This window comes from Bidens hawaiensis, unplaced genomic scaffold (genome assembly GCF_021521415.1).
Source record: "Bidens hawaiensis isolate Kalapana, Puna unplaced genomic scaffold, B.hawaiensis_p1.1 tig00028238_1, whole genome shotgun sequence".
Classification (NCBI taxonomy): Eukaryota; Viridiplantae; Streptophyta; class Magnoliopsida; order Asterales; family Asteraceae; genus Bidens; species Bidens hawaiensis.
Genome location: NW_027494593.1, coordinates 99,399 through 160,346, shown reverse-complemented (window position 1 = coordinate 160,346; position 60,948 = coordinate 99,399). Strand labels below are relative to the sequence as shown.

At 34.8% G+C, this 60,948-nt stretch overlaps 5 protein-coding genes and 1 pseudogene across 6 annotated transcripts; 4 read left to right on the top strand and 2 right to left on the bottom strand.

Annotated features, from left to right (window-relative positions):
* Positions 1-680: 680 nt before the first annotated feature.
* Positions 681-3,921, top strand: LOC143576538 (transcription elongation factor TFIIS-like). The gene is made up of 2 exons (XM_077060605.1): positions 681-851; positions 2,871-3,921. Exons 1-2 carry the CDS (start codon positions 684-686, stop codon positions 3,801-3,803), a joined length of 1,101 nt encoding a protein of 366 aa, XP_076916720.1. The 5' UTR covers positions 681-683; the 3' UTR covers positions 3,804-3,921.
* A 5,651-nt stretch (positions 3,922-9,572) lies between these two features.
* LOC143576537 (uncharacterized) lies at positions 9,573-19,254 on the bottom strand (annotated as a pseudogene). The gene is made up of 19 exons (XR_013142967.1): positions 18,407-19,254; positions 18,136-18,335; positions 17,957-18,018; positions 17,386-17,854; positions 17,108-17,308; positions 16,772-17,024; positions 16,454-16,694; positions 16,053-16,210; positions 14,840-15,291; positions 13,474-13,629; positions 13,072-13,288; positions 12,787-12,990; positions 12,566-12,685; positions 11,772-12,014; positions 11,497-11,707; positions 11,216-11,421; positions 10,975-11,126; positions 10,621-10,885; positions 9,573-9,886 (listed from the first exon to the last, which is right to left on the bottom strand). The product of XR_013142967.1 is annotated as an uncharacterized LOC143576537 (transcript).
* Positions 19,255-25,733: 6,479 nt separating this feature from the next.
* On the top strand, positions 25,734-27,291 carry LOC143576560 (uncharacterized). Its single transcript, XM_077060624.1, has 4 exons — positions 25,734-25,936; positions 26,016-26,091; positions 26,197-26,323; positions 27,027-27,291. Exons 1-4 carry the CDS (start codon positions 25,817-25,819, stop codon positions 27,229-27,231), a joined length of 528 nt encoding a protein of 175 aa, XP_076916739.1. The 5' UTR covers positions 25,734-25,816; the 3' UTR covers positions 27,232-27,291.
* A 3,472-nt stretch (positions 27,292-30,763) lies between these two features.
* On the top strand, positions 30,764-35,018 carry LOC143576559 (putative aarF domain-containing protein kinase At5g05200, chloroplastic). Its single transcript, XM_077060623.1, has 11 exons — positions 30,764-30,843; positions 32,236-32,365; positions 32,492-32,634; positions 32,825-32,941; positions 33,038-33,226; positions 33,305-33,460; positions 33,531-33,796; positions 34,062-34,159; positions 34,300-34,478; positions 34,578-34,694; positions 34,786-35,018. The coding sequence occupies exons 1-11, from the start codon at positions 30,772-30,774 to the stop codon at positions 34,960-34,962; spliced, it is 1,644 nt and encodes a 547-aa protein (XP_076916738.1). The 5' UTR covers positions 30,764-30,771; the 3' UTR covers positions 34,963-35,018.
* A 184-nt stretch (positions 35,019-35,202) lies between these two features.
* LOC143576558 (uncharacterized) lies at positions 35,203-37,803 on the bottom strand. Its single transcript, XM_077060622.1, has 2 exons — positions 37,649-37,803; positions 35,203-37,562 (listed from the first exon to the last, which is right to left on the bottom strand). The coding sequence occupies exons 1-2, from the start codon at positions 37,755-37,757 to the stop codon at positions 35,320-35,322; spliced, it is 2,352 nt and encodes a 783-aa protein (XP_076916737.1). The 5' UTR covers positions 37,758-37,803; the 3' UTR covers positions 35,203-35,319.
* A 4,509-nt stretch (positions 37,804-42,312) lies between these two features.
* On the top strand, positions 42,313-44,204 carry LOC143576557 (glycosyltransferase BC10-like). The gene is made up of 9 exons (XM_077060621.1): positions 42,313-42,435; positions 42,553-42,653; positions 42,778-42,849; positions 43,213-43,294; positions 43,371-43,451; positions 43,550-43,591; positions 43,672-43,731; positions 43,805-43,951; positions 44,030-44,204. Exons 1-9 carry the CDS (start codon positions 42,313-42,315, stop codon positions 44,198-44,200), a joined length of 879 nt encoding a protein of 292 aa, XP_076916736.1. The 3' UTR covers positions 44,201-44,204.
* The last annotated feature ends 16,744 nt before the right edge of the window (positions 44,205-60,948 follow it).

The window sequence follows — 60,948 nt, the reverse complement described above, 5'->3', positions numbered from 1 at the left end:
CCTAAACGAGCCTGCCATTTATATAATTTTTTAAAATATATATTAAGAATTATTAATTAATATATATAATGTTATGAAAATATAAATAAAAATAACTAAATAATATATACTATTTTATACATAAAGTTATAATAGAAAAAATATATAAAAATAATAATAATTATATAAAAAGAGTTGATATATAGTAAACGAGCCGAGCCTGATCCGAGCTCGAGCTTGAAAATCTACTCACGAGCCGAGCTCGAGCTTTGAAAATAGAGCTCGAAACGAGCCGATCCCGAGCTCGAGCTCTGTGTAAGCTAAACGAGCCGAGCTCGAGCCTAGTGTAGCTCGGACTCAGCTCGGCTAGTTTGCACCCCTATTTGTGACCTCTAATAAAATCAAACTATGCTGACGTAGTCAATTTGTCATGGCCCATTTGGGCTTAATGCTTCTAACTGGGCTTATTTGGGCCCACGGGCTATTTCCATGTCACTCTTCTTTCGTAAAAAGGTAAATAATATTTCCACGTCAAAAGTCAAAATCCCGATAACACCACTTTATCTTTCAAGACTTCAACTGTTGATCATCCACCACACGATCAGTTTCTAACAGTAAACAAATCAACGGCCACAGTTTATTAACCCAATCAACAAAACTCTAACCGCACGGTTCCATTGCTGTCTCTATTCTATTTTCATTCCATGGAGTCAGAGCTCAAGGATCTATTCGAGGCGGCAAAGAAAGCCGCCGACGCCGCGCCGGTCGACAGCCGCGCCGGAGATTACTCGCCGGAGGAAGATCGGTGCATCGATGCGTTAAAAGCGCTGAAGAAGTTTCCGGTTAACTATCAGCTTCTCGTTAACACTCAGGTATAATAATGCTATTTTGTTTACTGAATCGTATAATAATACTGTGTTTTGGATTCCGTACGGTTTATTATGTACTTATGTGTTATGGATCCGGATATGTGTGTTGAATTGTGGTTACGTGTTGCGAAACCTAGGGTTTGTGATTATTACAAGTGACATTATCTATTATTAAGGCTTAAGAGTGTTAAATTGATTAGGATTTAGTAAGAAATATGTTAGTCTGTGTTATTAGAGGCTTGTGTTTGCTTAAGTTTCGGCTTGTGTTTCCACTCAGGTTATAATAATATTTTGTTTTGTTTACTGAATCGTATAATAATATCGTGTTTTGGATTCCGTATGGTTAATTGTGAACTTATGTATTATGGATGTTGTGTGGATAAGGTTATATGTGATTTTGGGGATGGATTTTGGTTACGTGTTGCGAAAGCTAGGGTTTGTAATTTAACAAGTGACATTATCTAATTGTTGAAGTTATATGTATTAAGACATGGAGTGTTGAATTGATTAGGTTTAAGAAAACTGGTAATCTGTGTTATCAGATTGTGGAACTTGTGTTTCAGAATGACTTGTTTCAGTGTTGTATTATTAATGTAATTAGGGCTGTAAACGAACCGAAATGAACCGAACAAGGTCTTGTTCATGTTTGCTTGTTAAAGTTGCCATATATTTAGGCATAGAATGTTGAATTGATTAGGTTTCAGTAAGAAATGAGTTAATCTGTATTAACAGATGCTTGCCTTTGTTTTGTAATTTTGGGGATGATTTGTGGTTACATGTTATTAGACCTTGGGTTTGTGATTCTAGCAAGTGACGTTATTAAATTGTTGAAGTTATTAAATTTTAAGGCATAGAGAAGGTTTGGACTTGTAATCATGTGGAAGAGAAGTGAAAATTTAGGCGAAAGAAAGAGATAAAATGTATAGAATTGAGAATAGATTTTATTTGATCAGGTTTTGATTTTATCTTTGAGGGAAGAAGATAGGAGGCTATTGTTAATACTTAATATCAGGACGTATCAGTAACTAACTTGGATTTTGCTTCTTTCTTTGCTTATGAAGAATTGAAGATAATTATTTATACACTGTGTATGACTTATTGTATGCGGTATTGACTTCCGACTTTCGAGTACTGATTGGTACATAGCTTTGGTTGCATTCTAAAGTGTTTTTAGAATTTTGTCTCACATTTAAAGCAGTCTTCAACATATACAAGTGTAGTTAAGTATGTGTTTGCTACCATTATCACATATAGGCACATACATGTATGTTCTATAATCTATCCATTAAGTCTTGCGGAATCAAATTGCAATCAGGGTCCATGGCTTCCTGCTTTCTGTTGAATAAGATTGGTCATATTCTGATTTATGCTCTAGATATTCCTTTTTCCTTTTATTTGGTCACTTGCGGTACACTTCAATAAGAAACTGGACTTCTACACCGTGGTAACAAAATGGCAGACAAGATAAATATTATTAATACTTAAGTTCTTTGTACAAGGTGTTCTTCTCTTGTCTTTCTAGTATTTGGCACCTGGCTTGTACAAAATGTTTCTGATGGAACGTTTAGGATTACAGTTTAGATGCATGCCTGGATGTGGCCTTGTCTCCAAGTAAGTACATATTATGAACATCAACTTTGTTGATGTGCTTGAGTGCATCATTATTCAAATGATGTTGTGTTTATTCTCATAAGGCTAATAGTGTGAAGCTTAGTTATCTTGTTGCTTAATTCAGTTTATCTCTTTCTTATGCTATCCTAGTTGATTCTTTTCTTCGTTTAAAGTTCAGACTTCAAGATATGTTTTGCTAATCTGTGTTATCAGATAGTGTAAGCTTATGGAAGTGAAATTTTGATACAATTATGTTTAAGAATGACTTGTTTCAGTGTTCTATAATGTATTGCTACAATCACTCACAAATGACTTGAAAGGTTAATATTTTGGTTGTTTGTTCATCATCTGATTTAGATACTCGAGTACCTTCTTCTAATCTGAAAAGCTACACAAACGCCATCATTTCAGGTGGGGAAGCGGCTTCGTCAACTAACAAAACACCCTAGGAAGAAGATCCAGTCTTTAGCTACCGAGCTAGTTGAAATCTGGAAAAACGTAATAGTCGAAGAAACATTAAAGAATAAGAAAAACGGGAGCTCGGATCCCAAAGAATCTTCAAAATCCCAAGTGCAGAGAGTAAATTCAATCAAGGTTGAGAAAAATGTTCACAGCACCGCATCATCATCTTCAGACAAAAAAGTTAATGTGGTCAAAGTTGAAAAGCGTGAAGACATTAAACTTTCTAATGCTGTCAAAATCGAAAAGCGAGAAGACATTAAGGTTGCTAATGTTGTCAAAGTCGAAAAGCGAGAAGACGTGAAAGTTAACAAACCCGCGATTAACAATGTGGGCCCACCAAAACTGACATCCCTTGTTTATTGTAAAGATCCTGTAAGAGACAAGATTCGTGAGCTTCTTTCAGAGGCGTTATGCAAGGTTTCCGAGGAGGTTGATGATGAATTAAGAGATGAAGCTGAGGCATCTGACCCGTACAGAGTTGCTGTATCGGTGGAGTCTGCAATGTTCGAAAAGTGGGGGCGATCCAACGGCGCACAGAAGTTTAAGTACAGATCGATAATATTTAACGTTAAGGATCCAAAAAACCCGGATTTCAGAAGAAAAGTGTTGCTGGGGCATGTGAAGCCGGAACGGATTCTGGAATTGACGCCTGAAGAGATGGCGAGTACTGAAAGACAAATGGAGAATGTGAAGATCAAGGAGAAAGCTCTGTTTGACTGCGAACGAGGCGGGCCGCCAAAAGCTACAACCGATCAGTTTAAGTGCGGTCGGTGTGGGAAACGGAAGTGCACTTATTACCAGTTGCAGACGAGGAGTGCGGATGAACCTATGACGACGTTTGTAACGTGTGTGAACTGTGACAATCATTGGAAGTTCTGTTGAGTAATAAGTTGAATGAATCTCTGATTAGATGTGTTCTGAGGCGGCCTATTTCAGGTGATGTAAACTTTCGAACTGCTATAGTTATATTATGATTTTTTTATGTCAAATGTAGTGAGATATAGGTTTGCTGCTGTGATAACTGATAACTGTTTTATTTGAGACATTTAGTTATTTATATTCTCGTGCCTGTTTTATTTGTGATAACTTTGTACACATTCTCATGTTTGTTATGTTTATATGCATGCTGGCTAACTATACTTTTGCGGTCTAAATGCTTCTCTCCATTTTATCCTGCGTATCACATCAGTTTTTTCATGTTTTCCCGGTTATCCCGTCCTTCCCCCCCCCCCCCCCCCCCCAAACACAAAACCCACCCACAAACATTACGGTGTCATCCCATTTTTTTCCCAAGCATCACTGGGAGTCATTTCTCTTTTTTTCATTTTTCCTAATTTCTGTCCAAAAGAGGTCCATCTCGTACAAACACACTCGGCATAAATCGGGTTGCTATCCATAGAATCCCCAAGATTTAACCCGTTTTTCCCATTTTCTCTTGCATGCCACATCAGCTTTTCCACGTTTTTCTAGTTTTTTCTCATTTTTCCTCAAAACATCAAGGTGTCATCCTACATTTTTCCATTCTTCCCAAAGGGGGTCCACCTCACACAATCGCACCTAGGATAGACACGCTTGCAATCCCCGGAATCCATGAGATTTAACCCGGGATAAACCCCGACCCCATTTTCTCCCGCTCACGACCTCATGAGATTTAACCCATGATAAACCCCGGGGGAGTAGAGGTGCACAAATCGGGTATTTAAAAAACCCGGAACCGGGTAGGAACCGGTTCCGGGTATGGTCAACAAAAGTCAAACCCGGTTCGGTTCCGGAACCGGTTCCGGGTATAGTCGGGTATTTGACCGGGTTTTGACCAGTTCCGGGTCGGGTTTTGACCGGTTCCTCCTGGTTTTTTTCGGGTTTTTGACCGGTTCCTCCGGGTTTTTTCCACAGGTTCCGGGTCGGTTCCGGTTCCGGAACCGGCTCCGAGGAGAAATCCTATACCCGGTCAGGAACCGGTTCCGGGTATGGGTTAGAACCGGTTCCGGGTCGGTTCCACCGGTTCGGTTCCGGAACCGGTTATTTTGTGCACGACTACGGGGGAGGGTGTTTTTGTCCGACCCCATTTTCTCCCGCTCACGACTTAACTCTGTGTGCTTTTATCCCGCTCTCGACTTAACTTTGTGTGCTTCTATAAAAGAATATTTTAGCTACTAAATAAAATTTAAATTCGTTACTATGCAATTTGATCTTCTTTTCTATCTATCTATTTGTTTTTGAACTTAGCATTCTTAAGATTGCCATAGTTTCATTAAATCATTAACTTTTTTTATAATTATTACTTATTACGCCTTCAATATATGCACTAATGAGATTCAGCTGTAATTTAGCTATGTAAGATTTTCATGTAAGCTTTGGTTGTTTCAGCATATGCGTATTTTCCTGCTGTCACTATTAATATTTGATTTTACATCCCTTTTCCTTTTTTGTTCTTTTATCTTTAATAAAGCTCAAAAAGTGAAAAACCCTTCCATCTCTAGAAGTTTGACTGTCCAATTATTTATCAATTTTGTTGATTGCCTCGTAGCCTACATCATAATTCACATACTAATATACTATTTCTATAACTTGGTTTCTATTAATATAAATAACTAGGTTTTATCTCTTGTATTACGAGTGTTGTTTAGCATATTTTGTTTTTTAATATTTATTTTTTGGATTTTAATTTTCTTTATTGTATGAAAGTTAATAATATACTTAGGGTTTGATGATAAAAGTGTTTCACAAATAAATGAAATATGTTATAACCCGTTTAAAAGCTATCTGGATTTGGTGACCCATGACCCGCATATTTTTTTATTATAAAATTGTTTCTTAATTATAAATAATATCTTTTTGTTAAAAAATCAGATATTAATTTGTAGTATATTCAACCCGTTTAAGAGCTATCTAGGTTTGGTGAGACCCATACCCGTAAATTCGGGTCAAATACATGAGAAGCCGCAATTTACAAATAAAATAATCTGATTTCTTGAAAGAATAGTAGGTTTAAAATGCATGACAAGCATTTAAAATAAATGAATTTAATAATATATCTTTCGGATCAAGCCCATAATTGGCAGGCCCGGCAGCTGTCAAGTCTCGATATTTTTCGGCCCATGATTCTTACATGGCATACTAAACTCATTAGCTCATGCCTCGTGCTTGATTGCTTTGCCTATCTTTTGGGCTATACCTTTTTTTAAAGTTAAAATCTTAAAATTAAAATTCTCCAAAAGCACGTAGTGATGAATGATGATGCAATCTAACAATAATTCATCAAATATAATTTTGATATGTTTAAATAATATACTAGTCAGTTGCTCGCGCGATGCAGCGGTGTACGCAACCAATGTTAGTACGCTCGTAACCTCGGTACGTGCGTAGCCCGACGATGGTATGCGTTTAACGTAGCATCAGACGTGTAACCGGTTTCGGTAAACGCATCACACTGCCTATAAGCAAGCAACCCCATATGTATATACGATATCATCCGCGTAACGGATGCCTGAGCGTGCGTTACCGTGACAAAAATCAAGATGCAAAGATGAAATGTAGAGTAATTTCAAACAAACCGTTTTTTTAACACAACCCATTTTGACGTGAAACTTTTTTCGACAACATTTTAACCCTAAAGCCCGTTTTGACCTAAACCCTTCCTGACCCGAACCAAATTAACCATCAGCTGAACCCGCCCAATCACTGCCGGTACAAATTGGTATTCACATAATATGTTAGTTTTAAAACCAATAACTATAGCAATATTATACTCAAATTAAAGAAAATAAAATGTTCGTTTTTATGGTGTAATTGTTTTTAAAAAATATTAATGCGTGAAAAAGTTATGGCCGTTTAAAAGTCGTGAAGGGTAGTTTGTTTAGATTAAGGGGTAAATATGTAACTATTATTCAAACTAACAAAAGGTAACCAAAGTTAAAGCGTAAAAACTGTAACTATTTAAATAAAACTAAAAGAACCATGAGATTTAGAGTTACAATAACTATTTTGCCTTTCTTTAAGTTGTATCATATGCTTTATAAGTTGTAAAACTCTTAAAAATTTAATCTTAATTTTGCTCATTATATTCTCTTTATATATTATAGGTATAGATAAACTAATCAGTCATCAATGATTAATTTGTATTATCTTTATATTTAAAGGGATCAAATGTGTTATTTTCTAATAAAATATTACATATAAAGACTATTCATATGTCTTTATCTAAAAACAATAAAAGATATCTAAAGTATTTTAACATCTTACACTTTTTTTAACTAATCACATATACATAACCAGAAAAACCCTTTTCATAATTTCAAATAAATAAATAAACAAATGACACAAATCATAAACCCCGCCACCACCTCCATAATTCCAAAATTATATGTATGATTTATATTTCCTTCATGCATTTGTAATTATCATTTATATCAGGCAATATATTTAGATCAAATCCATAAATTTTAACTACTTAAGTAATACCTCAATAATACCAAACTCAGTTCTCCCTAAAATAAACACTAATCACCCTAATTAGATTTATGGATCAACACAACAAGCGATCGCTTGCGAACAAATTTCATCTTCGGTTTCAGTCACCGCATCCTCATTGAGATAAAAATCAAACACCACATTACCCTTCTTGCCCGACAAACCAACCTCTTCGAATCGCACTCAATGTCCGCCCCCTTCAACTTCTTTCCCTCATCATTCTTAAAACCTTGTCGGCCTCTTTTGTTTTTGGCTTTACCGGTCGTATTCCATTGCGGTAGCGCCAATGCCAAATCAGCCACCGAACCACCAAACCCTTCCACGTTAATACTCACATCATCATCCGAAACTATCCGAATTAGGAAACAATGCTTTTCGGACAATAACCGCACTGCAGTTTTCAAGCGTTTCGGGTAACACCTTACGCCAATCCGAATACGTGTGACCACACATGTGACGGTAAAGGGTGTGTCCGGATTTAACATACTTGCGACACAAGAAACACATGAAGTTGTCGTGGTTGTCGGTACACGAGTCGGTACGTAGATTTACCGTCCTTCATAATGATTTATGAAACCCTAGCAGGATTCAATTAATATATAATATATAGCTAGCAATATGTATTCTATGGGGTTGTTGATAGTCGATGTATATAATGATGGTCATCGGCAACGTTATATATTTTAAAAGATAATTAAAGGCGGTTAATTTGGAATACAAAGATTATATTTTTGTTTTTACAAATAAGACCTTCTACTCATATAAGTTAAAACAGCTAAATGCAATTGTTAACTTGCTCATATATTTACCAGCATAGAATCTACACATGTGACATGTGCAATCATATTATTATATGTTACATCATAAGTTTTTGGAACACAAATATATCACCAACTCCTTCATGTTTAGGTACAATGATGAGGCTGCTCTTGAAACACTTCTTTTTATAATCCATTGCATCTCTTCCATCATCTTTCCCCATTATTGCCTCCATCTCCATTAACTCCACCTTTTCCTTCACCTCTTCAATATTATTTAGATAGAAAAGTATTAACCGTTACGATACTTAAATGGTACTAGGGGGTTGCTGAAATTGTAAAAACATAAAGTTAAACATGTTGCTCTAGCTTTTTTAAATGGCCATATATCTTATTAGAAAAGTTAAAATACAAACGGAGACAAAAATTAGAAGCATGAGAAGGATTTGTGATCATACAAAAACCCCTCAAAAAAATTCCAAAAAATTATAAATCAAAATATAAATAAAAAATACAAAAATGTTTCCCTTAAATATAAATAAAAAACGAAAAACAAAAACGTTTCCCTTGTCATTCTCGTTCCAAAAAAAAAAAGATAATGCAGAGACAAAAGACACAATAACAAAAATGAAAAAAAAATACACAATTATAACTAAAAACGATACAATAAATAACAAAATATAACACAATGTCGAACAAAATATAACACAATGTTTGAGAAATATAACACAATATCAAGAAAAAAAAGACACAATGTTAAGGAAAAAAGACAATCAACGGCGAAAATAAACACAAAACGCAATGATAAACAAAAAGACACAATGATCTTTTTCACTTAACATTGTGTGTATGTGTGTGTGTGTGTGTGTGTTTTTAGAACGAGGAAGACGATGGAAACATTTTTGTGTTTTTACTTTGTTTTTTTATTAAATTTTGAGTTATGATTTTTTATTTAATTTTTTTACCTTTTTTTTAATGGTTTTTTTATATGGCTATAAATCCTTCTTATTTTTCTCATTTTTGTCTCCTCTTGTAGAGTATAACTTGACTTATTAATGTACATACTAGACTTTGAAAGCTTCAAATTAAAAGCTTTCGATGGCCTAATATGAATTTCTCGTTCAATGGCCTATTATGAATTTCTCGTATCGCGTTAAGCGTAACGCTCTCTTTAGCACAACCTATGTGACCGACATTAACGATATTAAGATGTAAGACGTACCTAAGACATTACAATCTTCCTTCCAACGAAACACACAACTAGTTTTGATCTGGTGACAACGTCTGACTTTGAACCATAATAAAACCATGGTCGTCACAACGAAGATGTTCAAAATGTCCTTTTGTAAACATCATGTAACCTAAAACTATTCGCAACAACTTATCACTCGGTTCTTTCATGAACAAAACAATGGTGGATGATACATGTTATGCGAAACAATTTGCTAGCGTCCTATTTAATTACACTTAAACCGTTTGGTGTCACCTTGTTTGCTCCGTCAGCCTCCTCTGGGCGGCAATACCAGCGGCTGCAGCTGGCGGCAGGTGCATTAAATCTGAATTTGATTCTTCCTTCTTGTGTTGTTCGGCTGTGGATGGAGTAACTTTGAAGAGAGACTCCACGTCTTTGAGTGTAAACACGGGTTGATCTTGATTCTTTTTGTTGCCACTTATAAACGAACCACCAACCCGGCTTTTGTTAAGTTTATATAAGCTTTCTTCAACTGTGTCTTTCACCTGTTGTATGACAATATGCGTCAGAAAATGCTCCATATTTGCAAACGCAACGAAGTTATTGTTAGAACAAAAAGGACAAACCTAAATCGTTAAATTTTGTCAATAATTCATACTTTTTAAAATTTTTACTACTTAAATACTAATGCAACATATACTACATATAAAAACATTAAAAATAATATGTTCATACGTTTTTCCTTTTTAATTTTTGGGGCGGCGGCGCAGCTTGTTGCTTGCTTACCTGCCTCTCTATTGTAATCGGATCCTTATATTGTTGTTAATAAATATACTTGATTTAATTAAAAAAAAATAAAAATTAAAATAAAAATAAAAAATTAAAACATTTGCCTACCTACACATGCGTAGGCTATGTTAGGTATACAGCCGACACATGACTTGCACTTGTGTAGGTTCTATAGATAGACGGAATTTGTTCTTTTTTTTTCATTAGAGATATAAAAACATTGCATTTCAGCCATATTCTTATATTTTAAAATTCATTTAAGATTGAAAAAAAAATATATGATTTATTTTGTTCTATTCTCGTGAAAAAGGGTTTTGCCTAGAACCCTCCCCTACACAAGGGCGCGCTAATACAGAACCAATTGAAAGTAAAGAATTGCGAGAATTTTATAAGCACTTGTATGTAACGCGTGGATAATCACATGTAGGGAGAGAGCGAGAAATACAGAGAAAGATAATATAAGGCATCTGATAGTTAAAAGGAAGCATACTATGAAACGGTGAACTAGTGTTTTGTTGGTCTGACCAATGCGATGAACCCTGCCAATTGCTTGTGCTTCAGCTGCAGGGTTAAGTAACGGTTCTACAAGAATAACATGTTGTGCTTCCAAAAGATTAAGCCCGTTAGCCCCATGTTGAACCAAAAGCAGCAACACCTGAACCGAATTTGTTTTTGTTTGCTTATTTCTCTTATCCACGTGATCGTTTACATCAGCTTTCTCTCCTTTAAATCGACTGATAGCAACATGTGATTTCCTGAAATTCACCGTTTCCACATATTTTAATTTTAAATTATAATCCTGAAATATTGTGGAGATTTGAATGATTTTTAAAAGTAAACATACCTCCCTCCTTTCATCCTAATGAAACTAATATCATTAGCCGTGAAAGCATGTTCCAGCACATCAAGAACATCATTCCAGCTAGAGAAAACAAGAATTTTGGCTTTGGGATTTGTTGACCCGATACACAGTATTCTCCTTGTGACTGCTACAACCTACAAAATTACCAAATTTTCATCAAACAAATAAAATCTTAAATAAAGGTCCATCATTTATTTGAAGAATCTAATAGGTGCATGCATACCTTTGTGCTATATGAACCTTTAACGGTCACGAAAGCTTCTGAGCTTTCAAAACTAAAAACAGAAGCATCGGATGATTTATCAAGCGTATCAACTACATAAGCAACGTTCCCGTATTCTGTGTGTTGTCTGCATGTTGGACACATCACCCATTTATCATGAGCCATCCCATTGCGATAAATCCACCTCTCCGTCATCCCAAGAAAACCTTTCATTTACAGAAAAGAATCAAATATAATCATCAAATAATGCAAGACTGATGACAAAGTAACAAGAAACTTACAATTACAACAGGTGCTATGACCACATCGAAAGACCATCTTCTGATTGCTTAACCTTTCTTGACAAACCGGACACGTGTCGTCCTCTAATTGGACTGATTTTTCATTTTCTGCCTTTTTAATAGAATTAGCATCAGAGTTTGTCGTAACTTGAGCCTGAGGTGATTTGCATTCACCTTCTGAATGAGAATTTTGTTTTGACTGTACCAAACCCTAGAAAACAGAACAAGAATATCAAAATTGGTATTAAGTATATATGATAATATGATATTAATACCTTTAAATACCGGAGTTGCCCTTTTATACGTGATAATGAAGATAAAGCAACAAACTTTTCACTAGAATTTTCGACACTTGCGGTTTCTAACTCTTCAAGACTTAAAGCATCGATTGAGTTATCATCTTCGTTTTCTCTCAACCGCAACCGTGAGGTTGCCATATTTAATTCATCGTGAGCATTAAGAACCTGAGCTTGAGCAATTGCTAAGGATCTTGCTTGAGCATACTCCTTACGCATTCCCTTAAAAATACAACTATTTAAATAAATATTATGCTTGAAAATCCCAATTTATGCTACACAACTTTAAAACAAGAGTAAACCGCGGTTTTCGTCCCTGTGGTTTGTCTAAATCTGCGGTTTTAGTCTAATAGTTTCAAATTTGTGATTTACGTCCATGTGGTTTCATTTCACTTGCAATTAAACCCAGCCCCACTAACCCGGTTAAGTCTGGTCGTTAAACCCTTCAGCGTGCCCCTCACGTGAGGGACAGTTTTGTCCTTTTTCTCCCCAAATACACCCCAATCGCTCACGTGAGGGGCTTGCGAATTAGGGCTGGGGTTTTTATTTGGGAAGAAAAAGGACAAAACTGCCCCTCACGTGAGGGCACGCTGATGGGTTTAACGACAAGACTTAACAGGGTTAGTGTAGTCGGGTTTAATTGCAAGTGAAATGAAACCATAGGGACGAAAATCGCAAATTTGAAACTACTGGACTAAAACCACAAGGACGAAAACCACAGTTTACTCTTAAAACAAAGTATTAAACTAAAGGAGAGATAATGAGTCACATACCTCAAGAAGAAATAGATGTTTTTTGGCTGCTGACATGGCTTCTTTATCTAACTGAACCTTTGAATAACTCTTTATAATCCCGAGAATAACTTCCAGATCCGAAGGAGATTTAGAAACAACCTGTTGATACATTAATCATTGGTGTATTAACATATGAACAACGAATGCAATCCAATTTCAGAAAATAATATATAACATGATAATCAAGCAATACTCACCACAACTTTATCCCCAATACCCCGTTTTCTCCCATTGTCTTCATAGTTCTGATTCGAAGATTGTGAGGCTTTATTAGGCTGTGACAAAGTCCAATAAAACCGATTTAAAGCAGACTTCTTTTTCTGTAAATCTACAGCCTCCTCAGCAGATGTAATCACCCCTCCATCCTTTCCTTTGTTGAGTCGAAACAACCGTGCCTCATAAGCCTGTAAATAAGCAATGAAATTATGTTACAAACACAATATAATTCCTGTTTCAAAAAATATGATTTTGATTATTATAGAAACCTGAAATAACTCGTCTATTTCACAGTGTACACATATGAGGCCGTCTCCATTAAGTTGGCAGTTTGGACAGTATCTCACTCGTTCTACATCATCTTGTCTTGGATTTTCCATTGTCTGGTCAAGCTCCAGAAGTCTATCCAGCAATGTCCTTCTAGAATCTTCCAATGAATCCAAACCAGTTTGGATATAATACTTGAGAGCAGTTATGCTCCTAAAGCTGAATTAAGAAATGAAAAAAAGGGATAAATCATAAATATGTACGGACTTTTAGTCTAGCTTGACTACTTGAGTGTCATTGATTAAAAGAAAAATGCATGCAAATGATTAAGAATAGCAAAGCTGCAGAAAACAGAATATAAAGGCACAAATGTATAAGAAAAAATAGCAGAAACTGCTACATACCAGTCTGCAAGCTTTGATGTTCTAGAAGTGTTAAGAGTCCCCGAGACAGCGTCTCCTATCTTTCTGATAAAATCAGTTGAATCCTTGCTTTGCTCAACAATATGCAGGCAGTCAGCCCACCAAGCAGCATGTTTGTTTCTTTTATTATGTTTGTTTCTTTTATTATGTTCGCAGACGATATTGTGTTACTTGCTGAGAAAAAACAAGATTTAAACATGAGGCTTGAGGAGTGGCGAACAACCTTAGAGACAAAAGGTTTAAAGATTAGCCGATCTAAGACGGAGTACCTCCACTGTGATTTTGGTGGGATAAACGACAATGAAGACGCACAGATCACAATTGAAGGGTAGGTGGTCCCGCAGGTAACGAAGTTCAAGTATTTAGGATCATTTGTACAGAGCGATGGGGAATTAGACAGTGATGTGACCCACCGAGTTCAGGTAGGATGGTGTAGATGGAAAGCAGCCACAGGTATATTGTGCGACAACAGTTTCCCGACTAAACTAAAGGGAAAATTCTATAGGGTGGCAGTTAGACCTGCAATGCTATATGGAACAGATTGTTGGGCCATCAAGAAGGCACAAGTGCGGAAGATGGAGGTAGCAGAAATGAGAATGCTACGTTGGATGTGTGGGCACACAAGACTAGACCGAATAAGAAACGTTGTGTTTCGCGAGAGATTAGGGGTGGCGAACATAGCAGACAAGATAAGAGAGTGGAGATTGAGATGGTTTGGACATGTAAAGAGAAGACAGACGACGAATCCTGTTAGATCCGTAGAAAACATTACTATAGAGGGGAGGAGGGGTAGAGGACGACCGAAATTGACTTGGAATGAGAGGATTAGGCATGATTTGATAGACCTAAACCTCTCCGAGGACATGGTTGAGGATAGGAATTCGTGAAGAAGTAGAATTAAAGTTAAGGATTTTTAGAGAGAATTGAATACCTTAGGGCTTAGACTTAACTTATTTAGGTCACATACCATAATGGTATTTCCCTTACATATATTATTATTATTATTATTATTATTATTATAATTATTATTAGCTTTTATATAGCTGTTAAACTGTGATCTTATTATTAATATTATTATAATTAGTAGTAGTTTTTATATAACTGTTAAACTTTGATTTCCTTTATTTTGCTTCATACACATGTACTTAGAGCCGAGGGTCTCTCTGGAAGCGACCTCTTTATTCCTTTGGATAGAGGTACGGTGTGCCTACATCCCACCCTCCCCAGACCCTACTTATAGCTTTGCTGTCGGTGGGATTTTACTGGGCATGATTGATTGATTGATTGATTGATTGATGTAAACTCTAAATGAATACTTTTAATGCAGGTAATAATGGTTTACTGAGACTACCATACCAGCTCATGTGATTTCCTGAATTCTTGCTGAGCAACATACAATCTTGAATTGAACACTGACAAGAATTTCTGTTTTAAATTGTTGCATGTCATCTGCAAAGATTGAAAACTGATAGATTTGGAACCATTTGAAATATTATGTTGATCATTTGTTTTGCCATCACACGTCTTGCAGCTTTCAGGACCAGAACAGTTAGTATGCTGTGGACTTTCACTGGTCAAAGGGAGTATCTCAGAAAGATTATAATGTATGTGAATGTTTAATAAATGGTCAACTCTGAAATCTTCTGAATGCTCTTGTGCTAATTCCATAGCTTCTTTATATAGTGATATAGCTTGAGAAAAATCTTGTTTTATTATAGCTATCCCTGCAAGTCCATTCAATGCAACAACTACCTTCCTTAGGGCTTCCTCGCCTTCTACCTTCGTCTTAACTACAAGAACCTATGAAAACAAGAAAAATGAAGATAGTTAACAAAGTACTTGATTCCTATGCTTCGCCAAAAGAATTAAAAAGAAACCAACTAGATGTGACAATTTTGGCATGCTTAGGAATGATTATTTCTAACGGGTCAAATGGAAAAAACATTGGAAAAAAAAAGCTAAAAGGGAACTGCGTGTTAAGTCAACCAAACAGTAATGTTATGCAAAAGACCTCCTAAATCACTTTATTCAAATAACTAGACTGCGTAATTTTTTTCAATCAAGCCGGACACGAACTGTTAATAACAATTTTGAGTTGGTTACTTAAACGGTCCCTGTGGTATGTCCATATTGCAAATTTGGTCCTTAAGTTTGAAAATTTGCATGTATGGGCCCAACTATTCGAAAGTGTAACACGGATGGACCTTGAAATGGATGTGCACTAGTTTTTTCAGTTAAGCACATGCGAAATGACAAAACTACCCTTATTGGGGAAGCACTTAACTGGAAAAACTAATGCCCATCCGCGTTACAGTTTTGAAATAGTTGGGACCATACTTGTAATTTTTCAAACTTAAGGTATATGGGCATACCACAAGGACCATCCAAGTATTTAACTCCCATAATTTTTTTTAGAATGGATGATAAAACGTCTCATATTAACCCAACCTGGCCCATTTCAAAATTCAACCCATACGAAAATGAACCCTTTTAACCCAAACAAGTTTTGACCCATCAAACAACCAGCCCGACCACCCATTTTGCACAAAAAAAAAACCAACCATTAGTATTTCATCCATTGTCATGGGAGTCTGCTGCAGAGATCTTAAGCCTGAACTTCCTACTTGTGGATGACAGCAAGCTTGCCTTAACTTCAAGAGGGAGTTTAGAAGCTTTGCAGCCTCCACATGGGTAAGAACAGAGTCAGATGAACCATTGCCTGTAAATGAAGTACAGAAGATTGTTAGCCAATCTTCACCAAAGTATTAATAGCGCAAAGTATCCAACTTTGTACAATTTATATTTCAGGCAACTGACTTTTTTTCCCCCAAGAAACAACTGATATGTTAATCATTTCTCTAAGGAAACAAAAGATGGTTACCTGAAACTAAAATTGGACCAAAGTTAGTTACCTTTTTTATGCAATTTGCCAGTATAAAATCGCATGGAATTTGTCAATAACCTGCAGTTTGTTCTTCAGAAACATTACTTTTGAAATTGTGAATAACTTCCCTAGCATAAGTCAAACAAGTCTCATGTTGCCTCTGATAAAAGTGTTCTTCAATTGCTGTAAGAGAAAGCCAAGATAGACATTCTTCTTGTGGAGGCAGTAGCAACTCATCAGCAACATGTGCTTTTGAGGATCGCCACATTATTTGCTTGAATAAATTATGCGTAAATTCAATAGCCCCTGCATCTCCCCCCTGCTAATAAAAATTTCAGTAAATAACCAAACAGGTTAAACATATTAATAATTATAATGTAACTTAGTAGTTATTACCTCATAAGGATCCTTAATAACATCAACCCACAACTTACGAGCATCATATGGACTTGCTTTGAGAAACCTTAAAAGTCCATACAAGACATCTACCTCTCTTTGTATTGGGGTGCCTGTAATACACCAACGATACGTAGCATGTAACCGCATGGCCATTTCTGTTGCAGTTGTTTTACCCTCCACCATTTGGGTCTCATCCAAGCAAAGCCTCCACCAAAATATTCTAGTCAAAAGAGTTGGAACCACCAGGTACCTAATCAAAATAATATCTTTGTTTTTATTAAGGTATCAAATGAACAAGCAAGTAACACAAGAGTTATTAGCAATTTAGAATACCTTTTTTGGTATCTCATAAGACGGCGGTCCCCTTCGTGTCTATCATTATCATGAGATAAGTCATCTTGAAGCACATCATATGTTGTTAAGACAATGTCAGCAGTAATCAGTTCGCCAATTTTTGGAATGGGTTTACTAGTAAACGTAGTGGTTTTAACACCTTCATAAACAATGACTTTCAATGAGCCCGGTCTTGTATGACTGCAAAGGAAAGGAACACAATAAAACTAAGTTACAATGTTACCCAAAAAAAAGCAAAATACAAAACGAGAGTGTACCGAGTAATTTCAGCATGCCACTGAGGCAATATAGGTGCAGGGCATACTACAAGGGTTGCACCACTAGCAACAGGGGAATCGGCTGCTTGACTCAGTTCTGAGCAAAGTGGGCAAATATGAGTTTCATCACAGATGACTACCTTAGAGCCTATGTAACTTTTCCTTTTTCGTTTATCGCCGCTGTCCAGGTCTGAATCCTCATCTTCATCTGAATTTGTTTTGCTACTTTGATAACCTACACAGTCAGCATGCTGCCACGCGTCACAGACATCACATTGTACCCACAAGCCTCTATACTTGGAGCTTTCACTTACAGCCCCACACACACACTCAACGCGGTCTCTTTTCATTCTTTTGATCTTAGGTTTCTGATCAACATTCTCCTCTATATCATCACCTTTAGAGTCCGGTTTTCTATGAGAAAATATACACGCAAGAAGTTCAACAGTTTTCCCCAAACCCATCTCATCTGTTGTTGTCATAAATACAAAGCATCAACAAAACATGAAAGATTAATAAATAAAAGAAACCTTAAACATATTAAAAGCAAGTAACATAAAGTAGAACTGACCTGCGAGAATACCGCCAGCAACATAAGATGAAGAATTCTCAGGATTCATTGAAACAGTGCCTCTGCGAAAAGAATATAAAAAAGATGAAAACAATTGTGGATAAACTTTTAGTGATATACATTAAAAATAAAGAATATAACTCGATGGGTGAGAAAATTTGATTTGTTAATAAAAGTACCTGAATGAATTGTAATATATTTTAGACAGGAATCAACTAAATCCACTGGCGTGCATAGAGGTGAAACAACCTGTTGACTTTCTGCCAGGTGTCCCAATGCTCCTTTCTCTCGTTGAACCATCCAGAAAGTTGCACGCCTTTGATATGGTCTAAGTTCAGGAAGCAAATCAGGCATGTCATCAGTTAGCAGAGGGTTGTCCCTGCAATTATAATAACAGATCAGAAATAAATATATAAACCATAGTTATCTAGTATCTAAACTATCACTCACTTTGATGGTTTTATTGCTTCATAAAAGCCAGAAACATCAAACCTAGCTCGTTTCCTACTAGCAACAGATTCTTCATCCGGTTCTAGTCCAACTACCATGTCAGCAGGCATCTTATATCCGTATCTAGCCTCAGAGGTCGTTACTTCAGGGCGTAACCAAGCCATAACACTCATCAAACTTTTTTTCCACGATGATATTCTTCCATCCTCAATAAGTGACTCACAAGCCTCAAAAGTGCATTTCTGTAACCCTACTCTTAACTTAATAGACGACAAACTCCCAGAAAAAGTCAACCCTGTAAGAGGCCTTAAAGTCAAATACTGCATATTGACCAAGTGAACAAGCCCTGAAACACCTTCACTAGGCCCATCAAAGTTACCAGTCACTACCACACGTCTATCTACATCCAATGATTCTCGCTTAATGAATTCAAGATAAATATCAGTAGCAGGTATGGTGGGCCAATGACCTACTTTCTGTTTCAATCGGCTTCGGGTGATTGAATTATTTACATTCCTTAACTTAAACCTAAAGTTATACTTCTCATCATACCAGTTATTAGCATGACACTCTTCACATACATTTAAATTTATTAAAATCACTTCTGCAATGTCATAACACTCTTCTGATCCCCAATTATTCCTTTCAACTTCAATGTAAAATGGTATTTCATCATGAGTTTCTAATGCTTCAGATGTGCTTGGGTCACATGATTCCTCTTTAGAAATGCTCACATTGTCTCCTGCCCTACGAGGCCGAACCTGCTTTTTTCTACCCATTACAGATCACACACTACTTGCAAAATGGCTTCTGGTTGAGAAAAATCTGAACTTTTTAAGGAAGAAGCCCTAACTTGTTATAGAAATTTTCTCGAGAAGTCCAGTTATTAACTTCAAATCTGAGTTAAACAAACTACAATAATAAGTAAAAAGTCTGATATCCCAAATTATTAGGGGAAAATAGTTAAGCAAGCCAACCCACGTGTAAACATTTAAAATCAAATCTTTCATATATTGATTCACTCAACTCAGCCACACATTTGCACTCATAGTGTGACTAAATTATGTCTCGGACTCCAATTTCTCGATTGATTTCATCATAACTTAATAATTTTTTTTGAAAACCTAGGTCCTATGATTGATTGCTCCATCCAAAATTAAATATCTAAAGCTTATGAAACTTCCTTAAATACAAAATAAAGTAATAAGTAACAAATTTGATATCCCAAATTCACAATTAGGGGAAAACAATTAAGCAAGCCAGGTGAAGTGCAGACATTAAAAATCAGATCTTCATAAATTAATACAGTCCACTGAATCACACATTTGCACTAATGATTAGTGTCAGTAAATGATGTATCATACTCCAATCTCTCTATTGATTCATCATAACTTCTTATTACCTTTTTTCAAAACCTTTTATTAATGAGAAATTTGTATTATAAACGAAAAAAACGTAGCTAGAACCTCAAGACAACCATACAGTGAGACAAGAAAAAAGGTGAAATTAACACCAATTATTCCAACTTATTGAATGATTTTTACTTTTTAGCCTTAAAACATTTTCAAAAACCTAGCTCCTATAATTGCTCCATCCAAAATCAAATATCTAAAACTTTTATTTTTTTCAATAAACAAAATACAATAATTTTTAAACGCATAACTAATAGTATAAAACTAGAAGCATGTTTGGGATTGAGTTTGAAAACAACTTATTGGCTTATTGGTGTTTTCAAATAGCCAATAAGTTAAAATGTGTTTGGCAGTCACGAAATTCCTTTTTATTTTAGCTTTTTGAAAGGGTTAAAAAGCAGTTTTCTAAAATCCCCAAATTCTGGCTTTTTAAAATGACTTTTTGAAAAAGCCAATAAGCAATTTTCAAACTCAATCCCAAACATGCTCTAGGTACTTATTTTTAAATGCATAATCGAAATTCGAAAGTAACTTTTAAATGGCAAATTCGTATTATATACAAAAAAACAAGGCAAACCGTAGCTAACTATACAGTAAAATTTACACATATTATTCCAACTTATTGCATGATTTTTAGCCCTAATTTTTTTTTAAAACCTAGCTTCTATAACTGCTCCATCCAAAAACAAATATCTAAAACTTAATTTACTTTATTCAATAAACAAATTAACAGCAAAAATTAAATGCATAATAATTCAATAAACAAAGTACAGTAATATTTAATTCCATTTCAAAGTTATCAATATATCATACACTAATTAAGCAACTTCAACGGTGAAACTTAAACTCTAACAATATAAGCTGTGAATAAGATATTAACAGTAAGCATAATATAAAATGCTGAATGAGGTTACTTGCTGTGATTTAATTACCGAAGACTTGACGGAAAATTGAATGATAAATTAACGATTCGTAGGCTGCTTTGTATACTTAATTGTACGGTGGAATAATAATAATAATAATATTCGTACGATACGACGGCGTATTGCCGGAGAGCCACTGTGCACGGCGGTGATTGACTGTTGTTAGGATTATAACTTATAAGCCCGTCGTCGTTTTGGTTTGGAAATTATTATTTCATAAAATAAAATATGGGCCTTATTTACAAATCATTCTATAATAATTTATATGTTACATGGTAGTATTAACACAACCTCGCGTTGTGGCGTAGGTGTAAAATTGTGTATTTACTTATCCACTCCACTCGAAAGTATGAAGTTATCATCACTATCTTCATTTGTCATCCCCTATCCAGTAACTAACGTCAACCATTAAGAAAATTGAACAAAAAGTAGACGTAAAAACGTTAATCTTGCATCATGTTAACAATAGAAATTAGACCGAAATATAAAATATAGAAAAAAAAATAACTAAGTCAACTTAACATCTATATGTTGCGATGGGGCTGTTAAATGGGGAAAATAGACAAAAACGTTCAACCACACACATGCGTTGCAACGTGTTAACTCGTTAAATTCAGACGTAAACATTAAACAATATGTACAACCCATAAAGAATGAGGTACAACTTTAGAAGCCTAGGAACTCCCAAAATTGTAATATAATCATTCTATAACAATCCATATGTTATAATATTAGTGTATTACGACTAAATTATAACAATATTATCAATGTATTCTTTAAACTTGAAGATGACAAAAAACAAGAAAATATGAGAGAGAGAGAGATATAATCAGTAATGTCACACCCGACTTAGGGCTTAGGAGTGTGACCAATAGTTGGTACCTGTTTTGTAAATGTATCAGAGTTATGGGTTAATTTTAGCGGAAGACTTAAAGGTTTAATATAATATTAATTTACATTGAAATTTTACTTGGGAATTAAATACCCAAGTTGAAGGTTTACAAAATATTGTTATTAAATATTACAAGGATTTGCATATCGAAAAACTGAGCCATCAAGTAAGCAAACTTCTATCTCCGGGATGACTCTAATCCTTGTATCTAGTAATCATCAAAGTTAGTTACCTGCAAGTGGGATTAAAATACGTCAGCTATATGTTGGTGAATCGTTATGACTCTAAACACATTTAAATAACAATCATAATACAAAAATAGTTTTCTTGACAAGCTCAGCATATATATTACTATACCTAGTATTTGTAACACTGCCCTACACACACACAAGCCTCCGAGCCGCCACGTAGCCCATATCGGAGAAGCTATATATGACCATTAGCCCGCGACCACGTAGTCTTTGACTGTATAGGCTTAACGGTTGTGTTTGGATCCAGACACGTGTGTATTTGGTATGAGTTGTTTTTATTCTCTACTTTGTATTACAACGTTTTAGAGATCACGTAATCTCATGCAAATATTTGACTGACTCAATAAGACAAACAACCTGTCTATCTTATAGAGTGTAAATATGTTTGACTGTTTATAAAGGTTTAACGTATTCACCTGTATGGTCGGTGTGATTGTCAGATAAACCTCCTTGATTGTAAATGATTGTCAACCTATAACAAATAGGTTTGAATGATCACCTTGTTGGTGTGTTTTGTTTAGACTGCAGACCTTAAGTCTGGTTTTTAACATTGATTAGGTTTGTGAATTTTTAAAATTATGATTGTATTTGTGTGACGTTTGATATAGCATGCTTTGGCCTAATAGAGTCTATCACGTTGGTAAATTTCTCCAGTAAGTAAACGGGTCCCGCGGCTGATTGGGATTTGTACGAATTACTTACATTAGGCAAGAAGAGTATACTAATGATATCCCCCTTCCAGTTACTACATGCCCGTCAAAATATAGTTTTGTATAACATTACTTCTTATTGAAGTAACGTTTATTGAAAACTGTTTGTAAATGCTTTTGAAAATCATTTCAAGGTTAAATGCCATAGCCTTGACTGAGTCTAAGCTATCTATAATATGTTTGAAATAGCTTAACTTAGATCCGACCTTAGTGAATGCTGGGGTACTAGTACTAAGGCAGAGTGATTGTTAAATTGGCAGAACTTCGCTTCTAGCTCGCTTAACTGCTCTACAGCTCGTTAACTCCTCAATACTTGCACGAACTTCAAGAAAACGGACCTCGAAACTTCCCGGCAAAGCTGGCACGCTTCCCAATACTAAGTGTGTGTTTGTAAGTGTGAAAATGGGATGAAATGGACTGAACCCGTAGCTGCCCTTTTATATGCGAGTTTTAGGGACCGTCGCGTAGCGCGACGCCACAATTTGTAAGATGATGCCACGTGTGGACACGTGGTTGGCCACGTGGCACTGGTTACTTAACCTGGTCATCGCGTAGCGCGATGCCCCTTTCTTTCTGCTTCATCGCGTAATACAGCGCCCCCTTTTTCTAATTTCTTGGGAAGCTGCATCACGTAGCGCGATGATAAACTCTATCTCCTCAACGCGTAGCGCGATGGGTCTGAGAAATCAAAATTTTCATTTTTACCCCTTTAAGTTTCAGAATTATCACTTTTGGCCCAAAATTAAACAGGGTATTCTCGAGATGTTACAAGTAACTTTTGATTGTGTGTATTTTATTGTTACAAATGATAGATACACACACACACTTTACAATCACTATTTAGGGGACATAGGTAATTAATTGGGTTGAAAATCTTTCATCAATTCACATGTAAATGTTTCCATCCTTTCAAATGAATAAAACGTTTATAACACTATAGAGTTTATTTTCATAATAATAATATGATATATTGAACACGAGGTTTTATCCTTTGTATTACGAATTTACGGAGATTGTTTTATATTTTTTGTTTTTTATATATTTTTTTGGATTTTAATATTTATTTATTGTAAGGAAATAATATGCTTAGGGTTTGGTCATATTAGGAGGGTTGTGTCGTATATACATTTTTTTAATAACAAGTTCAAAATAAGATGAAAACTTTTTTTTTTATAATAAACGAGCCGAGTTGCTTGATGAAAAGCTTGAAACGAGCTAAAGGGGAGCCCGACCTCAATAGAGCTCATTCAATTTCTGAACCCGAGCTTGAACCTTATATGAAACTTGTTTAGGCTCGTCGAGCCTTAACAGGCCATGTGTGTTTTATGTTTTACCAAATTTTGACTTTTATGTATTAGTTTAATTTAATAATGCATAGTCAAGCTCGAGACGGGTTTTGGCTTGTTTAAAGTACTACACGAGCTCGAGCCGAGCTTAGCCTCGCTTAAAGTTTTTCTTAAATTATATAAAATAATTATGAAACGTATATAAACTAATTAATTAACAAATAATAAACGAGTCAATCCCAAACCAAGCCCGAACTCTTATAAACCAAAACAAATTAAACTCGAGCCTAGTCGAGCTCGACTAATTTACACTTTACACCACTACATTTAAGTCTAGGGTTTCATTTTATTCATTCCCAAAATAACCAACTCCAACAGTCTCAGTAGCCACACTCGACCTCAGTCTCCACCGTCGGCCATCGCCTCACGCCGCCGCTCCGTCGCCGGAATCAGTGCCTCAAGTGCTCAACGATTTCAGCAATTCAGGTTCAGTGTTTAATTGATATTAAATAAATTAAACATCATCAAATGACAATTTATAATAAATATATTGGTGCATATAGTTTAATTGCAATCATAAATTGTGACTACATATTGTTGAATATAGCATGATTATGTGATGATTGATGAACCTTATCCGACCTGAACCTAACCGTCGAACCGTCTCGGAATTTTATATGCCTGGCCCTATGAAATTAGAACATTCCGGAAAATTTTCTGGATCCGCCACTGCGTATGATAACGAGTTACAATGCCAAGGAGTCAATGTGCTTAGTGTATATTTAAGAGTATAAAAGGTCTTTCAAAGTTCTAGTTATAAGAAGATAAACAACTAAGTTAGAACTTTAGTTTTATACTCAAGTCTATAGCAATAATATATTTAAGCGTTTAACTACAAGGTTTGACCGACTCAAGAGCATTCACCAGGGGCGTAGACAAGTAAAGGGGAACGAGTTCGGTTAAAAATACTAACTTGTTAAGCTCATAACATTAGTTTTTTGCATTGTAATTTGATTTTTGCTATTTTTATTATGTGACATGACTGGAACCGGTTAATCGGACCAGACAGAAAAACCGACAGTTAGTGATCGACAATCGGTCGTCCGTCCCTCGGAAATGCTGAACCTGTAGGAATAAAATCCTGGCTACGCCACTAGCATTCACATCTCATTCTTTATAATGTTCCATATCTTTAAAATATATGGAAAACATGAAAAGGGAAAAAAAACTCAGTCCATCCCATTCTTTATACTTTAGCTTATCGAGCTTCCCATACAAGGCTTGAGCACGAAAAGGCTCGGCTTGTTTCGAGTTTTTTGTTGATCCGATCCCTAGTAGCTCGTGAACAGCTCAACTTGTTTGCACCCTTAGGTCTGGTAAAGGACCGGATTGCTTCGCGATCTGATGTACGCAGTGTTACCCTACACTATGTGCAGGAGGTTGTTTTCTAATTCTCCACGGCTTGAACCCATGACCCTCAAGGTCGCTAAGCAGCAATCGTACCAGTTATTTGAAGGCCCGCACTCCAAATTTACATCTAATTTAAATCAATTATTAATCCGGAAGTTTTCTTATTGCGGTTCTCATTTTCAACTGTCTGAATTTGTTCGTAAAAAAACTTTATGCTTTTATGTGGGTTCTGCTTCAAATGTTGATGTTGTTTGGAAAATGTAATATTAAAAAAAAACTAACTTTATACTATGTTCAAGCCAAATATAATATTAACTTTGCATTAGCCATAGTAGCATGATATCGATAAAAACGATAAAAAAAAATAAATTCTAGCACCACACAACCTGCAAACAGCCAGAAGATTAATCTGGTGTAATAGCATTTTTACAGCATTGATGACAAGTTAACTAACTTGTGCTGCATCATCAATGAATTTGCAGCCATAATACCGAGTTTCATACTGTACAAGTAGGATTGAAGTGAAATGGCTATGAAAGGTGGAAGGAAGAATTTGAAGAGGGCGGTTAATGATGAAACGTTAACTCTTCAACCAGGCCAAAGCATTATGCAAGTTGTTTCTCTGCGAGGCTCTAATCTAATCGAGGTATAGCAATGCTTGTTAATCACATATTCATCATTTTTGCTTGTTTAATTGATTTCCATGTGGTATCTTATACATACAGGTGATCGATGCTAAAGGAGAGAGCGCATTGGCCATTTTCCCAGCTAAGTTTCAGAAAAGCATGTGGATAAAAAGAGGTACGGGTTGTACTTTGCATAATGTTACCATGTGTCTATGCGTGTATTCTTGTATAAAACATTGGTAATATGCAAGTGGATATAAGTTAGTGTACGATGTTGCAGGTAGTTTTGTGGTGGTTGATGATAGCGGTAGAGAGGAGGCTGTTGAGTCTGGAAGAAAAGTGACGTGTGTTGTTCTTCAAGTTCTTTTTCATGAACAAGTCAGAGTGCTACAAAAGTCTCCAGAATGGTTAGTTACTATATTAACCTGCGGTTTTCATATATTTAGACCACAAAGATAAAAGGCAGGTTTTCGATCATTAATTCATCATAAAATATCACCTAGAACTTGAATGCCACCCAAAGAAAATATAGTACTCTATGGGCCAATAGTTGATAACTTATAAACCGATACACCTTCTCAATTTGCACGAAAAAGTCCCTGAACTTGTTTGAATTACATGTTCTTGTGATTTTTTTTAAAGTATGCTGCTTATTAAGACAAACATTTTGTATACGTAGGCTACGTAGATAACCTTTTGTTGACGTGGATGCCATGTAGACTCTTTTGATGATGCGGAGCACTACTTTATCAATTTTAACCGCTTTAATCACAAGTGAATATCCTATACGTCAACATTTTTTACTACTTACGACGTCACTTCATTAAATCCTGTCCTTTTCTCAGTAAAAACTTGTGTTTTTATTTTTAAAGTTTCACGAGTATGCACGCTTTAAATAAGTTTAGGGACTTTAATATAGTAAAATTGGATTAAGTGACATTTCTCATTTTTATAAGTATGATGGATTTTTGTGACATGAGGCCATACTCTATTTGCAAGCTGTTTTATGTTTTGTCAACTTGTCATCTTAATTACTCCTGCTTTTTACCTTCGGTAAAACTTTTTTTGATTTAATTGGAATTTGTGTTCTAATCCTGCTCATATATGCAGGCCGGAAATATTTAAGTCAGCTATGACGGAGGGATCTAGTGGAAACTCTCAAATAGAGCCTTCAACTGCAGAGGAAAGCGTTGAGTCGGATTCTAGTGAAGATGATGGGTTGCCTCCGTTAGAGGCCAACACAAACAGAAGAGTACGCCCTGAGTTGCAGTCAGCTACAGACTCCGATTCTGATTCTGATCTTGAAGATTCTTAAACATGTAGTTCTACAAAGTATCATGATTCTTATTGTATTTGCATTCTCATTTCTGTTAAGTAGAAATATAATGATTCTGAAGAAAAACTTGCTGTTTTCTGCTTCTTGCAGTTTTAAGGTTATTTGAGGGTAAAAGTCGAATTTTTTATTTTTTATACAATATTGAAGGTTGTTTACAAAAAATATAGGAAACGACTACAGTTCAAGTTTTCGAAAAAATATGTCGTTACAAATGACAAAAAAGTTTACTCGAACCTTTTTCCGAAAGGCGCAAAAGGTTTGAGAAACTGGTCGTTTGAAATCATATTTGATTATAGACAGAATTACAAATTTTGTCCTTTAAAAAAAGCCAAATTACGGTTTGTGTCCTTTGTTAAGTTTCCTTGCAGGCGGTGTCCTTTAAACATTTTTTTCCTACACGTTATGTCCTTTACGCTAACTGGGTTAGAAAAACTCAGTTAATTATGACATGTGCCAGACATGTGATGGGCATAATTGTAATTTTAGTGTATCTTTAAATTAAAAAAAAAAGAAAATATATATAATACCTTCCCCTCCTTTCTCTCTTCTTTTTCTCTAAGCCACCACCATCACCATAAACTCCGGCCACCATAAATTCCGGCCACCGCAAACGATCCCTATCACCCGAACCCGACCCATCCTTTTCCAAAACCCGTATCCCTATCACCCGACCCATCCTTTTCCAAAACCCTCCACTGACCACCATCGCCTGTTACCGTCTCCACCCGACCCCTACCATCGCCTATTACAGTCACCTAACCCGATTTTCCGGCGAGCCACTTAACCTAACAAATCTGAGATCCGGGTTAACCTAACAGATCTGGTTATATTAGCCCACTTAACCTAACAAATCTGAGATCCGATTTTCCGTCTCCACCGCCGAAAACATCCCACCGTCGTACACCGGCGAGACTCCGGCAACCGACAAAGGCACCATCGTCCCACAAAACGGTTCCAATCCATCAAGCGATTGAACCCCAGAAAACGCAACATAACTAACACCACCCACTTCATCGACCAAGAACCCTTGAGCCGCCATCACGTTGGCTCGTGCACAGAGCTTCCATGACTCGGTCAACATAGGCGTTGACCCCAGAAACCTCGCCTGCATCTCACTGGTCTCGAACCTGTAAATTGGAAAGAAAAAAAAAAGATAATATTATTGCACGCCAGGTGTTCGACGAATTAATGGATTGGAACCGTTAAGTGGGCTAATATAACCAGATCTGTTAGGTTAACCCGGATCTCAGATTTGTTAGGTTAAGTGGGCTCGCCGGAAAATCGGGTTCGGTGACTGTAATAGGCGATGGTAGGGGTCGGGTGGAGACGGTAACAGGCGATGGTGGTCAGTGGAGGGTTTTGGAAAAGGATGGGTCGGGTTCGGGTGATAGGGATACGGGTTTTGGAAAAGGATGGGTCGGGTTCGGGTGATAGGGATCGTTTGCGGTGGCCGGAATTTATGGTGGCCGGAGTTTATGGTGATGGTGGTGGCTTAGAGAAAAAGAAGAGAGAAAGGAGGGGAAGGTATTATATATATTTTCTTTTTTTTTTAATTTAAAGATACACTAAAATTACAATTATGCCCATCACATGTCTGGCACATGTCATACTTAACTGAGTTTTTCTAACCCAGTTAGCGTAAAGGACATAACGTGTAGGAAAAAAATGTTTAAAGGACACCGCCTGCAAGGAAACTTAACAAAGAACACGAACCGTAATTTGGCTTTTTTTAAAGGACAAAATTTGTAATTCTGTCTTGATTATAATTAAGTGTTGTTTTTTATTTTTTAATAAAGACTGTGTTAAACGTATTTCACTCCCTCTTTTCTAAATAAACTCCGTATTTTACTCTACCGTATGGTGTATACCATCTTTTATTCCTTTGTATATCTCACTCTATACGTTAATATACATATCAAATCACATCAGCATGGCACATAACCAAAGGGGTAAGTTAGACAATTTCTTTTTGTAATTTTTTGGACATAACAAGTAAGTAAGGGGTAATTTAGACAATGCCTTTTCATAAGTTTTGAGATGTCAAACCGATGTTTAGCTTAGACTGAAACAGCACTAAACTATATAATAAAACTATAAAAGCATATATATGTTATATATATAGCATTTCATTTGATACCGTCTTGCTAAAAAGGTGAATACAAGTATGCATTTAATGTTTTCAATTTATCTACAAGAAGTATGTTAAAATATAATTTAGAACTTTTTTGGTGCCGCGAATCCCCTCATTCGGTCAATTGGCGGCGATTAGTCAAGGCATTTTGTTTTTTTTCCCCGTTTTATTTCCGGTACTGTAACGAAAGCAACCGATCGAATATCATTTTTTTTATAGTTCTGGTATCGTAATGAACGTGATGGAAGTCGATCAAATTCATGTAGACTCACCGCGTCTGGTTTTAGTTCTGGTACCGTGACGAATGTAACGAAACCGAACGAATGTCAATTGTATTTGTTTGTTTTCTTTGTTTTAGTTCCGGTACAATAACGACGTGACGACAACCGACCGAATTTGCTTAAACTTACTGCCTCAACGTCTAGGTTCGACAACGCTCGGGTCTAATCAATGCCTAAGTTTTACCGACAATGGCAACCCATTGGTCCACCTTCATTTTCATATACTTTTTGGTTTTATTTTTTATTTAATTCTGGTATTATAACACATGTAACCGAAACCAATCGAATTCACATCAAAGTAACGCCTCACCGCTCTGAACCGACAACGCTTGTGTTTTATCACCGCACAGGTTTTACCAACCTGCCCGCGACTAGTTATATATATCATATTAATCGGAGATGTTGGTGCCACAAAATTACAATCAAGTTCGACTGGGTCATGTGGCGGGTTGTGGTGGTGCCATGCCACCCAATTTTTGTAATGTGTTATTTTCTTTTAAAAAAAATCATTTTTTTGGGCTTACTAACTTATGTTTATGATTTGGTGCTCGCACCATTAATACCAACTGAATTCTTGTCGGTTTGCCGTCGTAGCACGTGTTTTTTTGTTTTAAATATGTTTATTTGTTGTATTTTGGTGTTAACGAATTTTTTTTAGTTCTAGTGTCGTAGCCAAGGACCGACTAAATTTGCATCAGCTCGCCGCCATACCGTGCGAGTTTCACTAACCAACTATAAGTCATTATAAATACATTTGTTTAGGGATGAGCTCAATAATCGATACCATACCAATACCGAATTACCAATCCTGAATTTTTCAAAAACTTGATACGTTAACCTATACCAAAATGCTCGGCTCGACACCCATCCCTTTCCATTGATACCGAGAGTCCGAATTTGCTCACCTGCTTACATTTATGATGCTTTACTACAAAGTACAAACACGAACCAGTAAGAAAATGCCACGTGGTCAAACCGTTTTCGCAAATTAATTTAGCTAAGCGACACAGCTTTGATAGTTCAATGGTTATTTGACAGTTTCCTCACTCCATCGAATTCACACAAGCAATTGAATTGAATTGAATTGAATTGAATTGAATTGAATTGATGACGTCAGTTTCAGTGTTCAGAGGCTTCGTTCATGGCCGATGTGCTCCAATTTTCACGCATCAATCTCAGGTTTCAATCGCTTATTATATTCGTAACGTTCCTAATTGCAGTTAATCTAGTTAGTTTATTATAACCTATTGCCTCAGTTTTCTGATCGATTGCGTGTTCAATTTGACAGTTTGTGATGCTGTGGTTACTTAATTAGGTTTGTGGTAGGGTAATTGTGTAGTTTGAGATTTTGAGGTAGCTTAATATTAATATTCAGTTAATCAGTTTCTAAATGAACCGAAACTGCTTGTCAACTGTTCAGCGGGGAGTTTGTTTATTTAATAAACGAACGAAGGACCTATGTACGTGAACAGTTTTTTTTGTTCATTTGATTAAACGAACGCGCATGAACACACGGTTTGCTAGTTCATTTATGTTTGTGAACGTCCGTTTATGTTCATTTATTGCATCAGTTTTCAGATCAATAGTGTGTTCAATTTATGATGTGATTACTTAAATTGTATTGTTTGAGACTTTGAGGTAGCTTAACATTAATATTCAGTTAATCACTTTCTAAATGAACCAAAACTGTTCGGTGGGAAGTTCGTTTTGTTCATTCATTTATGTTTGTGAACGTTTGTTTATGTTCAACTTGTGCGCTCAATTCATGTTACAATTCATATTGTAAATGAACCGAAACTGTTCCATGGGAAGTTCACTTATGTTTGTTTATTTAATAAGCGAACGAATATTTAATAAATGAATGAAGTATGAACATGAACAGTTTTTTTGTTCATGAACACGCGGTTTGTTCATTCATTTATGTTTATGCATTTAAATTTTTGAGAAACATAAAATACGTAAGTAGTTATATTTATATAAATATAAGCATAACATAGGTTATTGACTTATTGGTTATTGTTGCATGATTTTGTCCCTTAATGAAAAGTTCAAACGTTGCCTGCTTGGTGGCCTCTTAATGATTCCATTAAGACCTTAAGAGGCTACCTCTTAATCGGGCAGAAGTAGAGTGTGTTCGACATCTCTTACTGGTTGGAGTATCTCAATGAGTAAGTTTTAGAGTGACAGATTTAGAGGTTTCTCCTTAATCGGTTAGGCCTCTTAGTAGCTCAACATAAGGTTGCCATACAACCCGTAAGTCGCTTTAAAGATGTAGGATGGACATACTTCACATCGTAATAATTTATTTGTTACATTTGTTTCGTAGTTATTGACACAAAGAAAAAAAAAAGGATTTGTTACTTAAGTAGTAGGCTAGTAGCTAGTGCTGAGAATAAGTATATATGATATTTCTTGAATTAGTTATTAGTTAAAATATTTTAATATCCTTTGCCTGGAATTTAGACCAATTGATTCAACAAGAATAAAATGATAACTGAAGATTCGAATTAAGCATGTTTATAAGCTGTAACTATAGTTTGCAGATTAATGATATTTGCTTTTCACTCTTAGTTGCCTGTTACAAGAATATTAATTAGCTCAAAGAAGCACGCTTATCGATCTAATGGGTTAAGACTTTATGCAAGATATTCGGAGTCACAATCAGCACGAACACAAGATCTTTTCACTTCTCGTCTTCAAGGTACTTTATTTGTGATTGCTCTATTTGCTCTTTCATCAACACCAAAGTCAAAGAATATTAAGAATATAGGTCAGTTTCTTTTATACTACTGTAAGTGATGTTATAAAATACAATTTCTACTCACAGACAGTATTGAGAACTTGCCAAAACTTGTGGAGGATATTGTCCAGACATCAATCAACACAGGTCCTCGTGGAGCTTTAAGACTGGCCCAAGGTATTCAAGCAGTCATTGGTGTCGGTGGCGAGTGGCTAACTGAATTATCACAGGTATATGCATTCTTCACTTATACCATCAATCATGTATATCTGTTCTGTATTTGTAAGTTGTATAGTGTAACTTATCTTTAGCAGCAACTGAATGAATGTTTAATTGTTTACAAATGATATACTTGTACACCGTTACTTCAATAAAGTTCATTGAGCTGGTGTAACATAATTATATAATTATATATTGCAGTCAAGGAATTCACCTACTAGCGGGATACCATCACAGCTTCAGCTTGGATTGCTATCACCTCTTTACCTTAGAAAATTATTTGAACGTTTGGGAGCTACCTATATCAAACTAGGTCAGGTGAGCTACATTATCCAATGGATAGTTTATAATAGCAAAATGACTCGTTTTTATAAACTTTGTTTCATAAATTCCTACTTTTTTTTTCATTTGTAGTTCATAGCATCGGCTCCCACTTTGTTTCCAGCAGAATACGTGCAAGAATTTCAGTATTGTTTTGATAGAGCTCCCGTTGTTCCTTTCAATGAGATTAAAAGTATTCTGCGTGAGGAACTAGCAGGCCCGATTGATAGTATCTATGAGTATGTTGATCCTACACCACTCGCCTCAGCTTCAATAGCACAGGTTTGTTTCAAATTCTATAAAGCCACGATATTATGTGTATGAGCATTCGTGTCACGTTTTGGGATATGTGATATCTAGGTACACGCAGCAAGGCTTAAAGGATCACAAGCAGATGTAGTAATAAAGGTCTTGAAACCAGGAATTGAAGATGTATTAGTTGCAGATCTGAATTTTATTTATGTTGTTGCACGCATTGTAGAGTTCTTAAATCCTGAACTGAGCCGTGCATCACTGGTATGACTTAAAAGAGTTAATTTGAGTTTTTTTAAAACTATTCAATTTAATGCATGCTTTCATCCAATAGGTTGCAATTGTGAATGATATAAGAGCATCAATGCTTGAAGAAGTGGACTTCAAGAAAGAGGCGGCGAACATAGAATCCTTCAGAGGATACCTACAGTCAATGGGGCTTACAAGTCAGGCCACAGCTCCTAAAGTTTATCCAGAATTCAGTACCAAACGAGTTCTAACAATGGAGAGATTATATGGAGTCCCGCTTACTGATTTGGATTCAATAAGCAACCTTGTTTCAGATCCAGAAACCAGTCTCATAACCGCCCTTAACGTATGGTATGACTAAGACGATAACACATAATTTCACTGGCTTTATTTTATCATTTTGTACTTTTCAAAACTTAACGAAGTATTCTTTGTTTGAATGATTAAGTCTAGAGTTTTATATAGAGGGCCTTTTTGTTGTTTTTCAAAATATGTATATTTAATCAAGCAAAAAATAAAGTCCAGGGACTTATATGTGAATTCTGAAAAAGTATATTTGTTTCTTTTCACAATTGCACTTAAATTTAATAAGTTTTTTCTGTTGCAACTTTTGCAGGTTTGGTAGTTTACTGGCATGTGAAACTTTCCATGCAGATGTACATGCTGGTAATTTATGGCTCTTGCGTGATGGACGCATCGGTTTTCTTGATTTTGGTAGGTACTTAAACACTGCATATTTTGCTTCTTTGTATGCCTATATAGGTGCTTATTAAGATTTGTGTTTTGACACTTACCATTAAGTTGCATTAATCTGGCTTTTTTGCTTCTCATTTTCATGAATTTATGAGTTGCAGGTATCGTTGGACGGATATCACCAAAAACATGGAATGCAATGGAAGTGTTTTTGGGTTCAATTGCAACTGAAGAATATGAGTCAATGGCCTCTGCTTTAATTGAAATGGGCGCCACAAACACAAATGTGGATTCTAGAGCATTTGCTAAAGATTTAGAGAAGATCTTTGCATCTATACAGGCATGCATTCATATGTTTGTGGCCCTGTTTAAATCGTCAAACTTTTCCCCTTTTTGAATATTTATAAAACATATATAAAAGGTCTTTTCTGATATTCAGGATTTGGATACAGAAGTAGTTGTTGCTACAGCGACTCGAACGGATACAAATGCAACTGCTATATCAGCCAATTTAGTTGTTGATGAAAGACAGATGAATGCACTGTTTCTTGATGTGGTAAGCTTTAGAATATGATAAATAATAATCGACTTTTTTTATATATTTTAGCTGCTTATAACTCTGTTTGTGGCTTATTTTATGTCAATAGGTGCGGGTCAGTGAATCATACGGGTTAAGATTCCCTCGGGAATTTGCACTGTTAATGAAGCAACTCTTGTATTTTGACCGTTACACTCGACTACTAGCTCCCAACATGAACATGCTTCAGGATCAACGGGTCACTATTGCTTCAAGTGGAAGAACTACCAACCGAAACATCTACTAGTCTGCCACTGAGAATCTTCATTCGTATATAGTAGTAGTAATACTAAGTAAATACTTGCAGAAAACCGTTACGTAAAGCATCAAGTCATGTAATAATGCATATGCAAACCATCATGTAGAATCATATTCCTAAAGGCTAAAGGTGATACAGTTGTTATTTTAATGAGTTTTCAGCATAAAAATACTTACCAAAATAAATCAAAACCATTTCTTGAATCTAAAATACTTAACAGTTAACACTATCATATGAAGAAAAAAATAAAGAAAATACCAACAAGAATACAAAATCAAATGAAACAAATGTATGCAACTATACACTATAAAATAACTGATTCAAAATTTCACTCCATGTCCGGTACTATAAACCCTGGATCACCTTACTCGGAGAAGCATACCCCATTAGCCAATGCAGCGGTGACCCATTGGGCCCGGACCTGTGCTCGGGCTCAACCTCCTCGATTTCTGATGTGGTTGTTCTCCGGCCCGAAACCCTTGAAGAAGGTGGTCGGGTAGAGCCCGATGGGTCTCGTGACATGGTTGCCTTTCTTCTGTCCTCACTGAACTCCCGAGAACCGTTTCTATCTGTTTCTGTAGAGTAACTCTTCTCAAACGAACGGTCTGAACACGAGACGGGCCCGGCCCATGGCCCGGTCAACTTGTCAAAGTCTTCCGCCTCACTGCTCGGTGGAGCAGCAATCATTTCTTCCGGGTAATATCGACTAACATGAGTTCCATTTGTAAGTGTAAAGTTGAGTACTTTCATACAAGAACCACATCTTATACTGTGGTATCTTTTGTTGAAAAGAAGAAAGCTTTGAGGCAGCTGAAGAAGCTCGAAGCACCGGTAACACGCGATCCATGGGGACCCACCCGCGATTGGCCGGACATACTGCTTCTTCTTCTTCGGTTTCATGACTTCATTCGGTTGCCAGTGATCATCAGGTGCAGAGAACTCGGATACTGAATGGTTATGTTTTGGGCTTGACGGGCTGGAAAACTGTTGGCTGTGGTAAGTGTTGGGCCCGTAACTAGGCCCGCAACTAGGCCCGTTGCAGCAAACGTGCTGGCGGGGAAGCTGGGCCGAGAAATGACGGTCTTGTGGACAACAGTGATGGCACGAGCCAGCGTCTCGTCGTCTGTTCACTGCTGTTGCTTCCCCAGAAAACGCCATTCGCTGCCCGTATCTTCCCACATTGTTCAAAACATGATTATAGTATGAAGGAACTTGTTGCAGGTTCGGGTTTGTGTTCGAAATATTTGATCTTTCTAGCTGATCCTGCAGTTCCTGAACCAGTTTCAACAGCTCTATTCTTTCCATTTTTGGGTTTTCCGGGATCATTGGCGAACGATGCCTCGGGTTCTCATGGAACTCGTTCAAGCTGTAAAGCGATCTGTGGTTATCTTTAAACTCACTACGCCTATTGAAACGATACCAGTTTCCTGAATCGACATGTTCATCCCGTATTGAACCAATATGTTTCTTTCCACGGCCCTGATCGTCGGTTCCATCAAATGAAGACACACTGCCTTCATACCCGTAGTAACTGGTGCCAGCTAATCGTGCGGTTTCCATAGACTCTACCGAGCTGAAACGACCGAGTCTTTTTCGATGACGTAAATCAGCACTTCCGTCTTCTGATAACAACTCGTCTTCGTCCAGATACACAGGTTTTTTCTGTCGTGTATCAAGCAACTTCTCTGCAATCATGTTCTTAAAGCTCGACTTCGAGCCACCGTCAGAATCACTAACGACCCGTGTATTAGCAACCACTTCATCAAACTCACTATCACTCTCTTCAACTCCAGTATCGTTTCTACAGCTTACGAATTCAGTCTCGTGTCGGTTGACATTGTTATACGCTGTGTCTTCAGGCAATGACTCTGTGTCGGTTTCATTATTATCTGAAAGCTGCTCGAATTGCTGTTTGCTTGACGGATCCTCGAGTTGAACAACTGTAATGTTTTCATTCTGATATTGTTCTTGTTCTTGTTCATGTTCATGTTCTTGTTCATGTTCTTGTTTTATTATGTTATGAGGTGTGGCGTTTGGCGATGACTCTGTGTCGGTTTCATTATTATCTGAAAGCTGCTCGGATTGCTCTTTGCTTGACGAATGCTCGAGTCCAAGAACTTTAATGTTTTCATTCTGATAGTGTGCTTGTCCGTGTTCATGTTCTTGTTCTATTATGTTATGAGGTGTGGCTTCGGGCGATGACTCTGGATCCTCATGGCCCGAGAACTCAGTCGAGCTACGAGGCTCGTTATGAATGATTTGATCTGGTTCATGTTCATCGCTTGAATTAACCACTCGTTGATTTGAGCTGCTGCAGGGTTCTTGATCATTAGAAAGTTGTTTTATTTTCAAAGTTTCAGATGAATATTCGTTAACCGCGTCTTTAGTTGCTTCTTGATCTTTATTTGAGCTAAGAAGATCATTATAATCATCCTTTTGATCTGATTTATTAGTAGAATTAAGCACACATTGTTTATTTGAGCTGCTGCTTGCTTCGTGATCACCAAAAGCTCGGTCCAATTTCAGTTTTTCATGTTCGTCCGGATTTTGTGATGTGGTGTCAACCGTACTGTTAATCCGTTTCTTTGCTGCGTCAATACATTCAAATATTTAAACAAAAAACACAAAATCTTTGAACTCGAAGCATAAAACGTAGTGATTATATGTAAATAACCTTGAAGTTTTGCACCGCAGCCTCCACATGCATACACGGGAACATCTGATGGCTCGGCCAGCACTCTCCGGCATCTCGGGCACTTTACAATCCGGACTTTAGAATTCATAATTAGGAAAATGTTCAGTCAAATCACTTTTGAAAGCCCTGTAATTATTTAAGCAACAAACATTTGAATCAAATTAAGTAAGCACTAGACATACTACAAACGGGCCGTATAACACCGCCCGTATGATAAGTTGAATAGGTTAATGTGGGTCCATATTATAATACAATAAGGTTTTATACGAGCATAGCCTATATAACTTTATTGAAACTGACTTATGTGACATTGGTGTGTTGTGTCAGAAGTTATGCGGCCTGATTAACAAATGCTAAAAAGACATCATTTCAATTTTCACCTTTGATTGTCAAATAAATTGGTTTTTACTTTTAACCTCAAATAGAACAAAAAATGTCTCATATTGTTAAAATAATTAATGAATGGCACATTCTTTTTAAGTAAAAAAATGAGAACACAATCCAACATCCATGCCAAGTCAACCTTAAATGGTTTTCAGTCCAGGTTTGAACTTGTCTAGGTTAAATAGCTACAACCATGGAGATTCATCAGATCTTGTTCAATAACAATAGACAGTTGGACAAATATGAATTATAGTTGGTTGGAGCAAGTCAAATATTAAAAGATGTACAAAAAGTCAAACAGCTCAATTTTCTATTCTTTTTAATATTGGAATTTAAAATTATTATTTTCAGTTAATCTACAAATTTTTTTTATTTATTTTTTATTTTTTATAGAAGAAATTGATCATACCCAACTAAAAATCTTGAAACTGTGAATTTTTTAATCATTAAAAACAAGAACTCATTTCTTGAATATCAAATAGCCTGAAAAATCTTGTTTTTTTTGTTAAAAAAAAAATATTCAAGATTTTGAACCATGGAAATAAATCAAGAACTGAGTGTTAATTCATTAATAATTAATAAAACAGCATTAATATATATAAGAAAAAAAAAGCCTACAGGTTCTTGATTGATCAAAGATCTAAATCTCTGAAACATATAATCAAAATCAAGAACTAGGAATAAAAGAAAAATGAAGAACCTGAATATATTATTTATTGAGTGTAATAAATGAATATTATGGAAGGAATAGAAATGAAGATCACCTGAATTTGATAAATGTTGTTGATTACATGATAATCATCATCATATCCTGTGGAAACCTGGAGCTTTGTCTCTCTAGAAAAAAAAAAGTTTTTGGTGGGATGAAAAAGAAAAAGTATTGTTTACAAACTCTTGTAATGAAAGCTTCTGTGAAGTCTTGTGTTGAGTTTTTATGTGTCTTTCTCTCTCTAAATGTGATGTGTGTGTATGTGAGAGAGATGAAGTTTGGTTGTGATGCATTTAAAGCCACGTAACTCATATTAAATTGCATATATTTTGAAAACAAGAATATTATATTACATAAACAAAATATTATGATAATAAATTAAACCCATGATAATTAGCTTTAACTGATTCATCCTTTAATTTTAATTATTATGTTGTGATTTAATAAAAAGTAATTAAAAAAATGTGATCGATTAACTTGGGGTGGACCCCACCTTATTGATACAAATAATTTGGGCGTCAATGTGGTGGCGTCTCCCATTTTAGCGTCGGCCTCGTTTTTATGTTTGGAATGACGTGGCTTTGGTGCCCCTCTTTTTTATTTGCAAAGGGTAGTCTAACAAAGGTGTTTCTTAAAAATTTTTAATAAATAATCATTTTCTTTCTATAACAATAAAAATAAGTTTATTTAGTAATTAAAATGTTTTTTAATTAACAATATTAACAAATTTCTTTAATCATAAAAATGTAACTTTAAAAGAAAAATACATTTCATCATTCAAAATACCAAACATAAATAAAATAAGAATTACATAAAGTTTGTTTAAAATGCAGATTAATTATTGCATTACATAATCATAATAAATTAAAACTAGTACAATGAGCTTTAATTGACTCTTCATTTAATTTTAATTAATATGTTGCGGTTTAATTAAAAAAATTGAAAAAAATGTATTGATTAAATTGAAGTGGACCCCGCCTCTTTGATACAAACAATTTGGACGTTAATGTGGTGGCTTCTCCCCTTTAACGCCGGTCTTGTTTTGATGTTTGGGATGATGTGGCTTTGGTGCCCTCATTTTAATATCCGCAACAGGTAGTCTAAGAAAGGTGTTTCTTAAATCTTTCTAATAAATAATAATTTTTTTCTATAATAATAAAAATAAGTTTATTTAGTAATTAAAAATGCTTTGTAAATAAAAATATTAACAAACTTCTTTAATAATAAAAATGTAACTTTAAAAACAAAATACATTTCATCATTCAAAATACCAAACATAAATAAAATAAGAATTACATGAAGTTTGTTTAAATGCAGATTAATAATAAAAATGTAACTTTAAAAGCAATATACATTTCATCATTCAAAAATCAAAATACCAAACATAAATAAAATAAGAATTACATGAAGTTTGTTTAAATGCAGATTAATAATGTTTATTTTCTTAATTTTAAATGTGCATTTATTTATGCATTATATAGCAATAAAGTTTGTTCATACATTACATTACAATAAAGATAAATATATATAATGATTCGTAATATGAATATTATTATATATATATGAACTTCTATACTTAGCCTGAGAACTTAAGACTATCACCGTCACCGCCCTTCGGTTTGCTCGGTGTAACAAAGCCGAGCTCACGCATGTCGCATCCCTTCCCCATCTCGCATAGGTGGGGTGTTGTTCATTTTACAGAAATGATATCCAAGTCGTCTCTTTTTTGTTTCTTTAATCCATACTCAACTCCCTGGTACATATTATAATCATGTGTAACATATTTTATAAAATACTCACGCTATACACGAGACATTACCTCCTTTCACCTTTTCTATATTACTTAAATTCATAGTTAATATACTCAGTTTTTATATTTGCTTAAATCATTATTGAAAATAACTAATATGTGTTCTAGAATAAATGTTCAAAATTAAATAGCTCGATTTATTTTTATTTTAACCAGCATTAAATTAAAATGCTACATGTGAGAATTATGATGGATGTAGTTGATGTTTTTTCATAAATAAATTATTAATATTCATTCACTCACTAATCACATCAATGATATTAGTATATTTGAATATATTGGAGTTATTAACACAAACCGTTTTATAATGAATATATTTTTCATAGAATCAAATAGACCATCATAAAATACTTGTTATCACTTATTTTTGCTAATTATTTTCATATATACTGCCCTCCATTATTTTCTTTTTTATAAATGCCAAATATATTAAAAAAAGAAAAACAGACAAATCACAAGAAGCAAGAAGTCTAAGCATACAAACAAAGAAAAATCAACTAACTACATCCCTAACCACCAAGGAATACATACAAAGAAAAGTTAACGGAATTGAATGGCCCTCCATTATTTAAGTTACGAAACTGTAATTAGGCTAGTTACTCGGTGTGTTTGTTTATTTTAAATTTTAATTTGATTAATAAAAGTTAAAGTCAATCACATTGACTTCTAGCTTTTATTATGTCAGGCTTCAATCAATAATGATATGCCACGTAGCATGCTAACATCCATATACTTATATATTAAACCAACACAACTTTTCATATCTTATTCAATTGGATTCTTCACATAGGATGCTAAGTGTACACGTTTTCGTTTTTACAAAAATGAAAAATATATTGATGCCAAGTGTACACGTTTCCATTTTTACAATTTTCCCTTCATGAATAATAAAATGAAAAATATATTGTTGATGGAAATCAAACTCAATACCTTGCATTTAAAATGTTTATGGCTTACCAACTCAACTAGAATAAATTGATGTTAGCATTATCTTTTTCTTAATTGGTATAGTTTCACAACCTTGCATTTTGTTTTGTTACCCGTGTATCACACGGGCTTTATCCTAGTTATCCAATAAAACATAAAACACAACCATTATGGTGCAGCGTAATTTCTGCTTATATTTAATGTATGCCCTTTAATTCATTTAATTTGACAATAGTAATTAATTAATTATTATTAAAAACATATACAAATATACAATAGCAAATAGTCCCATCATGAACTTGTGGTGAAACCAAGATCCAACAAACGACATAAACATAAGTAGTGGAATTGAAAAAAATTGACAAGACACACTAAAACACACGTATAGAAGGGCGAAAGCTAGGGCATATCTCTCTGTTCTTCTTCTTTTTTTTAATTTGGATAAAAAAGACAAAGGTGCAAACTAGCTTAACTATCATATCATATGGATCGTATAATCTTTTTTGCCTTATCATACACGTCATATTATATGCAGCGTATGATATGATAAGGGAAAAATGTCAAACAACCTGTACAACTATTGTTAGGGGGTGTTTGGTAGAGGGAATTGAGAGGTGAGAAATGGAATTGGAAAGAATTCTCTTGTTTGTTTATGAAAGAAAGAGGTGAGAAATGGAAATAAACCATTTCCATTTCTCTGATTTTGTTTCTCTAAAAAAAGTGGAGAATTGGATTTCTAGGGTTTCATTTCTCAGCCTCACTCTCTCACGCCTCTCCCTGCTTTGTTGTTTTGTTCATCAATACATAACGTTAATGCAGAATGCTGATGCAGCCAATTACTCGATCTATATTCATTCGGAACCTGGTTTTGTATTCGACGAAACCACCACTAGGTCCGCCTTCTTTTATGGTCGGCAGTTAAGCAATAACATTAAGGTGATCAAACATCCTCCTCTATAACATCTTTATTGATTATTATTTTTATAATTGTTGGAGATATAGCATTCGAGTTGTCTCTTATCTTGTCCAATGATTGTAGTGGTGATGTTACAGGTAGGTTGGGGCGAATCCACTATGATTGAAGCTGAAAGATTGCTGCTTCGAGCAGCTCTTCAAAATCCTGCAAACCAGAGGTTTATTCTTTTATCAGACAGGTAAATAAATAATAATACTCTTGTCATCATCTTTGTTATACTTCTTTTAAGGCTGCAATTGCTGTCGTTGTGGATTGTGATGATTTGGGTTTTTGAATTTGATCACATTTTTCTTTTTGTGCAGTTGTGTTCCCCTCTACAACTTTAGCTATATTTACAATTATCTGATGGGATCTTCTAAAAGTTTCGTGGACAGGTGTGGTTATTACTTTCATTTGCTCTTTGCAAGTTGCAAATTATCTGATCTTAGTTATACGGGGTGTTTGGATGTGTGCTTTGATGATTATTATCAGATGTTGAGTAACTATTATGAAATAAGATATGGTGCAGAAAATATTGCTTTGCTGCCAAACAATGTATACATAAGGGTATATAAGTAATTTTATCTTACCTTGAATAGTTAGTTAGTTTATTTGACACCAGAAAATCATAAACAAACGTAGGTTGCCCAAATACTCGAAACTGATTATTGCAACTTGTAGTTGAAGTAATCAGATAATTACTTCCATTCAAACACCCTAGTATAAACTGTTGTTGATCTGGGCTTTAAGTGTTTTAGCTTTCTTGATATGAAAGAAGGTCGCTACAATCCTAGGACGTCTTCTGTTATACCAATGGGGAAATGGCGAAAAGCCTCACAGGTTGAACCATATTTTTATCACATTTTGTCTTATACAATTTTGCCTTAATTTGGCTCCTTTTAATTGAACTTTTCAGTGGATTGCTTTAATTAGAAGCCATGCAAAAGTTGTAGCATATGACGGCATCGTATTTCCAGTTTTTAAGAAGTTATGTAAGGTTTGTATTTCCATTTTTGTTATAACATCAGAAAAGGACAACATATGAACATATTGGTTTTTATTTGTTACTAACATTATTTATTTAATGTTTTTCAGAGACGTCCACCCTTAGATTATAGTAAAGGAAAACAGAATTATGTAAGTTATTACATTTTCTTGAAATCATTTTAAGGTCAGCCTAAAACTCAATTGTGATTTTTTTTTTTCAAAATATGCAGAAACTTCAGAAGCAGCGTAATTGCATTCCTGATGAGCATTATGTGCAGACATTACTTGCAGTAAGAAACATTTTTTAATTTCTTATGAAATCTTATTTCCCTTTATAATAAGGTTTAAATTGTGTGTCCTAAGATGAATGATCTCGAGGGAGAGCTTGAAAGGCGAACTGTGACATACACTTCATGGATCCAGTCCGCCACAAACATGGAAACGAGAAGCTGGCATCTTGTAACCTATAACTATGCAAGTGCCAACCCTCAACAAATCCAAAGAATCAAGGTTATATATTGTATGTTTTTCTATCATTATTCATTTTGCTTAAAATGGCGAAACCACTTATATATATTGCAATTGCAGGATATAAACCATGTGTATTATGAGACTGAACACCGAACAGAATGGTGTAAGACTAATGGAATATTGGTCCCCTGTTTTCTGTTTGCTCGCAAGTTCTCTAGAGACGGGGCCATGCGGCTTCTGGCTGAAGGGAATTTTGATGCATCTGCTCTGCAACATACGACTCCATGACTGGTAGGAAATATCTAGATTGAATAGCAATTTGTCATCATAGATACAGTGTATACACAGTAACTGTCTAAAAATAGATGTCATTAAAATGACTTGTTCCCCCATCTTCAGGCATGTTTCTTTGAAAACGAACACGTTGTTGTAAAATGAATAATAAGTGACTAAGCCCAAAAAAACGGACTGGTGTTGCCATTGTGCAAAACCAACTAAGTTTTATAAGTGGATGGTATCTTATGAAGTGTTTGTATTATTTCTTTCTTTTTACTGGATTCGGTTGGTAATCACCTCATCCGTGCATAGCGTTAACTGTTATAATTCTCTGTTTATTTCCTATGTACCAAACAAGAGAAATGATTCTCAGCTATATTTCTCTACTGAAATATCTGTACAACCAAACAGAACAGTCAATTCTCATTCTCCAGACCAATTCCCTTTCTCTGCAATTCCATTTCTCTATTCCATTTCTCTACAATTCCATTCTCTGTACCAAACACCCCCTTAGTGGTTGTTTCAAAAATTTATTTGTCGATCAAAATAGCATACAAGTCGTATGACTTGGCCCTCATACGACCCTTAAGGCCTTTTCACCTATCATACAATTTGCATTACTGTCAAAATGACTTGTTTGACCACTTTTCGTCTTAGCGTGTCATGTACGGCCATGTGCATAGCGCATAAGTGTTGTTTGTATAGCGAAATTTTGGTCCACGATTTTCAAATATACCTTATTAAAAAGATGTTAACTACTTAATCACTAGTAATATACTTTCTTTAAACAAGTATAAAAATAATTACCTATTTTTTTTATAAAAAAATATATACGTTATAAAATAAAATATACAACTGTCATAAATGATTGTTTCGTTATTCAAAAGAATGCCATTCATTTTGTTTGTTTTTTTGCCACATGGTCGCCCTTGTGGACAACTATTTGCTTTGCTTTCATTTATTTTGGTAATACAAATTGCTTTTGTTAAATAAATTCTATCAATTGAGTTTTATCAAAAGAATATTATTAACTTTCTTACAGATTCTTGACTTTTAAATACTTTTACAAGTTGAAGTATGCGGATTATGCACATCTTAGTATTCATATTCGAACCTCTAAATTTTACTCTATAAATATAAAGGAAAAAGTTGAGTCTCAATACACTAGAGCTTCTATAATAGAGAGAGTTTTATAGAAAGGTAAAATGATCCTCCAGTTAGAGGCTTACAATTCATCTCCATAAATAATGTATAAATCGAGAAAAATAATAAAATAACTTGTTGTGAGTAAAATGGATATAATGATGGAGAGTCGGATGCTATATGTTTTTTAAAAGATACAAACAGTTTAAATAAGGTAGTGAATTTTATTTTTAGTTAAATTATACAGATCGAAATAGAGATTTGAATGAGAATAGTCGAATACTCTAAAATAGTCTCACTTGAGGCTCTTTAAATCTTATAATAACCAAGAGCATATATTTATGTAGTTATAACAAATTTAGAGAGAAAAGTATTATAAATATAAAAATAGTTTACTTAATAAATTAATATTTTAAATAACATTACTCAGTTAATAAGTGTTTCTTTCTAAGCAAATGATATTAGATTTCGGATAGTTAATGTTGTATAGTTTACATGGTAAAAATTATTTCACATGATATTATTATATTATTACAACATAGACAGGTTTGGTTTGGTAATATTCTAAGATTTCTTGTATGTTCACTTCACAATTTAAAATTCAATATTTACTATTTAGGCCAGGATATAGACGTGTTAAGCCAAGCTCAATTTAGGCTTACTTAATTACCTCTTTTTATATGTTTATACAAGTTAAAACTTATTTCATATGACACAATTACATTGTAGCTTATCTAAACTAACTTATAAGTGGCCGGTCTCATTTACATCTTATTTAAGGTTTTCCGTGTGCCTTTAGGGTATCTGTTTATGAAGTGAAAAACGTTCTGCCATATAGACATGGAGTATTTTCAGTTTTATGCGTAGTGGTTTCATGCCCATACAATAATTAAATAGCATTTAAATTAATTTTTTTGAAAGAAAAAGATGTGATTGGCCATTAAACCAAATTCTCTGCCCAAACATCGATAAAAAACACCTCACCCGTAGTAGGAGCGTTTTCATAAAGGAAAAATAAAGTTGAACTAAACTAACGTCTTATTAAGACGGATGCCCTTAAACATATCCGATCACAGGAAATACAAGTTCTCATCGGTCACCACCACCGAAGGAAAACACGTAGGCCACTGGCCACCTGGTGGATAACACTATCTCTCCAGTGACATCATGGCATGTGGCACATGCATGACATCATGCTTTAGCTATAGTGACGTCATCAAACTTCTAGAACATGGATAGCCAAGACGAAAAGTCAAAGCATCCGTTCCTTGTTTCCTCTAATATGCAAAGTTTTCTGTTCCGGATATAGAATATTTTATGACATAGTTTTTCTTTCTTTTTTTTTTTTTTTTTTGGAACGACCTGAGCCCGTTCGGTAATCACTACATGACAACATAAACCTGTAAACCAAGGTTATGCTATTAAATATTAACTTGATTTTGTTATTTATTGTGATGAACTAAACCGATGTCGTTCGGTGTTAATATTCGTTTTTATGGTTTCTTATATATTCCGATACAGAGTTTTTAGGGCGTTAATTTTTTACGGTCTAACACGTTGCAACATGCGGCCGTGCTTGTTATTTATATTTTGTAGCTTTTTTTTTAACTACTTAAAAAGCAAAACCATTATTATTATTATTATTATTATTATTATTATTATTATTATTATTAATTCATTCATTTATATTTTATGCTTCACATGTGTTGAATAGATATAGAATATTAGAACCACATTATAATAAGAAATCAATCTCCACCTCCATATAAAATAAAATAGTTTTTCTAGTGGATAAGGATGCATTTCTTTTGTTTCTTGCCATTATTTGATTTATACTTCGTTATTCTACATTTGTTACTTTCTAAAAAGTGGTAACTAATTAAAAGTTAAATAAGATCAAATATCGTCTCGCTCTCTTTCAATCTTCTTTTTGTTTTGTTTAGCATTTTTTGCTTTGTTTAGTGTGATTAGTTTTCGTGTGTTTCTCTTTTCTAATCTTATACATGCATTTGAGGGTCGTTTTCTTGGGTCTTTGTAAGTTTTTGTCATCATGTCTAGCTTATTATCGCTAGTCAGGTTCATTTTAATAAAAGTTTTGTGGGTTGGATGTTTTGGGCTTGAATAAATCGAGGCAATAGTTTCAAGTCCCGATCGATAAACAAATACGAAGTAAACAAGTAACTCTCGTTTATATTTATCAGAAAATATAACTCAAAAAACTGATTACAATATTTCAAACCCTAACTCGCTTTGAATCTTGATGAACCCTAACTTGGTTGCGTCTAGATAAACCTTAACTCGGTTACATCTTGTGTATGTCTCTATAGATGAACCTTAATTCGGTTGTATCTCACACTTTTCTAGATGAACCCTAACTCGGTTGCATCTCACACGTTGTGTTAATGTCTAACCATAACTAAGTTTATATAGACCAATCTAATTTGTTTGTCAAAACATTACTTATTATAATTACATAACAATTAAAAAACATAACCATCTATAACCGATTTCTCAATTTTATTCCATTAAGTTTACTTTATATGTTAATCTCTTGTGTTTCTTTACTTGATTGACATGTTTTTCCAATAATGGTGGTTTAGGTATAAAGCAACAATAATATTTAGCTTGCTTTTAAGAATCAATCAAATGATTTGATCCCTCAAATATGGAACACTTGAATGTGGACACAATTTATGTTAGGCCAAAATGAGACCTAGGCATCATTTGCATCATTTAATTTCAACCACAAAATCATGCCTGACATAACATAGGAACACATTAGAAAATCAGCTAACACACTAATATTATTAAATATGCTTGTACATGTGTAGTATCTAATCCTATAAAAAACTTACCAAGAGTCCCCTTAACGTTTACACTTGCTTGGTTACATCACTACACACGGGTAATATAGTTCTTACATTAACATTTTTTTCAAAATAAAACCTATTGTGTTATCTATTTGTTGAAGGATATAATCTTGATTTCTTATATGATCGGGGTTAAGTAGGACAACCGATATATGCAAGGAGTGAATCGCATAAAGAGTTTGAAGATAAATAAGATAAATCTTAGAGTTTAAATTAAATACTCAGTCTTGAAGATAACTGTTAGAGTCAGAGATAGAGTTTATTAGTTATCTGTTTAAGTATTATTAAGAATTAGATTTACAATAGGAGTCGAGTTAGTAGTATTGATATCTGTAGAGAGTTTGGGTGTGATTTTCGTTCTAATAATATTGAAAGTCTGTTTATCAAGATCTGGGCCAACATTTGTACTAGTCAAGCAAATTAAATAAATTATATATGTTCTAATCAAATAAGCAAAATGAATTGTATTTACACAAGTCAATTAAACTAATTAATGTACTAGCATGTTAGGCAAACATTTAGGTAATCGAACTCGGTAATTAACACGAAATCGGGCTCTACAAGCTTCAAATAGAGCCCAATTTTTTAAACATAAACTATGCATTATGGTTACTAAAATCATGCTTTATTTGTTTGTTTGGCGTTTAAACTAACATTAGAAGTCATTTCTCTTTAAAAGCGGGTGACACACGAAAGCATACATCCCCGATTGCAGTAGTGTTACACTCGTGTTTCAATAACAAGAAAATTTATATGAAATTTGTAGGTTGTTTTAAAATAAAATGCTAAGTTAATGTCTACAAATAAGCTAAGATTTGGGTAGTTGAAATACATCATAGGAAGGTTCTCTTTAGATTTCAAGTTTAAGGTCTACACTCTACAAAGACCTCCTATGTCAATAATAAAATGTTACCTAATTTCCACAAACAAATGATTTTTTGAGCCCACTTGCTTGGAGAAAAAGAAAACTTAAATAAAGACACAAAATTCATATATGTGGTAGAGATGCATGCACATACAAGCAAGACCAAGGACTTTGTCTACCATGACTATGTCACATTACCCTTGACTTGATATGCATGACCAGTTGACCAGGACAAAGTCTAACACCCCCTTTCTAAGAGTAACATATATTTTAAAAAAGAATAGAATATAAACAATTATTGCAACATTTAGTAAGTTGAATCATCATCTTTTATTGTAGAAAAAATATGTTGGGTTCCATTTTCATAAAACTATACTGACCTATTTATTGTGTATTCTTCTAATGTTCCACTTAGGCTGAGGGGTGTGGGGCGCAATCCTGGGCGCGAGAGCCCCTCCGCTCGCGCCTCGGGGCGCTAAGCCCACACCACCGGGGCGCGAGCCGGGGCGCGAGCGGGGCGCGAGCGCGGAAATCCAGGCAGGCGTGAGTGTGGTCGCGGGAGAAGAGAGAGGAAAAGCTGGTGGGCCCGCCCAAAAGAGCCGTTGAGCTCCGTTTTTTTTTTAAAAAAACCTTTAAAAACTCCTATATAATACCCCAAAATCAACCCATTTCAACCATATCAAAACACAACTTCAATCTCCAAACTCATATATAATATCCCAAACTCCTATATAATACCCAAAAATGTCTGGAAATTGGTACCCAAACCTAGATTCAGATTATAGTTACGACGATTTATGGTCGTCACCAGACCAATCGATGTTTTATACGGGGCCGCAAGAAACATCCGGCTTTCAACCATCCAACATACAACCGTCTCCTAACTTTGTTGTTCCAGAGACACAAGAATCACACGGTGATGCTACGGGAGCAAGAAGACGCGTCCACCGGAAAAAACAACTTGCAACGGACGGGCCGGGACCGGCTTCGACTCCGAGGACGAAACGGAAAACCACTCCGTGGTCATCGGATGAGAAGGAAGCCTTGTGTCGGGCTTGGATAGTCATTTCTGAGGATCGCGTTGCGGTAATTGTTTTAACGTTTTTAAAAATGATTTTTAATAAAAAAGTTAACTGGAAATCTAATTTAATTATTCATTTTGCAGCCGACTACCAAAAAAGCAAGGTTTTTTGGACAAAGGTTAGGGAGACGTTCTATACGCTCGTTGGGAGTACAGAGCGAAACGCCGATATGATTTCGGGTCGGTGGTCCGAAATCAAAAAATTTGTCGGCTTGTTTACTAATCTTTTCAACAGGAACGCCGGTCGTATGAGACCAAGTGGCAGTGATGATTTGGCGGTTTACAATTTCACTGTCGAAGAGTGGAGGCAGGAGTGTTTGCGGAGGTATGGGACGGTGAAGACGTGGGACGATTTAAAGTTGTGGGAGAGGTTGAAAAGGTGTTCCAAGTGGGTTGAGCTTGTGGCGCCGGACCTTGATGCGGAAGTAGGGCCGAAACGGACTAAAACTAGTTCGTCTGGAGCGTATAGCACTTCTGCCGGGTCGGATTGCCGCGTTGGATTCGACCTAAACATTGCGGGGGAGGAAACGTCTTCACCGCCGAGGAGGCGGCCATTGGGACGGGACGCCAAGGGGAAAAAACCGGCTGAGGGGGGAGCCGTAAACATCGTCGATCTTGTTGAATCCCTCAATAAATTCAACAAAACCATGGAGGTGGTCTCTAATGACAAAAAGGAAAAAAGTCGAATGAGAGATTTGGACTTCCTTACAAGAGACTTCAGTAACCTAAATCCGGTCGATCAAATGCTGATGGAAAAGCAAAAGGAACGTATCCGAAAGAGGTTGATCGAAGAAGACCAAGCCGAAGAATAAGAATAATGTTTTTTTAGTACTTTAATTTTTATTTTATTTTTAGATATTAATGTGTTTTTTTTTAATGTGTGTTTTTTTTAATAATTTATGAGTTTTTTTAATAATACGTTTTTTGAATATATTTATAAAAAAATAAAAAAAAAAATCCGCTTGAGCCCCTGCTGGAGCCCCTCCACACCAGGGCCAGGGGCTCCAGCGGGGGCTCCAACACCCATCTTATCCAGTTTCTCTCTCTGCCACACGTCACAATATTATTGGCTTGAGCCCCCACTCGCGCCCCCGTTAGAGCCCCCCACACCCCTCAGCCTTACAATGTTAGCTCAGTATTAACTGTTTTTCAAATCATCAACTTACTTTGATTGACTCTTTAGTTGACCTTTTGACTTAAGTGTTTCTTCCAGTTTTGAAATTTCAGATTTGACTAGACACATTTTGAACAACCCATCTTTTGCCCTCTTATCAAAAAATTTTGTATCCGCCACTTGCTCGAACTCAAGGTCTTTTGAATAAACATGGAATTCTAAGTGAGTGGCGCAAAAAACCCGTACCTGGAACCGAACCAAAAAAAAAAATACCCTGAACCAATTTTTTATACCCGGGTATTCTATACCCGAAACCTGAACCGACCCTACCAGTAGGGTATGGATAGGGTATGCATTTTGAGCTCAGTACTCGTACCTAGAACTGTACCCGATTTATACACGTAAATACCCGGAAGCGGTCATACCCTATAACCATACCTGGTTATACCCGATACCAAATTTTTTTAATACCCGAAGTAATATAAAGTAAATAATTTGTACTTGAGTCCATTTATGGTTTTTGTAATATATTTTAATTATTGTTTTAAATTACAAAGCAAATTAATTTATAAACGAATTTAAATATGTATAAAAAATAACAAATTCAAAGGAGGGTATTAATACCTGGTCATACCCGGACACATATCCGATACCTGGTTATACCCGAACCCGATCATACCCTACCCAGGTGCCTAAGGTTGAGTTTTTCTCTTCAATACCCTACCCAAACTAATAAATGCAGAATTATAAGAGATAGAATTGAGAGAGAGAAATGTAAAGAAGATGGATTACTCCAAACAAGTTCATAGCTGCCCTCTTATTAGGGTTCGTATTGTTTAAGTACACGGTTACATGATATCACATTTACACCTAGACCCCTATTATATTACCTAATTACAAGAAAGCCCCTAATCCCAAATCTACCATATCACGAACCTTATCCAATTTCTCTCAACACCCGATTTTCAACTACCTGATCATACTTGAACCCAATTCCATACCCGAAACCGGATATCAGAATAAACCCAATTGTGCACCTCTATTTGCAAGCATTTAGTGGTCCAAAAAAGCCCATACATAAATTGGTCCAAGCCCAGTCCTTCAATAATCGCATTTGATTTGAAGCCCAATCTTTTTATTTAAAAACCAGCTTAAGCCACCCCCGTTACATTGTAGTAGGGATGATATATATTTTTCTTCATAAATACCCACACACATACTTGTACTGATTAGCCTATTCAATACGGGTATTGATATCAAAATTATAGGTTTTGAGTAATTGGTACAAATGGGTATTTCGATGCGATAACCGTTTTTGTACCGCTAAACCTTTTTTCTCTCTCCCTAAATCTTCAATAAATTTTGGTACCGGTACCCGAATAACATAAAAGTTATACTCTTAATATTAACTTTTTCTAAATAAAATTCCTTGTGTAAAACAAATAGCACTAAATTTTGGCTCTTATATAGTTACTTTTTCCTTTTTATTTTCTTATAACGAGACAGTTAAAAGTTCTATGAAAATTAGGTTTACTAGATTAAAAAACTACCTCAAATCTCTCGTACTAATAAAAGAAAACCTCAAATCTCTCGTGCTTGTTGACAAGTCAGTTTATTTAGTCTTTAAACTGTCGCGTGTTTAACGTTAAGTGATATTTTAGGTTTAGATCGGAAATATAACATAATAAGATGTGGAGTCGTGGATTGTATACTAACCTACGTTGTTAAGTTAGTTATGTAGTTTTAAACATTCAAATTATACTGGTTAAACTCTTTATCGCTATGTATAACAAACAGGTTCATTTATCCTTAAAAACGAACAACTGAGTAAAAAACACGATTTTGAAACCATGCTGATTCATTTACAAATGAACACAGACAACCTACATTGTTTTATACTATCATATATTCATATGTTTATCAAGATTTTATTTATTTTTAAAACCTTTTATTTGTTAACACGAGATTGTGTATTTTATATTGTGATGTTACCAATCATGTATTTCCTGAATAACAATAAAACAGTAATGGCCTATTAGCTCAGTTGGTTAGAGACATGCATGGGCAATAATATATTTTTTTTTTACTTTTAATCGGGTAAACGGGTCTATGTTATCGGGTAATAGGGCCGGATAGTCGGACATATTATAAATCTATTCCCTTGCCAAACCCGTGAAAATTTTCAAAAGCAATCCCAAGCTTATGAAGACGGGTATTACCTATCTTAAATGTTTAGGGTTTTCCTATCGAGTTCGGGTTTCATTGTCATCCCTATGCTACATAGAATTTTATTGTTAATTATTTTGTAGGGTGGTAAATTTATATTCTTATGTTCTTTGGAGGTTGTAGCTGCATTAGTAACTTGAGGATTGATTATAACCAAGGCCGTTTGTGAGAATCTCTTAAAATTTTGGGGTCTGGGACGAGTAAAAAGACGGGCCCCTAAAATTGTGCTCTCAACTATGTAATAGATAATTTAACAATTTTATCAATAAGGTTACCTTTCAAAAGTCTAAAACACAAATAAAAGTTTTTATCTATTAAAAAAAGAACACTAATTGTGAGAATTGAACCCATGACCTTTGTTACCATAGTTTAGAACACTTTTCATTCAACCAAAGAATCATTTTGTAACATATTGTGTTAAAATAAAATTATATATAAAATATAAATTTTATTTTTTAATAATTATGGGCCTGGGGAGAGTGGGTCCGGGTCCGTCGCCCTCCCCTTGGGCCGGGCCTGATTATAACTAAATTAAGATTTAAGGGATTAAGTTGAAATTGTTGCGGTGTCTTTTAGGGTTGTTTGCATTATATATACGGTGTTAGATGGATAGCACTAAAACATAAATCATACATTTGAAGAGGGGAAACCTTGGGGTTTGTAGCGAGAAAATCTGGGTACGTACAAATTCCTTGTATACATTTGATATATATTTATTCTAATTCCTTCATGTGTATTACATTTGTTTCACTTTAGTTAGATCTATCAATCGGTAACGGGGATTCCAATAGTAACGTGGATCCCGCTCGTTATGTCTCTTAAATTCTTGGGATGTTTATTATATATCATTTTGAGATGAATGAACCATAAATCCCTTTTGAAAATCGTCAAAATATGTTGTTTTTACAATCAGTTGACGTCATGGTGTAATTTATCTGAAACGGACTCGAAAAACCCAAAATTCAATTCGAATTTAGGTTTTGAATATTCGAATAGGGTCCTTATCCGATTCGATTTTCAAATTTGTTTTTTGAATCAAGGAAGTTCAAATCGAATCAAGCTGTTTATTCAAATTCGATATATCATATATCACGGATATATACGTAAAAATAATTTTATTTCATTTGCATTTGTTCACAAATTAGTACTCTTGTTCGCGCATTATTAATTTTTGTCAAAAATTGTCGTTTGAATGTTTGTATCTTCAAAGATGTTAATAAAAGAATGGTTGGATTTGTAAATTTTATAAGACAAGAAATAAGTGGAAAAAGGTTGGCATAAAATTGATTTTAATTCTGATCGACACTTTATTTATTAATAACATGTTTTTATAATGAGGATACTTTTAGTTATGTCTCTGAAATCCTTGAGATGCCTATCCCAGATCTATTTTTATAACGAAGAAATCATAAATTTCATTCTAAAGTCATTAAAATATTATATTTTTACAATTGGTTGAACTGAAGACAAAGAAATGATTTTGGAAAAAAACATACCAATTGAGTTAAAACTGTTATTACTTATTTTCTAATAAATTTAAGTGTTCACATTATTTTTGTTGCAGTTACTCACTGAATTATAACACATTCTTTATTGTCCTGGAGTTGATGACCTAATGATAGCGACAATGGCTTTTAAACACCTAAAGGTCCTAGGTTCGAGCTCTTCAAATTACAAAGAAATTTACCTTACAAGAAAATTAGAGCACATGTTTTCTCAAGTTCAAGTGTCTGAAGAAGAACAAAAAGAAGTCGAGGAAATCCCCTCAGTTTATTTCAGGGCAGTAGAATTGTACAATATTATTCGAAGCCGCGCTTATGAAAATGTAATTTACTTATATAACATTCTTCTACATTTTCTTTAAACTTTAAGCTTTTAGGGACTTTTAATGTAGTCACATTATATATTAACCTAATCGGTATTGGTCATTAGTTTATTTCTCTTACCACTCTGCCTCATTTCTTTAAATAAGAAGTTTATTAAAAAAAGATTAGAGTGATACATATGAAGGTTTTATTAACTGCCGGTATGTTTTTCGTGCAGCCATCACTTCTCGCAAAGGAGAGTTCTCTAAGAATAAGTTTTGGAGAGAAAGCTCAGTTGAAGACATGCTATGTAAAGGTAATCCTTTTAAGTTATTGTGTGCCAATGTAAGTGGTCTAATTTAACATTTTAGTTGCATCAGATCGCATATACATCCCTGAGAACTGTTGAACTTACCATCTTTGACATTGAGTATTCTCAGGTATGTTTTACCTTTCCGTTTTCACACTCATTTTTAGCCAATTAATTTAGTATATAGAACAATCAATGGGAATCCTGATAATTTCATTTCCTCTTGTTTATAGCAGATATTAAGTAAGAGGCCTCCTTCGACCCAAGATTTATCTGACATAGCCTTTCTGGATTATGGGATGAGGTTTGAAGAAAGAAAACATTAATATTAAAATTCTAGTTGTGTGTTTTTATTTTCGATTGAGTTGATAATTATGTGTCATAATATGTTGAATAGTGTACTTGCTTTTGACATAAGTGGAGTAATAAATATGCGGGACAAACGAGTGAGCGATCTTCCACAAAGGTTGCTCACAACTAAGAAGAGCATCAGCCTTACTAGCATCCAGTTACATGGAAATCAAGTAATGTTTTTACACATTTTATGATATACATTATGTTACATACTATTTGCGGAAAGTAACGTATTAGCATCTACATGTATATCTATCAGTGTGTATATGGTGCTCGTAAGACTGGGTTTCTATACATATGGGATTTACGTGGTCGAAGATCATCAAATGCTTTTCAAAGTGTCAAAGAGGTAGTTTATCTTTTCCTTTATCATACAAATTTTACAATAGTTGATTGAACTAGAAAATTTTGATCAATAATAACTGTCACCCTTGATAGGTACACTCCTCTAACGCCAGTAGACTTAATGGCACCATTGTTGCTGTAACCATGGTGGGTATATACGCATACACTCTTTTATATTGTTTCCATTCTTATAGGATATGCTGTTAAGGTTGATGCAACAATAAATGTTTTTTTTGTGTTTGTTTGTTTGCTTAGGTTGTGTATCTATTGATGATTTCTTAAAAGCACCTCTGTAAGAAAGGGGATGGTGATGAAGAGAAATCATGAAAGACAGTAGACCCTGGAATTACATTTCGTAACACAAAGGAATAAGATGATTGTAATATAAACAGACAACTATATTGATATACAGTCCATGATATGATATGATATGATATGTAAATAGTTGAGGTGTTGTTTGTAAGTGTGGAGAACGGGGATAGCCTCACTTGTATTCAAAGGAGCAACCGAAAACTCCAAATTGTTTTAGTTAATGTTATTTTATATCTTATATTATATATGAATATAAATGTTGTGATGCATTTCAATTCAAATAAAAGAAAACATTTCATATTTTGGAAAATAGTCTTGATGATATCTCTCTAGTCGCTACCATCTTATAGTTGGTTATTGTCACCATGTTCTTTGTAACACTATTCAACATAGCTGTATATAAATAAACTAAAATGTCAATAAAAGGAAAAAAAAGATTATTAGATGTCATTGATGGATGTGAGATTGTGATGAACGATAGTGATTAATTGGAAAATAAAATATATAGATGAAAAAATTGAAAATGTAGGTATTTTGTATTAATTTTTTATTTTTCTAATAAAACGACTTATTATTTTAGAGTGGTCTTTAATTTAATATATATTAATCTAGTTGAAACCAATTCTACTTTGGAATTATATAAACTTATTAAGTCAGAACTTGTCAATTTAAAAGTTTTTACACAAAATATATTATAATTTATATTACAGCTACTTTCAAAAACTAACTAATTTAGATATATAATGTTTTACATGAAATTTAGCATCACTGGTTTGTTAGCTCAGTTGGTTAGAGCGTTGTGCTAATAAAGCAAAGGTCGCAGGTTCGAGACCTTCAAGGTCTTGTGTTAAGCTTTTTTAACATGACATAACCAGCCGGCTTACTTGGACACTCTTAGTTTAGTTGTAATTTTAAGATAATTACACAAATGATTAATGGTAATTGGTAGCATCGTGTTATTATATTGATAAGTAGCCGACTCACTTGTTTAGTCTCGCCAACTCACTCGAGCTAGATAATATATGCTCAACCTTAAACTCATCAAGCTTATTATTATTATTATTATTATTATTATTTTGACTCGTTTTGATTTAAGTTGGGGTACTTTAATAAGTTTGTACCACATACAACTGATAAAAGGATGCATGTTTGAAGCACCCACACATTACGGAGGCCGAGCTTGAGGAACTTCACTCTTGCTATATCGCTACGTTGATGCCATATCGCTACGTTGAGACTCGTGCGTATATATGATGTTTCTTTGTTTGTTTATCTATCCTTTTTTTGTTATTACTTGATGTTACTACACACTTTGGTGATTTCCTTAGTAGTCCATGGAACAACCAAGGACGCGGAGCTGGGCCAACACTTTGGGCGCGTTCGTTTCACGAAATTCGTGGGAATTCAAAGGAACTGGAATTAAAATCCCATGACATGGCGTGTTCGTTTCGTTGGAATTGGAATCTTAATTCAATTTTGGTGTGTTCGGTTGTCAAGGAATTGGAATTCAATTCCTTCAAATTCCTTTAAATCATGGGATTCCAAATCTTTTCAAAATGTGAAGAATTTCAAATGAATTCATTGGAATCTTTTCTCGAGGTTTTTTTTTTTTTTGAACGAGGACAACGAATAAAACATTTTAGTTTTTGATTTATATTTTGAGTTATGAATTTTTTATTACTATTTTTGAATATTTTTTGAGGGGTTTTGATCTTAATAGAAAACACTAAAAATTTTAAAAAAATAATAAAAAAAATCATAACGCAAAATATAAATAAAAAACAAAAAAATCTAAAAAAACTAAAATGTTTTCGCCGTTAACCTTGTTAAAAAAAAACGTTACAATTCAATTGTCAAACGAACATATCAAGAATGAATTTTTTTTCCTTCTAACCAATTCCTATTGGGTTGTTCAGATTCCAAATCCAATTCCTTCCAATTCCAAATCCTATGTAAATTCCAATTCCAATTCCAATTCCATTTCATTCTGTGAAACGAACTCGCCCTTATGACATTGAATGTGATGGATGTAACATTCGTTAAATTTTCAAACTCGAAGCCCGACCCATTTAAAATGTTCGATGTAATTTGGGCATTCAATTATTATTAAAGATGGTTACTTTATTTAATATTTATGATCATAATGTTGTTTATGATTATCATGATGTTTTATTAATATTGTTATCACAAGCATTACATTAAGTCAAGATCAGTTTAATTTATTTATGTTTTGATTAAATTTCAACTATTAATCTTTCACTAATTATGTTTAATTGCATATTTTAAATGACTTTCAACTATATTTATTTATTTGACCAATTTCATGACTTTACCCATGAGATTCACCTTTTGACTTGGTTTTGAAGATCTTTAATTCACCTAGAGTATATTCAAATGTATAACGTATTTACCTTTTATACCAATTTTTGGTCAAACCTTTTAATTTCATCATTACTCTTGCTTAAGACTTGGTTAAAGACTAGCTTGACCAATTAATCCGGTCAAGCATTATAATTAACGACTCTTGTACTATAAATTCATACTCTAACTTTGCAAATCCTTTTCCACAACTCAATTAACTTTCACTCATGCTCTAGCTCTCTTTTGGTGTTCAAGTCCATGGTTTGATTATTAAAATTCAAATTGTTCAAGTCTTGCTCTTTCGTTAATCAATCAACGGGTCGCTCGTTGAACCAAACTTTGTCAGTTCACTCACTCAAAGCCATTTTCACTTATTTGCTCATCTCGCTTATTTAACGGGTGAGTTTTCATAACCCCTTATTACTTTTGCACGTTTTAGGGTGTAGCGCGTTACAAACATTTTATTTGTTATTTCATGTTTAATGTTGTAAACTAAAATTCACACGCGTGTCCTGTATGTATTTTTTTCGTATCATATTGTTTACAAATTATGTGATTATGTGTTAGTTGTTTATTGTTTTTGTTGGTGGAAGAGACTCACACACATACTCAAACTCAAAGTGGGAGGGTTCGACGGGACGGACATGCGTTGCCCATTTTTCAACTTTTATCAATAAATTGTGGTATCATTATCATTATCTATACTCCAAGTAGCTCGGAGAACGGGGGTTCCTTAGTAGATTTGACTTATGTCAAGCGAACATGAATATCATGTATATTCTTTTCTTTTACTTTATGATTGAGACATTACATCTTAACTTGTGAATTTTATACTTTTCGTATTATATACTTATGCAAAACTTTATGAATTCTCACCAACATCATTGTTGACAAAATATATTATTTTAAACGTGCTGCAGGTTGAAGTTTAATTTGAAGATTGAAGACTAGATAGTTGGACCATTAGGTTATTAGAAACATATCATAATGAAATTCAAAGTTATTGTTGTCATATGATCAGTGCCAAATTGTGTACTTGTGATTTAATGAAATAAAGTAATTATATTTATCACATTAATCTTGTAAGGAATCTGTACGTATCACCTCAACATATCCCGCCCCGACATATTACGCCGAAGGTCGGAGTGCCACAATGAAGCAACAAGGGTCAGGTATTTCATTTTTCATTCACAGTTTCCAAGTTCCAAAAAGGGTCAGGTTTTTCATTCATGACCCTTGGATACCAAAACTGATGATTTGTTTCTTAGTTAATTTATTTCATGTTTATTTTCTTCAAATTGAAGGTCTTAAAACTTATAGAATTCATGATCAGCCCTTTCATTTGTGCTTCCAGCAAGTAGGCGACGTGAATCTATTTCTATGCTTTAGTCGACTACCAATTGCTTGGATGCTTTTGAAGCCTGGAGATGACTTACAAAGAAAAGAAAAGGCTTTCTAGGTTAGTCTTATGCTTCTGTAACAAATGGTCCATTTAAAAAAATTACAAGTGACTAAAAAGATATAGTTTAGAGTGGTTACAAAAGTATAAAAGAGTAATTATCATTTATGCAAATACTCTCGGTACGACAGATTCGGATCAGTTGGTACCAACTTTTTTGGTTTTCGGGACGGATACCGTATTGTACCGAACAATTATTGCACCGGTACCTATATTTGGTTGTTTTTAGGATCGGTATTTTAGGTAGGAAGCTCAACTCTAAACCATATTATTAATTGCGGATTACAAAATTGGAGTCATAATTAATTTTATTATTTCAGTCTGGGATGATAATATACTGCGTTCAGGTCGATTATTGGTGATCCCAGACTCATACGGTTTTAAAACAGTGCCTATACCGGCAGAATATCCGTCGGGTAGTTTCTAGGTAATTATCCGTCGGGTATACTCGTGGATATCAGGTGTATCTGTTTACTTGTTTAAAATAAATACATGTTGGAATTTCCATACACATT

What these genes read in the sequence shown, in the direction of transcription:
- LOC143576538 (XM_077060605.1), top strand. Translation starts at nt 684, where the DNA reads ATGGAGTCAGAGCTCAAGGATCTATTCGAGGCGGCAAAGAAAGCCGCC. An exon ending in AGCTTCTCGTTAACACTCAG is followed by an intron (nt 852 to 2,870) that starts GTATAATAATGC and finishes CCATCATTTCAG; the next exon opens with GTGGGGAAGCGGCTTCGTCA.
- LOC143576560 (XM_077060624.1), top strand. Translation starts at nt 25,817, where the DNA reads ATGGCTATGAAAGGTGGAAGGAAGAATTTGAAGAGGGCGGTTAATGAT. An exon ending in AAGCATGTGGATAAAAAGAG is followed by an intron (nt 26,092 to 26,196) that starts GTACGGGTTGTA and finishes ACGATGTTGCAG; the next exon opens with GTAGTTTTGTGGTGGTTGAT. An exon ending in CTACAAAAGTCTCCAGAATG is followed by an intron (nt 26,324 to 27,026) that starts GTTAGTTACTAT and finishes TCATATATGCAG; the next exon opens with GCCGGAAATATTTAAGTCAG.
- LOC143576559 (XM_077060623.1), top strand. Translation starts at nt 30,772, where the DNA reads ATGACGTCAGTTTCAGTGTTCAGAGGCTTCGTTCATGGCCGATGTGCT. An exon ending in CCTATATCAAACTAGGTCAG is followed by an intron (nt 32,942 to 33,037) that starts GTGAGCTACATT and finishes TTTCATTTGTAG; the next exon opens with TTCATAGCATCGGCTCCCAC. An exon ending in CCTCAGCTTCAATAGCACAG is followed by an intron (nt 33,227 to 33,304) that starts GTTTGTTTCAAA and finishes TGTGATATCTAG; the next exon opens with GTACACGCAGCAAGGCTTAA.
- LOC143576558 (XM_077060622.1), bottom strand. Translation starts at nt 37,757, where the DNA reads ATGAATTCTAAAGTCCGGATTGTAAAGTGCCCGAGATGCCGGAGAGTG. An exon ending in CTGCGGTGCAAAACTTCAAG is followed by an intron (nt 37,563 to 37,648) that starts GTTATTTACATA and finishes GTATTGACGCAG; the next exon opens with CAAAGAAACGGATTAACAGT.
- LOC143576557 (XM_077060621.1), top strand. Translation starts at nt 42,313, where the DNA reads ATGCAGAATGCTGATGCAGCCAATTACTCGATCTATATTCATTCGGAA. An exon ending in TTTATTCTTTTATCAGACAG is followed by an intron (nt 42,654 to 42,777) that starts GTAAATAAATAA and finishes CTTTTTGTGCAG; the next exon opens with TTGTGTTCCCCTCTACAACT. An exon ending in AACAAATCCAAAGAATCAAG is followed by an intron (nt 43,952 to 44,029) that starts GTTATATATTGT and finishes TTGCAATTGCAG; the next exon opens with GATATAAACCATGTGTATTA.